The following is a 69511-nucleotide window of genomic DNA, read 5'->3' on the forward strand; positions in this document are numbered from 1 at the left end:
TGTCTAGATCTGTACTTATAGTAGTCAAACTACTGTACTTATAGCTGACAGTGTGTATTTTACTGTATTTTTCCACACTGACCCCTCAGGACCGGGTGTATTTAAAAAACGACTGTACTGATAGCTGTCAAACCTGGACAAGATTACGATAAGAATTCCAAATCGCATTTATATAACAGCTTCTGATTTGTGAAAGTATTATTCTATCTGTGAAAACAGGAGCAATGATCGCCCTCTTGCAAACTATTCAAACTCAAACTTTTTGTGGCGGAGGTAAGCACGCAAAATCAAAGCGACAAGTTGGAAGCTTAGTGGTGGTGACGTTAAGTCTTGCGACCGAGGTGTAGTTCCCTTATAGCCCAACGTCAGATTTTTACTTCTGGCAATCGCATTTACGCCTCAAACATCATAACAGTGGCGTTTATTTGTGAACATCATCTTGTTGAAAAAGACTTGTAAGAGTCGTTTATAGTATGATAAATGTTTGTTCGACACAGAGCTTATTTTCCTGCAACGATCCAAAAACGCAATGGAAAAATCCCATTGGGGTCGACGCTAACGTCCGGGTTGGCCTCCAAAAATACGTCATCCCTGCAGCACTGACGGGCATCCCTGCGTCACTGCTGCGTTCGAATCAATTCCGAAATCGGGAAATTCTAAACTCTAACGGCACGACAGCAACGGAATTTCCGGGCCGACCGCTCGGGTCCGCGAGGAGCTTCCAGGGGTAACGGTCCTGACATCACAGTGACGTGACAGCACTCGCAGTTAACGATGATAACGTTCCCTTTGTATTCGTTTTTATCCGAAAACGCTTATCACTTCTAACTTAACCTCTGTGTAGTTTTCATGTTATGTTAGCATACACATTTAGCTGGAAGTGGGGGCTACCGACTCGGAATGACCGATTACCAACTTGCAAGGAACGCAGCTTCAGGTGACCGAAAGTCAACACGTCATCACTAGGCGACACCGCACCGTGGAGCCAACTGACCACAGCTAACCCAGATAAAGGGTCCACATAAATCCGATAGGTGGGGTGTAAATTGCAAGAACGTGTTATAGACTCGATTGTAAATAAATCTTAAGCATAAAATAAATCTTTCCGGTGATTAAATGATTCAAATGATGCAAATCGTTTAACGTAGTTTGCGCGAAAACAGCTAGCATCCTTGTATTTATTTGGAACCCGGTGTTAGCCGGCTAGCTAGCTGTTGTTATGCCAACTTGTGTTTACGCGGCAGTCAGTTCCTTTTGAAGTTGCCGCAGTTACAGCGATCAATGCAGTGATTTAAAAAGCGGTCCTCTAATTTGCAGGTGGAAGTATAAAATCCAGAAATTTCAGAACCATGGCCGCACAGGTACCGCTACCATTCCACGAGTGGGATGAGCGCCAGGCCTACGAGGAGCTGCTGTACTGGGACAGTGTGATCCAACAGGGCCATCGCCTCATGCCCCAACATTTCGACAGGTACAGATGCCATTTAACCAGCTTGGTGTAGAATAATGTCTAAATATAATAATGACAAAACAGCATAGTTGTTCAAAGTTTATACCCAGCAACGTGCTGCCGTCCCATCATCTGGCTCTTTGGAGAGCAGAATTTGTGTTATGGCCTCATATATAATGGACTTTCATTATATTCCCTAAGGTAGGGCTTGATAATATGGAATTGTTTATGAGCACAATAATCAATCAACTTTACAGGATGCAAACTTATGTCACAGTTCCTGCTTATATATTCAAAATCCCTCATCAAATTAATGATCTGCAGTCCATCCAATTGAACAACTTTGTACATCAAACCAAAACTGTGATTTTCAAATGAAATCCCCTTATTATTATTCACCAAGGTCACCAAGCTGACCTCAAGACATAGTCATGAAGTTGTTTCTTTCTTATATATGTCTAGTAATGTAAATGTAGAGGATTTCTCTTGACATTTTTGCTGACTGTCAACAGTTATTTTTATGTAAAGCAGATAATAATCTTCTCTCCCTGAAGCACCAATGGCCTGTCAAATTAAACTTGGTGACACCCAACATGTTTGTGTTGTACAGTAGCAGACGGCAAAGTCGCTGTTCTCTGACTGACTGAAAATTAACTGGCCTGGTCTTGTATTGCTTTTTGTAGATATGAGGATCTGCGCTACTGGTATGATTGCCTGTGTTATGAAGAGGAACTAAGACAGTATCACGACTACATTACTGCTATAGAAGAGATTGAGGACACAAAGTGGACTCATGAGGTACATGCAACACAGATTACTCCCTCCATAAATGACAAATTCATACAGATAGTCAGTATTGAAAGCCTGCATGCATGTTAACGCCAACACAGCCATCTCTCTTTTTTGAAGTAATATTTGAAGTAATTCATTATTTTTTTCAACAATATTCCCCTCTTTTTCAACTTTCAACTTCAACTAATCAGCTTCATTTTTTTGTGTGCTTACACATTTAACAAAATGACTCAGTTTTACTTGAACATATGAGAAATTTTATGGACAACAAAAGCTTGAGTACCCTCTTTGATGAGTTTATGTGTAGCGGATGATGATGATGATGATGATGACTATGACCCCTTTCTCACTAAAACATCAATACTTGAACACTTTGTGTCTGTTTTTCTGTCACTTTCAAGGCTGCATCTTCCCACCCGTTGCCGATGCAACCATATGATCGCCACATAATGGCCAAGCACTCTGCAGTGTACCCTTCCCCAGAGGAGCTTGAAGCGGTACAGACAGTCATTTCCCACGTTGAGTGTGCTCTCAAGTCTGTGTCCGACCAGCTGGACAACAAGCAAACAGGGGAAGGCAGGTAATGTGAAATGTCCAAGCTTTTTTTTTTTTTTTTTTTTTTTAAGCCGTTGTTAAATTAAGAAGTGTGAACAAAGAATTGACATATGACAACATTAAAATAATATTGTATATCACCAAATTTATTTGAAATTTCAGAAAACACTGGATTGAATACCAGACACAAAATCCTGGATACCAAGCGCTATTGTTTTTATATTTATTCGCCAAATCTGTCCATATCTTTAGGAGCAAAGACCAATTAGGCTCCAATTAGCCCTAACATCTGGTCCATGCATTTCACTCTGACAAAAAAAAAATCACTGCAATCTTTTCAGAAGCCAGCAGGACACTGTCACTTCCTTTAGGTGACATAGGATGCTTTTCTTTCTCAACATCTTAATTCTCAAACATTCTCATCCATAATTTTATTTATTTATTTTTGTTGTTATTATTAATAAAAGTCTGTTCATACTAAACTCTTGTTTCCTCTTCTGCCTACTGTTTCCAGTGCTGACAAGCCTGACCCTGTCCTTCGTGGGGTTATGAGAGTGGGACTGGTGGCAAAAGGACTGCTGCTGAAGGGGGACATGGACCTGGAACTGGTCCTGCTCTGCGCAAACAAACCTACTGTGCCTCTGCTCAAACAAGTGGCCGAAATGCTCACTGTGCAACTGCAGGTAGGATGGGGAAAAATGTATACAAAAATCCAAGATTTAAAATACTTTATTATCCCCAGTAAATAGTTTAATCAGTTAACCCTTCAATCTGCCTGTTTTTGCTCCTTGTAATAGGTGGTTACAAAGGACAAATATGAAATAATTGAGAGTCCGGAGGATGCGGCCCTAATTGTGAAGAGCTCCAAAAAGTTGGTCTACACCCTCACCATCCACCTGACATCACCTCTGGTCAGGACAGAGTTGGGGAGCGAAGCCATGACAGAAGCTGGTATGCCTCTCTTTTCACCCTTCAACCTGGAACCAGCTATCACTGGCCACATTTTCTCAACCCAGCAGGCGGCCCTGAGAAGAAAGCCCTGTAAAGCTCCACTGATATGCAAACCATATTCTGTCAACCTTTTTATATCAATAATCAGTGGAGCTGTACAGTGACTTTCTGTCCATTGCCAGTGAACTACCAGTCAACACGGCCTCTTTTATGCTTTGAGAGCTCTGCCGTCGCTTTGTAACGCAATTACAGTCGCCAATGCTACAGCCACAGCAGTTAATAATGCATTGTATAAATGTTTTTGGTGACAGTGGCTGTCGTAGATGACTTTATTCCTGCTAAATTGTATCCAGGTTTAAAGTAACTTTTAAGAATAACCCGTTGAACCGCGCAGTGCATGAGTTTTTATGCAGAGGTTGTACATCTGATTCTGACTGCAGCAAAACTGATCGCCAAGAAATACATTTTGTTTGGGTAAAATGAAGTAAACCAGACATAAGCAAGAAAGTTGAGTATGTGAGTAAATGTCTATCGATGTGTGTAGGTGTTTGTCTTGGTGGAGTTTTGGTTGTTTGAGTGAGTATGAACTATTTTAGTGAATCAGAATGATCTTCTTTTTGAATGTCAGGAAGAGAAACCCTAGCTTCTCATCTTTAGTTTGTTCAGCTTTTTCATGTATTTTAAGAGGCCTTGTATTAGTCTGTGATTGGTTCATAGCCCTAGTGTTTTGTTTTTTTGTTTAATTCGTTTTTTTAAGGTTAGGAAAACTATCAGTTTTGCTGCAATGTGGAGCAGACTACCAGATATTTTAAATGGTTCTGATTTACAACTGATTGCCTTCTAGTTTGTCAAGTTTTTAGGGACGCTGGACCTTTGACCAACTGGACACACTGTCTCAGGATGGGGGCTAAGCAGCAAACTCAAGCCAAAGGGCTGAGGCAAGGGGAAGCTTCCTGTTGTAGACTAAGGAAACGGGACACATTTGATAACCTATCAAACAACGCCACAATGCATGTCACATATTTAGATATTTAGGATTACCCTTAATTTGCGTGAAATCGTCACACATACCCTCAAACACATTCACCTCAAACATGGATCTGTGATAGGTAGAAAATAGACCATAATAGTTGTAATAATAGTTATAATGGACACAAGGACCCCCTTTCCTTGCTGATGCGGCTTTGGGGAAAGCTGCTACTCCCTGAGCTGCACGACAGAACCAACCCCCTTGGTCAAACCGTACCTTGTCTTCTTACCCCACCTCGTCAATAGACACGCAAACGGTCAACGATCCGCCGGACGTTCTGGACAGGCAGAAATGCCTTACTGCCTTGGCGTCTCTCCGCCACGCTAAGTGGTTCCAGGTTTGCATCCCCGTCCTTACTTGTACATAAGGTTTAGATGTTGTCTCATGATTTCGTTATATTTTCGCTGGTTTTGACAGAGAAAGTGCATATTTATACATTGCCTCCTCAGCTACTGCAGATCTGCCACATTAATTGGAAATTGTCAATGCTCCGTCATTTCAAATTCTAGATAATCTCACCAAATGATTAATGTGAGGATTGTTTGGCTGTCTTTATCCATACCACTGGGTTGTAGCAACACATTCAGACAAGTCATTGGTATGGACAGAAAATCCAACACCAAATGTGCCCATGTATTATGCAATACATTATCTCTTTCGGAATTTAACTGCACCCCTTTTCTGAAAACTACCTAGTTCAATACAATTGCTATGAACAGATCTTTAAAAAGCCATACATGTGTGTTTTTCTCAGATTTACATCGAACAGGTTTTGTTAGTGAAGGTGAGTCCTCTTACTTACCTGGCTGATGTTTGTCTCCCCAGGCGAAGGTCAATGATCTGAAGTCTGCAGTCATTGTGATCCGCATCATGAGAGACCTGTGCAACCGCATTCCTAGCTGGACTCCTCTCTCAGGATGGGTGAGAAAACTGTTGTTATGCACATTCATTACTCATAAAGAAAACCCCCAAAGAACACAAGTTGGAACAGTGCAGACCACTGCCAAGGCAACATGACATGTTTTCATATTATAGCTGGAATAGACGTCCATTTGGGGGTGAGAATGCAAATGATGGCTTCCTAAAAACGTCCAACTCAAGCTTGCCAAGATGAGCACAGAGGAAAAATTATTGGATTAAGATGCAGCCTAAATTAAGTCATTGTCTTGCCTCATGACATGGGGAAATCCGTATACTGTATTTGATGAAATCCATCCATTGCCTTGTGAGGTATTGAGTTTACAAACCTGGACAAAAATAACCTCCTTGAAAGAGAAGGTGTGTGCTTATTGGTGTTATTGCTGTCAATCTGCAATGGAGTCTGCCCTTGCATACACGAATATGGTATCTTATTGAAGTAACTATTGTGAATTTTTAATCTTTCCTGGCGTTTTCTTCCATGCAACCTTTAGCCTCTTGAACTTATCGTTGAGAAGTCAATTGGTACATCTGAAAGGCCATTGGGACTGGGCGAGGCCTTCCGTCGGGTATTGGAGTGTATTGCATCTGGAATTCTTTTCGAAGGTCAGTTCAAGGAGTTTTCTTAATGATCAATCAACATATGTTGAGAAACCTACATGAAGAGCGTGATGTTAATGAAACATATTCTGTGGAAAGATGGCCCAGGAATTAAAGATCCGTGTGAAAGAGATGATACGGACGCCATAGCTCATCTTCGACCTCAACAACGTGAAGACATTACACAAAGTGCTCAGGTAAAGCAAGGCTGCTTTACATTGCTTAAAGGTCACATATTATACTCCTTTTTAACAAGTTAATATAGGTCTCTGAGGTCCCCAAACCATGTCTTTGAAGTTTTGTTTTTTTTGCTGAAAATACCACTGGGATTATGCGGCATAGAATGCCACTATGCCCTCTGAGTCATTTTTGCGATGGGCTGTGTCTGCTGTAGCTTTAAATGCAAATGAGCTGCTGCTCCAAACACCCCACTCTGGTACTGGTTCATTTTACTCTCCCATTATTAAAGAGTGTTGATAAGATCAAGTTAATCTTACAGACATTCAACTAACAAACTAATACTATAAACGTTATCGTGGATCCTGCAGCAAGTAACGCTAATAACTTTCTAGAAAATGACATCTAATACCATCTAATGTGGACTTCAGTCAATGTGACTTGGACTCGAGCCACTGATTTGATGACTTGCAACTTGACTTGACAGAAAATAAATGACTTGACACTCGACTTGGAAGTTAAAAGCCTGTGACTTGACTTGAGACATGAGCCGTTTTCACACAGAACAGTTGTGGGGACTCGCTGAGGGGAACTAGGAACTGGGGAGGTCCCCTGAGAACTAAATACCTTCAAGGGCTTTTTTTTTCTGGTTGTATTCCCCCTGCACTGGAACTCTGAAGTGATGTCAGCCGAAGGGGTTTCAGCATGAACTCTGTGTTGTATGTACTCCGTAACTTTACTTATTTTCCCTAATCAGTCCACTAAAATCTGTTTCTGAACAAATTTGAGGCGAGAAATAAGCAATCCAGTTGCTGGATCTTCACTCCTATTAGATGTACAAGAGGTCATTTAAAAATTAGTTCTGACTTTCGTCAGACACGGGCTCGCATCGAGACAGCGCACGGGTCGCAAGTTAATTCATTCAATTCGGAAAATAAATTAACTTAATACATCTACAATAAAAAAAACTTTTTTTTTTTTTATTGGTTATATTATTACCGCTGAATGTATGTGGGCTAGTCCCTGCCCAGAGCGATGCGACTCAACCGAGCGGACTGTCCTCCGTCTGGGGGACCGGTTATAAATCGGTATAATTCTAATGAGCCCCCACTTGGCAGAGGAGGGGGAGGCAAATCCTATTCATCCTGGCTTGATGAATCGCATGTTTTCTGACCCAGGCAGCCCACAAAAAACTGACTGGGTTGTCTTTTTTCACAGATTGTATGTTAGTGGGCCCATCAGAGACCAAAATGGATGCACAGGCACTGAAAAAGGGAGTTTTTCCACAATTGGTGACCTTTTAAAACAACTGTTTACTGTAGCTGTTGGAGGAGTGCCTCCTTAAGTGTGGAAGAACCTGGAATTATAAGAATGACAATGTGCAATATCCTGTAACAAAGCCAATCCTGTTTATAGAGTGTTTGTTTATTTATTTATTTATTTATTTATTTTATTTTATTTATTGGGCCTACAAAGTTAATGCTTACATTTACTACCCTCCTCTCCCGCATAGCATGCCCTGAGGCTCTCAGCATTTAGACAAATGCACAAGGTTCTGGGGATGGACTCCATTCCTGTCAGACCCTGGAAACCAACGGGATCCAAAGATGCCACAGGTACTTTTTTATATATGTCACCTCAAAGTTATAAAGCCAAAAGGTTTGGAACTCAAAGCTAGATTTTCATGGATGGTTCAAAAAAAAATGTCTTTTTCATCCAGACCAAATTGCTGCCGGGCAGACGAACCTACCACCTAAGAGGCCTTTCTCTGAGGTGGACGACGGGGGGGACTGTCAACTCAACAGCAAGCAGAGGAAGTTTCTCAAGTTTCAGAAGCACCAGCGCTTTCAAAGGAAATCATGTTCGTAACATTAAAAGCATTGCTGTTGATGAAGCTATTCATATTGGCCTTTCACAGAAATCTTACTTCAGTCGCCAAATTAATCTCTTTTGTGAATTTATTGTAACTGGTATTTATTCCTCTTTGTTTGCCCACGTTACTTTAGTCTCCGATGACTTGTGCATGAATGCTGTGATGCGTCTGAACCAGTACAAACCGGGTCTGGATTACCGTCTCCTCTCCCAGACGGGTCCAGTCCATGAGCCAGTGTTCACTATGGCCGTGGACCTGAACGGGAACACTTATGAGGCCACGGGGCCTTCGAAACGAGCTGCCAAACTTAATGTGGCGACCAAGGCAAGGCTCTAAGGAATCGTATTTCAATTGAGACTTGCATATATTATTCTGTATACACGTTTTGTTGACATTGCGCCCATGATGGGATGGTTGTTTTAAGCGGCGTTTGGTGCTGGCTCTTTGTCTCACAGGTGCTGCAAGAGCTCGGTCTGCCAACAGGTTCGGAGGCCAAATCTGAGTCTAGCAGTGTTGGAGAAGGAAGCCAGGCATCAGAAAAAGCTTCTGATGCAAGACCTACGGCATCAGATGATGTAAGCACCTTCCTTGTGTCTTTGCCCCCCCCCCCTCAAATAGAATATGCATTTGATCCAAGTTCATCCTATAACTCAATGGAAACATAATTCCTAAATTTGTTGTACCAGTCTTCCCAGGGTCCTATCCTGACCAAGCACGGGAAGAACCCTGTGATGGAGCTGAACGAGAAGCGCCGTAGCCTAAAGTATGAGCTGTCGGCAGAGACGGGCGGCTCCCATGAGAAGTGTTTCATCATGGAGGTGAGTCCAAGTGCGAGCCCCGTCTCAGTGTACGTTAAAGCGTAAACATATACGTTGAGCATTTAGCCTTTTTCTTTTATTGATAATGGGGAGACCAGAGAACTATAGACGGTGGCTGTTGAAATGCAAGCGTAACATAAAAAATCCCTTTAAAAAAAGACTCCACTCATCAAATGACTGTTAAAGAACCGTTCCGGTATAGAATTGAGTTTTAGCCCGTTTACAAGTCAATTATCGTAACACATATTTTTGTCTTATGTTTTGTCTGTCCTGTCTCATCAGGTGGAGGTTGACGGTCAGAAGTTCAAGGGGAGAGGCTCTAATAAGAAAGAGGCAAAGTCTTACGCTGCTCTTGCTGCCCTAGAGAAACTATTTCCAGACATCAGTAACCGGCCACCCACCAACAAGGACCCTGCAAAAAGGAAGGTCACCTACACCGATATGGTAATTTACCAGCTCTGATTCGAAAATGGTTCTGGCACATCGTCACGGCCTGTGTGCAAACCATTGGGACGAGCCCCTTCATTTGGTGTGTACAGCTAATCCTCAGAACCCTCTCATCAACAGCATATTCCTGGATTTGGCACTATCCGTGGCATTCCCTCAGATCCTGGATCCAGCCCCTGGGGCCGGGGTCGAGGTAGAGGTCGAGGCAAACCGCTCCCAGCAAACAGATACAACAAAAGTAAGAAAGTGGGCATAAACTCTTCAGAGGTTTCAGCAGAGTTTTCGGGCAGAAATAGTCCAACTAAAGATGTTCTTCACCGAAATGCATCTGAATACTCCTTTTTTTTTTCTCTCTCTCTCTCTTGCTCTCTCTTTTTGTACAGCAAACTACACCTATGGGAGCAAACCTGGCATTGGTTATTGTAAGTGTCCACTGCTTTTACTATGTGCTATGGGCAGCCTGGTTGGAATGTGTATGTTTATTTTGTTTTCTACTGATTTACAAGCCATCTCACGACTGCAACAACAGATATGAGACAGTTTGCACCAGATCGGCTGGTTCTGAGTCATTTGTGACAAAGCCTAGTTTCCACTGTTGCTGTCTCCATTTGTTCTCAAAATATATTAGCTCTAGAGTGAATTCAGATATTATCTTAAACATTGCCTGTACAAGATGTAGAGGTATTTTATAGATCAATGTGAACTTCCAAATTTGCCAATCTAATAGTATGGTATCACATTAGCAGTCAATTAACTGTTTTGTTGTGCTAAACTATCAACACATATATACAATAATGGGTAAATTGCTTGCTAAAAGACTAATACCAAATATTTTTATATAAATACCAAACACTTGTAAAGATGTAAAGAAAAAAAATGGATGGCTTTTTCTTTGGGCCTTGGTTTAGTTAAAACAAACCAAATGCTAATCAGGGTTTTCATGAAGATGAAGTACTGGTTGCCAGTTATTATCTTGTTGGTTACAAAATAAATTAAAGTGTTTTTTATAATTGTGCAGCATTTTTCAAGCAATTAAAAAATAAAACAGTTGTTTATTGAACACCTTTTCTAATAAGTTTGACGCTAATAATCCAATTGCAGCCCCATCGACGGGAGCAGCTCCTCCAAATGTAGCCCCACCAACCACCAGCGGCTACGGGACCTTTTACCCTGAGGCGTGCACCTACTCTGCCCCGCCTGTCTCTGCCACCACCACCTCCACAACCACCGCAGTACCGGCAAACTACCACTCTATGCCGCCTCCAGCCGACCAGCAGAGCCCCTACAGCTACGGCTACGGAGAGGAGAAAAAGAAGCTGCTGACTCAAACTCGGACGGCGGATCAGGGCCACGTGGACTACTCCATGTACAGCACTGCCTACCCCAGCTCGGTGACGGGGGGACAAAACTATAACTACGGTAGGTGAGAGGGTGGAAAAGTACTCCAAGGTTAAAAAATAAATAAATAAAAGCCAACCCGTGCACCAATCTCCACTCATAATTGCATAACAATGATCTCCAGTCTGTAGTTGACCACACCCAGTCTCCACATGACACACTAGTATTCAACAATTATAATATTGTAAAACTGACATCTTTAATGACGATGTTTTTCAATTTCTCTACAAAAATGTTTTTGACAATACATTTAAAGTCCACTTTCCATGATCTGTTCGGAGAAAAAAACCTGAAGAGGGAAATGATGTGTCATTTGGGGCAGAGGAGACTACCTTAACGCTCTTCCATGTGTCCGCAGGTTGGGGGGACCAGTCGACGTGGGGCAGCAATCAGGGGTATGGAGTGTACCAGGGCCAGGACGGACAGAGCCAGGTCTCCTACTCTGCGTACGGAAACATGGACTATCAGTAACTGGAACATAACGTCCCACCCTGTGTTCCTGGACCGTGGTGTCTTCTGCACCGGACCTCGCTGCGACACGCTCAAAGCAGCTCTTCCCCTCGACGATAAAGGCACTAAGCAGCGGAACAGTTTTGAATCATTTCTTTTGATTTGCATTCTGGTCTGTTTTTTTCGTCAAGTGAGCTCTAGGTCTTGCCACTCTTGTAACCCACCCGCCACTTAGATTTAATTTTAACACAAGGTTAATATCAAGTGAATCCTATAGATGCAAAGCTATCGCGGGTCTCCCCGTTTTCTTTTAAGTGCCCCACGTCCTCTCTGCTGTCTCTCCATTCAGTTAACGTTGAAAATATCTGACAGTATGTGGACTTGGCTTTTATTTTTTAAATTGGGGACAAACTGGTTTATAGAACTACAGTACTGATGCTATCATAATATGGTCATAAAATGTAAGTTGTCCAGAAGTTTGGACTGAGAATGTGTATTTCTGTGTCAGTTAAGTGTTGTGTGCTGGTATCTGTTTTTTCTTTTTTTTTTTTTTTTTTTTTTTTGTAAAATAAAAAATGATATTTTGAAGCAAAGTATGTTGATTTGGACTGAAATTATTGTGTACCTGAAGTTCAGTTCCTGTCACAGTAGACAGGTTGCAACTTTAAGGGACACTGTATTTTTGGGAGGATTTTCCTCTTGAGGCAATGTTTTATTATTTGGTGATTTATTTAACACCCTAGTTCCCACTGTAAAATTGACAAGGAGCGTGTTACCTCAATTGACGATCCTGATTTGATGATTACCTATGCCAACAAACAAAGGTCATTTTCAGCTTCACTTAAAAATACCAAAGATACTCTTCACCCTTTGTGTTCTGGAAGAATGTCATCACCGAAAGGAGCAGCCACCTGGAGTCTGTGGTACCATGGGTAAAGCGACAGGTTGCAAAGAAATTGATAGTCTTGTCAAACCTAAAAGGTCCAGTGTGAGGAAATGGGAATGTATGTTATCAAAGACCAGGCTTCATAGGATGTGTACCATCCTTATCTTCTAAGACTGGTATGTGCCTCAGAATTCTTCTACTTTTGTTGGTGAAAGTGGTGGAGCCCAGAACATCTGACCGCACCATGACCAATCATGCTTTAGTCACCTGTCAGGACGCCTCCAGACATAATTTGATGTATGATATCCCCGTTCACAATGTTTTTGTAGTAACTGGAAAAAGGGAAGAAGGTCGTAGCAAATCGAACAACATCGGGCGAGCAGGAAAAAGAAAACCCAGATTAACACTGGTGTGGAAAAGTTTGGGAGTCAGGGCACCAGCAACTATAGCTCCTGTGGGTCACATGTGACCCTGCAGACCCTGAGTCAGGGTGTGAGCAACCCTCACGTCCCGGCGCCGTGGCATCGGAGCCGATATAAAACAGACAGCCCGGCTGAGGCGCTGCCAATGGAGTAACCTGACCTGTCGGGACGCCTCCAGAATCTCACTTGCCGCCATTTGGCCTTATCAGCTGTGAGTGTGTTATCTGTTACAGACACTTCTATCCATCTGCGTTGACACCATCGTGACGGAGGCTTGTTTTGGTTTCCGAGCAGCTTTGTTTTTTTGCTGTGATAGGAGATGGGGGAGGATTCGGTTTCGGATTAATCTCTATAATCTTTGTTTTTGTTTTTTTGCATTGCTGGCGGACATGATGGTCATTTGATCTATGCATACAGGTTTTCTCGACTAAGAGATTTTGAATTTGTTGAAACATTCGCTGAGCCAGACTGCGGTGGATGTACGGATATGTATACATAGAGTGACGCGCGGCTGTGACCTGCTGACCTCTTGGACGGTTACCTTGGTTATCTTGATTGGTGTCTATTTGCTCCAGCTGCAGCCAATCACCGGTCACCTTACAAGGCATAAAAGCAAGAGTTGTAGTGGACTTTGGGGGGGGCGGCGATGTTGGGAGGAAACCTGAGAGGGGAGGGGAGTGAAGGGTTGGTGTGCAGCACAGCGGTGGTTGCATTTTGTGTCCCAATACTGCTGTCTTAACTTCCACTTTTCATACTAGCTTCTGAGACTTGTTTGTTTTAAAGATGGCACGTACCATGTTGAACATCCTATTGGTTGTTGCTGTTGTCCCCATGGCCTGCTGTTACCCGAATGCTTTTGAAGACCTAGCGCTGAGCAGCAGTGAGTAGTGTTTTTTTCTGTACTGTGATGCTACTTAACTCTTGTGCCTGTTCCCGAGTTCGGCGCTGTGACGGTCATGCTTTGTCTCCTTGCAGAAAACAGAACTTCGATCAAGTTTCTGGCAGTCGGCGACTGGGGCGGAGTGCCCTATCCGCCTTACATCACCCCCGTGGAGAAGGCTACGGCTCGGGAAATGGGCCGAGTAGCGGCGCAGATGGGAGCGGATTTTGTTCTGGCCCTCGGCGATAACTTCTATTACACGGGTGTGGACAGCGTGGATTCTCCTCGCTTCAAGGTCTGGCAACAAACAGACAATGGTCAATCTCGTGGGTGGGGTGGTACATGACCCTCACGGGTGTGCTCTGAATATTTTAACCAGGAAACGTTTGAGTCGGTGTACACAGCAAAGTCTCTCAACATCCCCTGGTATGTGCTTGCCGGCAACCATGACCACGCAGGGGACGTCAGAGCCCAAATTGAGTACAGCCGCAGGTCTAGCAGATGGTGAGAAGCGGTTGTGCTTGTTTAAGCTTAACGCCTCCTTACAGCGACGTGTCGATGCTGTCTCGCTGACATGCCGTGTCGCTCTTCGCAGGCGCTTCCCTTATTACTACTACGAGCTCAACTTCCGAATCCCGAATACCGGAAGAACGCTGAGCATCATCATGTTGGACACGGTGATGCTGTGCGGCAACTCGGATGACTTCGAGGACGAGCAGCCCCGAGGACCCCTGCGCGCCGTGGACGCCAACCGCCAGCTCGCCTGGCTGCAGGAGAGGATGGCCCAGTCCAAGGCCGACTTCCTCTTGGTGGCGGGGCACTACCCGGTGTGGTCTGTGTCGGAGCACGGCCCTACAGAGTGCCTGTTGCGGCGACTGCGCCCCCTGCTGGTCAAGCACAACGCCACGGTTTACTTCTGTGGTCATGACCACAATCTGCAGGTATGTTGTCACTGGGGGGGTTGTCTGTATCTCAACCCTGAGGTACAAGCATTAACCGCATCCCTCGCCCCACAGTTCATCGACGAGGCGGACGTCGGCTATGTGGTGAGCGGCGCTGGAAACTTTTTGGATCCCGACATCACCCACTGGCACCGTGTTCCCAAGGATTCCATCAAGTTCTTCACCGGCAAGGCCTCGACGATGGGAGGCTTCGTCCACGCCGACGTCACGAAGGACAAAATGAGCCTGACCTTCTTCCAGGCGACCGGCACCTCCCTCTACCAAACAGTCCTCTCCCGGCGGGATCTGGGCTAGCCAGCGGTGTTACTGGAGGTGTTTATATAGTCTGTATTTTTTTTTTTAGATGTTACTATTTTCAATGATTTGTGATAAGTTTTAGCTTTTGCAAGTAAAAACATAAAATTTTACATGTGAACCTAATTTTAATGTTGGGGCAAAATAAAAGTTGAGTTTCATTCTGGGGCGATGTTTAATCTTTGGTACTTTTAAGACCAGAAGCTAATCACTCATGACTATCTGCCATGCACTTATCTAACAACACTATTCTAAATCTTACTGGATGAGGTGTTCGGTTATGGATTTCCCATGTTCCCCTACGAAGGACTCAGCACATCCTAAATATTGATTAGTCGGCCCTGATGTCGTTCCACAGAGGCCCAAGAACGATGGCTCTCTGAAAGATCATTGACCATTAAGATGGTCCTGTTCAACTATTGACTCACTATCAACTTTGTTTGCAAAATTAAAGCTTCTCAGCTGCGATCTTCTGAGGGACTAATATGACAGACTTCCCTTTGTAAAATTAAGCATTCAAATTTACAAGTTAACGTTTGCCTCTTCTTTAAAAGGCCGGGATGGGGGACAAGCACATGGGTAAATTAGTTGCCGTTTACCTTAATGTTTTTGTATCTTGTACTAGTCTGTTACTTGGACTACTACAAAATGGCCATGTTGGTCAACATCTGGATGTTGAACTGCTGTTGTGGCAGCTCCAAGAGGCTGGGTATAAGGCTAGGAATTGTGCAATGTTCTTTTGTATAAGAGGGAGCCACCTGCCCTGCCAACAGCGGATTAAGATGGATCAGAGCCCATTGGCAGGGCTAAACCCAATGCAATTTAGAGGACAGTGGAGAGATTTTAAATGGCTCAAAGAGGCACAATTCACTCAGGCCTCCCTGGTCATAACAGGCCCTTCATCTCTATAAATTTTTTTTGCTCCTTTTTAAAATTATTCTTATGTTAAGTCATATTTAATGGCTGTCTAAGTACGTGAATGGAAAAATGTAGAGGGTATAAACCCTTAATATCCACATCTCAAAGGCCACTAATTGTTTAAAATGGCCTGGCTTCCTATGTGCTGCCCTGATCACAGCTCTTCCATTTTAGGGTTGAGTGACGCCTCCATTTGTTGTCCTGATCCAATCAGGACAGGCTGAGGGTCACGTGCGGTCAGAGAGCTAGACTGACAGTCACTGCCATCGGCTGAGGTGCAAGTGTCGTCTCAGGAGCAAGAAAAGGTCAAGATCATTTAAGCCTGACTAATGCAAGCTCATTAAGCACCAAGGGGAAATCTAAGTGGTGATGGTCAAACAATTGAGATTGGATTTAAGTATCTCTGGAAGTCGGAGGTGGGAGCGGTGAACAAAAAATTGTTTTTGTTTTATCACTAGAGGAGTGCAGTTGAACATGTGTTTTGTTAAATTGGGTATATTGGGGAGTACATCACTGAGATCAGTGCTTTATTGGATTCTTGGGGAGGCCTTGACTATAAAGACCTATGCCCTAAAATACGGAAATATGAGCAGATTAAGGAAAGTGAGTTTATCAGTGGGCTGATTGTATTATTCACTATAGAGTTCCAGTATTTTGCTGTTTGGCTGATACAGTGAGCCGTCGCTCTACTCTGACCTTGGAATGAATTGATCACTTATTGACATTATCAAATTGATGTTTGAGCGATTATCAAAACTGTTTTATTTGTGGCTTCAATGCAGAGCGGGTCGCCGTCGGGATAGCATTCAACAGCTATTTTTGATTGCAGACTCGGGTAAACTTCCATTATCGTACTTCCTCTTCATCTCCGTGCACCCGTTCTGCACTTCCTATTAGATTCACATTAAGCTTTCTTTCCTGGCCGGGACAGTCCCTCGCCACGAATGTGGGTGTCGGTGCGGAGATTAAAGTGCTAAGATCTGCGGGATGAAGAAATACAATTGGCAAACTGTGTGTCCTTGAAACCGTGGAACACTCACTCCCCAAATACCCAAGAATGTCTGCAAAACCACCTCGTGCTGTCCACTACATCCATCACATCTCCCCAGGCTGAAACATGACGTAGATATTTCCAATACTGCACGTCCATTTGCTGTTATGATCTGACCTTTTTTTCACGCGGCCTGTCCTTCTGTAATTATTCTCCAATTAAACTCATATTATTATTATTATTATTATTATTATTATAAATTTTTAATTTTTTTGGCCTGTTCAGTTAGGCTTGATTCAAGAAAAGGCCTTAGTTAAAACATTCTTGACCAACGTATGCCACTCCCCTGGCTTCACATCAGGGCCATGGTAAAAAATAAATAAATAAATAAAATCATTGGTCTCCGATAGAAAGTAATTCCCTCTGCGTTAAGCTCTCCTTCCAGTGCCATTCTGAAGTCCCTCCGCTCAGATTGACCTGCTGCTGTCCGATCATCTAATTCCCTGGCTCAAAAGTAATAAAAGGACGCTGTATTACAAGCTAAGCTGCATGGGTAATCTTCTCTCCCTAATCCCCCTCCCTCACTGAACGCAGACGTGGGCGTGCCACGAATAGAACCAGGGAGGCCGGTGACGAAAAACTCTGCCTCATGCTGAGCGATCACTTCTTTCGAAATGGTCATTCAGCAGAGGGCAGATCGCTTTGAATCTCCTGAAGAAGCAAAAACAAAAAGACAGGGGAAAAAAAGAGAAAGGAGAAATGAGGAAAAAGAGAGGAATCAGAGGCCGAGGAATCTGGCAAGAAGAAGTTGAGAGGGATTGTGTGTTCAACTTGACAAGCATATTATAATGTGACAATATTATTGTCATTTTTGTCATACATCTTATATTTAGAAATATTTACTCTGAAACTGTTTTTAATGGGTTTTTTTTAAGTATATATGCAATAATGAAAAGAAGATTAATAACACTGTGCTCCACGTGTGTTAACAACATTCATTTATCAACATTCACTGGTAATGACCAAATACCTTGAAATTACATTTTGCATCCAATTCAGTTTTTTACCAAAACACCAAGGGGGCTCAACTTTATTATTTTGTCGTACTTTTTATTGAAAATATGATGTTCTAAATGTCTTTTAATAGAGACTCTAGTTTTTTTCCCCTCATTTTGAACATTTACATTGTTACTGCCTCCAACTGCAATAATTTCATCCTTACAAGAGCAAATCATTCCGAGGTGATTTTAAATATCTTCAGTATCACAACTGAACCTATGGCCTGCCTGAACAGAAAATCTATTAAGAGACGCTTATCTGCTGAAAATAATTACTTAGTCTCTCTCCCCTCCTCAAAGCCTCCCCTCTGCAACACTGCGTCCTGCATCATGCACCAACAGCATCATGCTATTTCCCTGTAGGTATAATAATGAAATTTAACGTGTGAGGGATATCACCAACGTCATAATTTCTTCACTGACACTTTTATTTTCTGTTGACTTTGACACAGGCTGAGCCAATTATCTTCTGGACAGTTATTCTGTGTTTTTCGCCTGTCTGGCCGTGTCTCTGTGTTTGTCCAAGCCCAGCCGCATCTTAACCGGGTGCGTGTGCAGCAACCCACGTCCGGCCCAGACCTACAGCACACCGTGTGCGACTGAGAAGGGCGATAGAGGACGCAACCTTGGCACAAAAACAAAGAAACGTTCACGGATAAAGGCGCTCCACTTTGCCGCCGGGGGGGCTTCCTCATCTCTCCGTTGCCGAACAAAACTGTCTCAGGTCCCGCGCTCAGTCATCTCCCGCTCCTCGGAAAAATGCGGAACGACGACGAAAAAGAAAGCGTGAAGCTGTGCCGACACGAATCAAACGCTGACCTCGAACCGCTGCAAGTCCTGAGCCAATTACTGTGGTCGTTGGTGACAATCTTGGATTAAGAGGAGTAGATTAATACTACCGTGTTACACTGACAAACCCGTGACCCTCAAACCAATTTAAATAAAATTAAAACCACACAGAGCAAACGGAACAGTTAAGAAATACTTTATGTGAACGGGCTTACACAGAGCGCTTGGATCGTTTCGATGAAATTGGCCGCTTCTGCTGTGAATACCTGGCCTGAGCGGCGGTGGTAACATTTGGTGACCGGCGCCTCAGGCCTCGCTCTCCCTGGGGATGGGCTGGTTGGGATAGGAAGGGCTCATGTTCAGGGCGGAGGGGAAGAAAGACGGGATGTAAGGGATGACGGCCAGGAGGGGGCTGGTCTGAGGACTCTCGTGCGGAGGCGTCATGGGGATGATGACGTCATCCTGGTCCCACACGTGGAAGGCGTTCGGGTGGGAGTGGGACAGGGTAGCGGGCATGTGCGGCGGGCTGACTCCGTTCACTTCGTGTTTATTGAGGTCGTCTCCAATGGGGCCCAGCAAACAATCTGCGGAAGGTGGGAGAGATTTTTTATTGTGATTTACAACTAAAATAGAAACAGTGTTCACAGTGGTGATTACAATACACGCGCTTTAATGCAGCCTTGCCAAATTACATTTCCTCCAACTCATATAAAAATGAAGAGTTTAAATTAGTTTTGTTTTTTAACACTAAATTCTCAGGGCTACACCTAATATCTATAAATAGGAATATTCACTTTTGTGTTCTGGGTTAGTGGTTGTTGTAATTGGCTATTTCAATATCAATTTGATAACATCTAGAACTAAGAGGTTTGATCATCATTGGAATAGTATGAGAAATGAAAATTCACATTTACTGAATGTACCTGCACAAAAAATTCATTGCTATGGCAAATATTTCACAAGATATACTTTGACCAACACTTCTGATGTATTACCCAAAGGATGGATCAGTCACAGATACAGGACAATTAGAGATCATAACATTAAAAGGCCCCCCACCCAAGTAGATTTCCCAAATAATTTATGTTTTGGAGAAACACTCACCTGTTATGTCAAGCATCAGGTCCTTGATGAGATGTCCCACTATGGCATAAGCCACAGCCACCACCACCAGGGCAGCCATCAGCAGGTACAGGACTGATTTGGGGAGCTGGATAATGTCCCTGGGTGGAGGCTTGTACTCCTTATACAGAGGCTCCACGTTGTGAACCAAGAACTGGAATGAGTGTCCTCCATCGTCCGTGTAGTTGAAGCTGTTCATACTTCCAATCTACATCAACATCCCCACACTGTCAGTCAGGCAGTGGCTCCATCCCTCCCGAAAGGATTCCTTTCCACCAGTTGGGTTCATCCACCTTTGGTCTCTGAGCTTCACAAATAAGTAGTTTTCATCATGGGTCACTCAGCCCATTGTTTTTTATATTTTATTTGTTAGAGCAATTGATTGGCTGATTCTATTTTTTTTAGTCATAAGTTATAGTAGATTTTGAAATTGTTCGTTTAATATTATTGGGAAATTAAAACCTGGGGTGCAGTTAACAGTTAAGATGGTATTATTTGTAATCATGGAGAAATATCAAGAGTTCACTTACCAGTCAAAGCAAATTTTTTCCCCCAGTTTCCAGAGAGATCAGGCTGCTGTATTTAAGGTAAACCCAGTGCTGTACATATGATTTTTGTTTGTTTTGCAGTCAGAAATCACAAGGAGATGGGTCCTTTGTAATCAGGCGCCACCGAGAGGGACGTTCGGAGGCGACTGTCCACGGTGCTGAAATAATCCCACTGAACGCTGAGAGCCGAGCGGGGTGGAGCAGGAGGAGGGGATTTGGATTCACATCATAAAAACACCACCCATTCCACCTGCACGGTGGAGTTATTATAAATGGCTCATATCTAGTGACTGATAATCTTTGTTATTTTTTTAATTATTATTATTGTTTTAATAAATTAAAATAATGTGGTCACCAGTGGGTGGGAACCCATGCAACATAATGCGTCATTCGGGTAATGTGGGAATTATGAACGACGTTTTACCCGTTGAAAAAACTTAACGTAACTTAACGTAAAAAAATAAAAAATGAAACGAGAAAAAAGAAACGTCAGGAATATAGTAAGTAAAACGCATATATTTGTTGTGAAATGCAGTGCACTGTGCACTTTCTTACATCCCACCACTGTTAATGCATGAGGCGCATAAAGCCGACCTGGACGCTATTCAGCAACTTGGAAGCTCGTAGTTCCAATCCTTCCCAGATGACATGAACGCAGCACAAGGCAGCATTCCCCCCCCACAAAAAACTTACAAACTGTCTGTCAACCGGTGAAGTTAATAGTTATAATAGTGTAAAAAAAACATTTAAAGTAAGTGGGTGAAAATCTTTTAAGGCTTTTTTGAGTCGTATTTTACTAGTACAATAATGAACTGGAACAATATGTGTTTGTATAGGCTGAACGGCAAACCGCCAGCGTGTAGTAATATTTAGAGCTAGCTTAGCATTAGCACTAACACGCGAGTCTAAGTAATGGAATAACCTATACATTCACATTTTCCAATGACCTAAACATTCACATTTTCAAAGTACGAATTGGAAAAACTTGGACAAACCTTGTCCTGCTAATTTTCATCCCCCCACGTGTCACGGTTCACACAGGACACGACATTGGCAGGACATGGAGGTGTTCGACGAGCTGCCCTCCACCTCGCACTCCACCCCGCGGCCCAGCCATGGAGATGGTTTTCAGGTAGAAGTGACTATTTCGCCAAATTTTTTGGACACTTGAGCGTCCACTTTAAGTCATTGTCATTGTTCTCGACAAAAACACCACAAAACAAAGAGCGAGCCGGACGAGCGAGAAGCCCTCGGCGCAGACCAGGCTTCCTCCCTGGAGCAGCCCTCATGTTGGGGCATCAACACGGAGAACAGGTGGAGAGCTGCAGTATTCTGGCACTACTTCTACTAGCTTCTACCTGTACCTTTTTTTTTTTTGCAAATAAGAGCTCAAGCAGGGCATTTTCAATATATACAAATATAAATCCCGATTTAACAAAAATAACTACATAACTGTGTTGCCATGGGGCGGTGTAAAAGTCGAAAGGCCTTGAAACTGAACACACATAAGTAAGTAGCGGAGCCTTGAAAAATCGATATGTTGTCGATGGAACAGAGGTTCTATCCAAGTTTCTGTGACGTGACGTTCTGATATTTTCTTCGCTGGCGTTTTAACCTGGATGTAAATCACACCTGTGGTCGTTCAAGCATCGATGACATCAGCGTAAGAGTGCAGGACCTGGTGGGGAAGATCAACGTCAGACGCAGCGAAGATCAGAAGGTGATGGACGGCTTTCAGGAAACATTAGTGCAGAAGGTAGATCAAATTCTAATTATCCTGTATTTATGTTCGTCGACCATTTCAGCATTGAAATCACACTGTAATATATTCTGGCTGTGTCGTGGAGAATAATTCATAATTTCTTCCTCCAAAAGGCAGCAGTCGAGGTGGATTGAGTTACAGGTAGACCTTATTGCAGAGCGACAAGCCAGGTTGCTTTTGCAAAAATAACTCCCTTTTCAGTTTATTCAAACACAATGTATAGAATCTTTTTCTAACTCCTCCTGCATTCCTTTCTACAGTATCGGTGGTTGATGGCAGGACCCCTTTCCTGACTGCCTTCCACATCTGCTTCTGATTGTGGCATACCCAATGCAAACCGTGTTTACTTATCTGTTGACGTTCCTTAAATATGAGCTTAAAAGTAAAATATTGTTGTGAGATCAATGCATATTTGTAAAATAATGTGTCTAGAGATCCTTCGACACGCTGACTGCCCCCCTCCCCCTACAGGTGACGGAGGTGTGCCGAGAGATGAAGGACCACTTCTACTCAGTCTACGACAAAAACAGTGAGGAGATGGAAGCCAAGCTGCTGGAGCTGTCGGGGGTTCTGGAGAGTTGTAGAAAGCTGAGTGATGAGCTTGTCAGAGCCAGCCGGGCCCTGGCGGGTCTCAGACAGGTCGTGGCCCTCGGCCATACTCCAGAACAGCAATAAAAGGTGTTCATGTATTATTCTGTTTTACTTTAAATATAATATAACTGTTATAATATAACTGTTGTGCTTGGAGACAAGTGGATACAGGCCAGCTGACCAGATACGTTTCTGTTCCGATAAAAGTTTAAATGCATTAGTCCACTCTCTGTTCTGGGGTTCCCCGGGGTTCATTAAAATAGCTCTGAATCCAGATCATTTGAGCCTCATATCACCTTCTCTCAATACAGTTTTTAAAGCTTCAAATAAAATGTTCCCTTTACAAAAGGAGGTCTTTTTGAATGGCACTCATCAGTCAAATTAATCCTTTATAACGTTATACATTTCAAACACACCCTTTTGAATCCCTAAGTGGGGCACCGCTCAAGATATGCAGTACTAACTGCAACCATTCATCACAATGGAATTGGCCCCGAAAACCCAGAATATATTAAAAAAACAAAGTGGCTCTGCCAAAGGAGCTTCCGGCCTTTGCGACCAGTTGCTTTGGCAATAAGAGATAAGGAATGCAAGTACAGTGAAGCCAATGAAAGACGACATAAGAGCTCATTTAACACAAGCGTTAACTTGTCCTTTGTCTTTGCTCTGTTGGATTTAAGTAGGATTAGAAAAGACAAGTACAGTTAATATTGGAGTAAATCTGTATTTACATGCTCTTTAATTTAAAATAAATAATGTACATAGGAAACTGTAATGGCTTGTAAACTACTGACCCCTGGTGGTTAATAGTGTTTATTAGACGCAGACCTAATCTGTTTTCTGTCTGCCATGTATTGTTCTCCTGATCTCCCAAAATCCCTCTAAATGAAATGTTAAAATGGTTTCTTTTGTCCAATAACAAGGGCCTACCCTCATAGTGTCGACTGTCCAGCACCATAACGTTACGGAGGATTTGGTACGGTTGGATGATTGTGTTTTTATAGGAACTTTGGCCACCACTATAAATTACCAACACTGCACTGCCATTTTTGTAGCACAACAGAAAGAGGAGAAAACAGTACAGAGAGAAACTGGAGATGAGAGAGAGAGTGAGAGAGAAAAATAAAATAAAGCCTTCCCGGGACTGGACAGGACTGCAGCCTGATTGTTATCGCAGCACATCGGCCATCTTCTTCTGCATCACCTGGCTTCCGGCCAGCACCACTCCAAACTGGATTCTGGCTGGACAGCGACGAAAAGGCCAGAAAACAAACTCAACCTTTCCCACACAGACGTCTAATTACCGACTAAAAGCTGAAATGGTAGATTTAATCGATGTAGCCTTCGATGGCGAGATTACTACAAACATATTAAATGTAAAGAAAGCACCATGCACCTTTCCAGAGGGTACTGTTGAGCAGTGGAGGCCGCATCACCAGGCCTCCCTCAGACAGCTGCCGAGAAGCTGGACAAAGTGGACCAATCTACAGGGAGTGAAAGCACTTGCAACGTCCGAAAACAGAATTTAGACTCATTAGTTGCGGTCTTTTCAGGTCTTCGTTCTGTGCTCCAGGAGGAGACCGTTCCAGCACCACAGCGGTGTGTTTCCACAGGGATGATGTGGCTCTGTGGCCAAGGAAAGCGGTATGGGGATGGGAGGGGGAGGGGAGGCCGTTGACATGGATGTGTGGTTCTGGATTATGTACTGGATACCGAATTACCGCTTCACTTGCTCAGAAATCCAACGGCAACGCCCATGAGGGACCGGCCAGACACACGCAATGGACATACACGCGCGATGGACCACGCCCACACATGATCTGTTGGAGGATAAACCCGATTTGTCCCATCATCTCATCATTTTGCCCCGACACCGGTAAGAAAGTGCTTATATTATCATAAAATTATCCTGTCAGTTATTGCAGCAAGGGCCCCAGCTGGTGTCTGTGGGTATAGACTGCAGGAGACGTCGTCATGGTTACCCGTATGTGTATTGTTGTTGTTGTTGTTGTTTATTTATTATTATTATTATTATTATGACGTTTTTCTTAGAACACAGTCACGCGTCATTGGGTAACGTGGTACATGAGGCCTCTTCTTACCATGACACTCCGTCCAGAAAGTCACACAAGCAGCAGGAACTGAGATAGACACGTCGTTCTGACGAGCAGGAACTTTGTTCAAGCCGTAATTCCCATACCACACGAATGCAGCATTATTATTATTAGTAGTAGTAGTATTATTATCATCATCATCATCATTATTATTTTAGCTTCTTTCTATCTATATGTCTATCTATCTATCTATCTATCTATCTATCTATCTATCTATCTATCTATCTATCTATCTATCTATCTATCTATCTATCTATCTATCTATCTATCTATCTATCTATCTATCTATCTATCTATATGTCTATCTATCTATCTATCTATCTATCTATCTATCTATCTATCTATCTATCTATCTATCTGTCTATCTATCTATCTGTCTATCTATCTATCTATCTATCTATCTATCTATCTATCTATCTATCTATCTATCTATCTATCTATCTATCTATCTATCTATCTATCTATCTGTCTATCTATCTATCTATCTCGGAATCAGAATTGTTTTATTCTCGCCAGGTACACTTACATACACTGTAGGAATTCCTTCTGGTGAAAATAAAGCTAAACAGCCCGGGAAAAAAGGAGAATACCATTTTTTTTTAAATCAGTAGGATAAGAATAAAAAATCAAGTTAAAATGTCAAATATGCAAATTAACAAAAAATACACAACAGAAATCATCGGATATTTAAGATATACAATACAAACATGCGATACTATGCACAGTTTGACATATTGTTATGGGTGTAAATGGGTTAAAAATGATAAGTTATGGATATGAATTCTATCTGTTGATCGACACTACCTTTTACATTCCCCTGAAGTAGCGGTAATTCGATTTCCCCCGCCTACACGGCCTTTGATTGGCTTACAGGCCATGTCAACTACCGAACCCTGGATTCTGATTGGCCCTCCTCTCTCTACCGTAGAAAGGAATGCGTTTTGGCTCTGAGCGCTCTACCGCACATTGGATTCCTTTCGCCCATGGGCGCTGTGTGCAGGTCCGTACCCAGGAGCCGATTTGGATGATCTTCCTCCTCGATATTTCCATGGTGACCACCCTGCCCAAGATCTGAACGGCGCCGAGGGAGAACACTTGCGGGAATGGAGCCGGGGGATAAAACGGACCCCAAATATGGTAAGAGAGACCCCGACCCTTGCGCTTGCGTCTCCCCCCTCTGAGCGGTGCGCGGAACGGAAACAATGACCGTGGAGCACAGGGGGTGTGGACCGCAGGAGCTACGGCGGCATCCTCACCCACCAGAGCCTTGTTTACTGCCTGCAAGTGTTAGATTCGAGGGTTTTTGCAGTGAAATGGCACAAAGGGGCAAACTCCAAGGGCTGTGCAAAACAGTAGGAAGAAAAAAAAAGACAAAATAAAATAAACCAGAAAAAATAAACATAAAGAAGACATGAAAATATATATGCATTGAATATATATATATATATATATATATATTCATTAATTATATGTTATATTATACACATTATACACATTATATATATGTGTTTTTATTACCTTGTTTGATGTGCTATGAACAATTATGACGTTTTTCTCAACTACTAAGTAAATCGAATGCTAACCTAGTGTTTTGCATTTGAGTTTCTGGCCTTCATTTTCAAAGTATAGTTTAAAACGAAGACCGACAAACCAGTCTGCTGAGCCATGGGTTTTGCTGTATAGAGTCAAATTAGTCATTCCCCAACCAACGGGGTTTTAATGAGGATAATAATCGAAACATCCCGAACTTGGCATGGTAATTAGCATAATGACTTAGTGTTCAATAAAGTCTTGTAAAATAAACATTGGAAATAGGGCTGGCTGTTTTGTCTTGACGTCACTTTGTCAGATGAAATAACGTCATCACAGCAACGTGTTGTTTTTACAGGCTATGGCCATTTTATAGAGGCACACACACACACACACACACACACACACACACACACACACAGTTTCTCTTTTCTATTCACCCTTGTTTTGTAATGAACTGCATGGTAAGGTTATGATTGGCAGTTGTAAGTTATTGAGTTAAGTTATTAATATGAAGTTTTTATTGGAGGTTATTGGAGAGGACCAAGGGCGTGACACATTACTCTTTCCTCTCATCATCTGATCCCCTCCGGCCCACAGAGGCTGCGCTGCTGGTGTCTAGACTAAGCTGGTATTTGTACGAACTGTTGAGTCATGGACTTTTCTTAGTTCATGTTTTCGTAGACATAATGCTCGACATATACATGCGGAAGATCTACGTAGACTGCTCTGCTGCTTTAAAAACACACTATAATATTATTTCAACCAGACGAAAAATGCGTAACAATGCAAAGCCCTGGCAGATAGATGCTTACAATAGCAAGGCAGCCACACCCAGCACAACTTCCCAGTGGTGGGTTCAGGCCCTCACCCTCTTAATCTGTAGTCTTTGGGGCCGTCCAGTGTGGGATGTGTCCTTGTTGTTTTCCTGTGGCCTTTCTTTATGCCTATCCCGCCCTCACACAGTCGAAAAGGTCGTAAAGCGTGACCTCCTTTTAAAGTGGATTCACAAGTTAGAATACAAACATGCTCTCCCCAACACTCCAACTCTATCGTAGTTGGAGTCTATATCCTGTAACTATTCTGTAACAAGCCAAATCAAATCATTATAATACGCTGATGTCTACATGGTTACCACAAATTCTTTGATATACTACAATTTGATCGGTATATCTAAGTTTAATGCACCATGGCCGTGGCACCATGCCGCTTGAATCATATTTTCCCCGGCAGTCAGAGTCAGGCAGGTTGCATCTTGTACTTGCTCGACTGACCCAGTCGATCCCAAACCTACAAACGCTGCTTACATGACATATGTCTGTACACAAGGAGTCCTGGAAAGGAGCGGGGAGCGGAAGACCGATGTGAACCAGGATTGGACAAGAATCCAAAATGTTACCGAAAAAATAATTATTATTTATTGAAGTATCTCATCACAGTCTTTATAGCTCTAAACAAAAAGAGAGTATCATCGTGGTCAAATGGGAAGAGTTACAGGGCAGATAAACGCACCCTCGCTCAAGTCAGATTTTGCATCAACTTAGAAGACTGTTTCCCAACATCCTGAATTTCCGTCTGGGAAAAATAGTTTTATTTGATCTCATCTTTTTTTTTCTGCCGCGGCATACTTTTTAATAATTAAATAATCCCACAGCAGACCACTATACTGTTAAACAGTCAACATGTATAACTGCTTATTATTTGGACCAACTAATGGTAATGAACACAGAGCTGCTATTCTGACTGGAACTGATGAATTAGTAGAGTCTTACAATTTTGATCTTGCAACACATAAGCTAATTTCCATTATTGATTTTTTTGGAGTGGAATTTGAACATGTTCATAGCGCGGTGGAAGGAAAAACACTAACTGTGAATCTTGAGCAGCGAAACATTGAATCTGAGGTAACAGGGAGCAGTGCCATCAGAGATGCCCACTGTGCCAATTTATTTATTATTATGACCTCATTGTTTCTCTCACACAGGCACAGCGCAATGCCAAAACAAAATGCTTGTCTTACTTCCCTCTACGCTTATAACATGTTGCCTTTTTTTTTTATCGAAACAAAACAGGAGATATCATTGTTACAGGCTGATGGTTTTGTTGGTGTTGGGCCTCTGTGCTGTAATGAACGGGGCATAATATCCAAGATCAAAGCCTAAAGAGGTGGAGGAGGTGGAAAGAAGTGAAAGTCGGCGCTGGGTCTGGATCGGGCGGCATGTCAATAGTTGGTATTGTGTTTGGTAGCGCCGACAGGCGTGCCAGACCCAGCTCATGCACGGCTGGAGAACATGTGGGATGCGTTACCTGGCATACATCACATCATGCCCCGCAGCGCACCACTAGCTAGCAGGGAGCTCATAAGAAGTCGACACACAGATAGAGCTTGGCGGTTGTAGATGTAGCTGTTCTTTTTTTTGGGGGGTTTTCTTAAATAAAACACATGATTTTGGCCATGAACTGTTAGTTATTCCCCACGGCTGTTGGAACGCCCGTGCGTGAGAAAGACACGGAAGCCTATCACGACTGCAATTATACGAGTAAAATACGGTTTTGATCCCCCACTCTTTATATGGGTCGATGGAGTTATTTTACCCCGCTGTTGGTGTGCATCACCACGCCCAACAAGGATGGAGCGTGCACATTTTATTCCTTTGTGCGTCAACACACAAACGCAGCCTTCCGGTGCCACAGAAACCGCAAATCATTATTGCATCTCCCAATTCCCCCAGCAATAGTCCTCTCCGTGTCCCACCCTTCCCCCGACAAGAGAGTGTGTGAGAGAGAGAGGCACACACACACACAGAGCGAGTTAACGAGAACAAGACCAAGAAGACAGTGAAGACAGTGAAGGGATCAGGAGAAGAAAAAACAAAACAAAAAACGAAGAAACTATGAGACGAGCAGGAAGGAAGTGAAGCGGCGGTCGGGACAAACAGACTTGATACAGGAAGGAGACGCAGCCGAACACATTGTGCTCGCTGAGAAGAGACGACAAAACAATTCACCAAAACCCATTAACTGTGGAATGATGAAGGGCAGGAAGAAAGGTACCGTAGCGGGCTCGTCTGTGGTTCCCCCCTCCCCCTTCTGCCTTGTTGGAGTGAAAGTCAATTTTGTGACGAGCATCTTTGTTTTGTGTTGTTGACTCACTGGGGGGTTTGTCACGGCCGAGCCTGCCCCCTTCCTGATCCTCAGAGGCCTCATAGACAGTGTTGTCATCGGTGTGTTTCTGTACCGTAGTGACACGCTTTCGTCGTCAAAGGCCTGTCTCCGTGCATGCGTGTCGTCCTCAGTGGTGGCCAACGAAGGGTCGGGGAGGCAATGAGTCGTGTCCGCGGTTTTAACTCACGCTTGTGTTGAATCGTCCCACGCGGTCAACGCGGGAGTACGTGGCGAGGGATCCGACTGCCGCTGCAATGACAATGCGTTCACCGAACAGCGAAATCCTTCCTGCAAATGCGCGTGTTTCATATTAATCCGACAGAGAAATAAACGCGATTGTTGCGCGACGTCACATCAAGATTTCAAGATTTATTTTAATTTGTCACATACATATACATACTTCCATACATATATGCAGTGAAATGTAATACATCACGTCACAATATACGCTCATGGATTACAAATCTCGCGCAGCCGAGGTTCATCGCATTGGGCTATGTGCTTGTGTAAGCCACCAGAAGTGTGGATAAAAACTTCTTTGGCAATTCTTTAGTTTGCGTCTGTTTGACGTCATTCATTTAGATTACTTAATTGATTTGGAATATTGATTAATTGAATATTGATTTAATTGCCCTGATGTCGGTTTGAACATTTCATAGGAGGATGTTGCTTTACTCAATGTCATTAACTTTATCTTCTCTACAAATAATGCCAAAACCAATGTGCATTTTAAGACTATATTTGATAAATACACAGCAGCCTTGAGTGAGCTGTGAAACCATGTTCCCAGTGATGTGATTATCTCGCTGAACAGAAGAGGAGGCTCGGTGTCCTTGGCTCATGACGCTTCTTCTCCTGCGTCGGGGTGCTTCCCCGGTGGCTGGGAAATTCGGCAGGGAGCCCCGAGATCTGCGGAGCCATTTTGTGGGTTGCTAGACAACTTCAGTCTGACGGGAAGATACTTTTGTTGTGGCAAATATCTGAGCTCTTCACAGCACCTGCGCTTGATGGTTGAACTCAGAGATTGGTATTTTGGTCACTTCCATATGTGGAAGTTGATGCACATGCTTGTACTGTTTCCATTGATATATCAGACATACTTCATATACACAAATGGTATTATATCATTCACTTTGGGTGAACCATTTATTATGGGTATAACAATACATCAAATCAATTTTACAATTTGAATAACAATCTATACATCCTTTTTATTGTCAACGGCAAATAAAATGCAATTGAGTTCAGGGCCGTAGTAGTCCCAAAAAGGCTTTGCATGGGTCTGTGGTACAGTTATCTAGAATAACCCCCCCCACCATAGACACACACAAGAAACACAAAGAATAATTTAACCATCACGCTAGAAGTTGTTTATAAATCTATTTGCACTTCAAAACTCAGTTGGGTTGTATGTAATATATGTAAGCGTCTAAGGCATGGTGATAAGGCCGGGCATGTTATAGTGGTGGTGTTCATTTGTGGGTCTAATGTCCAATTGTTCTAGAATCAAAAGTGTATTGCATCTGAGACGGAGGGTGTTGGAATATATATAACTATATATATAAAACTTTTGAGAAGCCAAATTCTTTGTTTTCCAATATGATATTAAGTATTATATAAACAATATTAATATTCTATTACAGTGTTATAATACTGTATGTATGAGAGTGTGAATGAGAGGCATTACATGCCACGTGCTCTGAGTGGCCACGGCGGCCATAAGCCGTAACACCGTCCATTTACCATTTGTTGGTGACAGACATTAATTTTGTGTGTTGGTAAATAAAAAGCGTGTATCCCTTATTATCAACAGGGGAGTCCAGAAAGTTCGATCCCAAATTCAAAGGCCCCATTGAAAACAGGTACGAGGTTTTGAATTTCCACCGAGGCTCGTCATCCAATTTTTCTCTCATACATAATTGAGAATATTTCCCTATTGTGTAAATTCCTCTCCTCTCTCTGCCCCGCCCCTCCTCTCCTCCCCTCCTCTCCTCCTCTCCTCTCCTCCCCTCTCCTCCCCTCCTCTCCTCTCCTCCCCTCCTCTCCTCTCCTCCCCTCTCCTCCCCTCCTCTCCTCTCCTCCCCTCTCCTCCCCTCCTCTCCTCTCCTCCCCGCCCTGCCCTGCCCCTGTCCTCTCCTTCTTCTCTCTTTCCTCTCATTTACTTTATCTTCAGGGGGTGCACAGATATCCTCTGCTGCATCATCTTCATCTTGGCCATGCTGGGATACTTTTTAGTTGGCATCATAGGTCAGTTTCCTGTTATATTATAGATGTAGGCAAGGAAAGGTACATTTATTTGTACAGCACATTTCATGTACATGAGACGTAAAAGGAATTGTAAAAAAATAAAGAAATGTACCTGTAATCTATAATGTTCTTGAGAAATACCTAAAAGCCTGACGTTTTCTACAATGTGTAACATGCTCTAACATGCTTCTGTGCTGTGTCATTACCAGATGGAGTGTTCTTTGTGTATTATTGGATGGCAAAAAACAATTTCTCGATTCCTTTTTTAATGCAGCCTGGTCCCATGGTGACCCCAGGAAAGTCATCTACCCCACAAACAGTCACGGGCAGTTCTGCGGTCAGGCTGGAACCCCACTGGAGTACGGACGTTCACATTTTGACTGACATGAGCTTTATAACCCACATTGCAGGAAGTCTGCTGCTTGTTGTTTACTGAAGAGATAATACATGTTTCTGATACATAAAAATAACATTTCTGTCACTTGCATCTAAACACTAGGAAGAAACCTCTGCTGTTGTACTTCAATATCCTGAAATGTGCCAGTCCCCAAGTCCTTTTGTTGCTACAGTGCCCTACCACACTGGTCAGTGTATCTATCTATCTATCTATCTATCTATCTGTCTGTCTGTCTATCTATCTATCTATCTATCTATCTATCTATCTATCTATCTATCTATCTATCTATCTATCTATCTATCTATCTATCTATCTGTCTATCTGTCTGTCTGTCTGTCTGTCTGTCTGTCTGTCTGTCTGTCTGTCTGTCTGTCTGTCCATCATCTATCTATTTTTATTATTTTCCTTTCATGTTTTTGTGTTTTTTTGTGTGTGCAGATTTGTGTGGAACGCTGTCCTACAAGGTACCTCACATTATTGAGTGTCATGCTCAGCATGAACACCGAAGACCAGGAATACTACAAACAATTCTGCAAAGAAGGAGTGGACTTCTCTACAATGGTAAATTCCAGCACACATAGTGTGCAATCACGTATGTAATATGTACTGTACGTTTGGAATGGGTTAGGAGTCTGTTCTCGTGTTCTTCAGAATACCCCGGCGATCCTCAAAGCTGGACTGTGCCCATCCATGCTCATACCCAGCAAAGCATGTGAGTGAGAGTCGTGTCTCAGCGCAGTTCCCTGATATCAGACGCTGCCGTGGATATGAAGGGTCTGTAATGTCTGACTTGTCTTCTCACTTCCTAGTCACGCAGCGATGTTTCCCCAACCCGGGAATGATGAGGGGCAGCGGGATAGGAAACAGGACCACCTTCGAGAACGGAGAGGGGGTCACCATCAACACCACAGATCTGGTTGGGGCCTTAAAGTGGGTGACCGTATACATTTTATCAAAACATAAATAAATAAGAATTGCCATTGTAGTCAAGTTTCAGCTTGACAATGCTGTTTTATTTCTTCCAAAAATGTTTTAACAAACTTGAAGAGTCGATGACTTGACCCTTTGTTTGTTGCAGGAAGTCCAACATGGCTGTTCACACTCGTGCCGTGTTCATGAGGATCTTTGAGGACTACACCGTGTCCTGGCACTGGATTGTGCTGTGAGTCGTCTGATTCCCTGCTCATATCAGTGATGTTATCAGAATTAGACTCGATCAGTGCAAAAAAAAAAGCATGTTTGCTCAAAGTGTATTTTCACAGCAACCTGAGAATTGACCAGTGGTGTTGAGTCTTTCACAAATGCGTTTCCCCTTTGCAGCCTTCTGGTGATCGCGATGATCATCAGCCTCGTTTTCATCGTCCTGTTATCATACTTGGCTGGCGTGATGGTCTGGATCATGATCTTTGCGGTTATTCTGGTCATTGGATATGGTAAGTGATCCATGTGGTGGCAGTGTCTAACTTTGACGTAAACTTTGAAAACGAAACTATTTTTTTTAACAATCATTTAATGCGAGAGTGATTTTATTTTGTTTGGATAATTGGATTTAAATTTTTTTCGTCAGGGATTATTCATTGCTACATTATGAGTACAAGGCTAGAACCGGACGAAACTGGATCTGACGTCACCCTCTACGACCTTGGCTGGCAGATGGACTTCACTGTTTATCTGCAGATCAGACAGACCTGGCAGGTCTTTGGTGAGCACCGCACTGCAGTAACATGTTCTACAGTCTAGGTAACCTTCAACCTTCTTCCAAATTCATCCCCCGAGGGAAATAGCGATGTCACAGCAGCTCACATCAGAAAATAAAAATTAAGTAGTAAGAATAAAAAAAAAAAAAGAGAAAATGGCAATTTTCAATAAACCAAAAACATTATTAAATGGAATAAAAATAAACCAGATTTCTTTGGAAACAATAACCGATAATTGTATTTATTATTATATCCATGCACCTCTGCATTAATGGTGGATCTGAGTCCTAACAGCCGTGTTCCAAACCCTTTCTTTCCCAGTGATCATCCTGGCCACTGTAGAGGCGATCATCATCCTTCTGCTCATCTTCCTCAGGAAGAGAATCCTAATTGCAGTTTCCCTCATTGAGGAAGCCAGCTGGTCGGTCTTCACACTGCACCATGTCCTTTATTCGTGGAGTTATTTTGATTCAGGAAATCCCTTCGCTGTGATGCTCGATGTTGTATGTCGTTTCTCTCATCTGTAATTCATGGTTGTTTATTTTCCTGTGGCAGCGCCGTCGGGCACGTGTTTTCTTCGCTTTTCTACCCGCTGCTCACGTTCGCCCTCCTGGCCCTGGTGATCGCCTACTGGGTCATCACCGCTATGTATCCTCCTGTTGGTTTTATTCCACGTAAAAAAAAAACACCACTGTGGTTGAACATTAGCTCGTTTTTTGAGATTTGTACTATTGATTTCTATTGCATTAATTCTTTAACGGCTCTCGCCAGTTTCCTGTCCACATCAAATGATCAGGTCTTCAAGGTGTTTAATGAGACTGCGTGTCCTTACTCCGGAGAAACCTGTGATCCAAAGGTAATCCATTAAAAGCTAACGCAATAAACGTCTCTTCACATTGGTGCTCCAGGCACGCCAGTCCAGGGAGTAGAGGAGATAGGGGGGTCACCTATTAAATAGCTCAATGTGTTTTTGTTGTTCTTGTTGTCAAACTTTCATAGAAATAAACTCAAATGGAAGCATGGGGATATTGAAAAGAGACGTTTACCCACCATTTCTGCACGTAGTCTTCATCCTCATCCTCATGTTAATGTTTAAACATCACTGTGTGACATAGGAGCGAATCACACATAGGGGCATCCATTCTACCAGGTGTTAGACATAAGCTATGTATTTCCATACAACACTCACAATCCTATTAATCCTAATTCAATGTTGCCCCCCCCCCCCTCCAGACGTTCAACACGTCCAACATCTCAGCAGAGTGCTCTGACGCTGAGTGCCTGTTTGCCTTCTATGGCGGCGAGACCTTCTACCACAAATATCTGATCCTGTTCCAATTCTACAACCTCTTCCTGTTCTTCTGGTGCGCCAACTTCGTGACGGCGCTGGGCCAGATGACGTTGGCCGGCGCCTTCGCCTCTTACTACTGGGCCTTCAAAAAGCCGGACGACATACCGGGCTCCCCCGTCTTCTCCTCCCTGGCCCGGACCATCAGGTAGGGTTGCGAACGCACGGCCTTTCGTCAGCACGATGGCCAGGCTTTTTCCAAAGGTATTTGGATTGCACTAGTTCCATAATGGTGACTATTTCCATTATTTTCCTTTTCGCCTCGCAGATTCCACACTGGATCCCTGGCCTTTGGCTCCCTGATCCTGTCTTTGGTCCAGATCATGAGGGTAATCTTGGAATACCTGGATCAAAATTTGAAAGGTCAGGTGGGACAAGGCTGCGTTCACCGTGTGATCTACCGATTCAATGCAATTGTCAGTTAATTTGCTTGCCCTGTACGTAGCTCTTGCTCAGGCGCTTGGAACTCTTGTTCTGACCTTGTAGGTACGGAGAATAAGTTTGCCAAGTTCCTGCTGGCTTGCCTGAAGTGCTGCTTCTGGTGTCTGGAGAAGTTCCTCAAATTCCTCAACAGAAATGCTTACATTATGGTAAGCTCCCGAGACAAGAAAGATATTTAAAGAGGACCTATTATGCTCATTTTTACATAAGTTGATAAAGTTATCTGAGGTCCCCAAAACATGTTTTCTGAAAATACCACTCAGGTTGTGCATTCGAGCCATTCCAACATACCTCTATATCATAGTGTTCCAAAACGGTCTGTTTTCAGTGTTTGTAGCTTTAATTGTAAATGATGGGGAGGTGGCACGGTGGCGCAGTGCATCCTCCAGTAAGGACCTCCACCAAAAACATTCACACATCACCATCTTCTGACCAGCGATGGGCACCGGGTGTGTGTATATATATATGCATGTGTTGTAGTGTGGTCATGTGACAAATAAAAAAAAAAAGAGCAGCCCAGCCCATAGTTCGGGCCGATGGGGTTTGAGCACAGGTTCTGGGTTCTGTGAGCCAATGCGGTTTGAGCTTTACTCCGTTGTATTTATTCTATATTCTGATTTCACCCTATCAGTCCACCAAAATCTGTTTGTGAACAAATATGAGCAATAAGCAAAAAAATGTTTTAGAAATAAGCCTTCCAGTTGCTGAATCTTCACTCATATTAGATCTACAAGGCCTCATTTAAAAGTTTGTTACAACTTTAAGCGCGGCAAAACTTTCCGGAGCAGCGCGGAGCTTAGAGCCCCTGTGGGATACGCCGGGGTTTGGTGCTTTTTTGTTCAATTCAATAACGGAAACGTTGGAAAATAAAATAAAATAAATGCATCTACGGTTTTGATTGGAGAAATGCGGAGCGGATCTCACGCTGCAGCCTACAGTACAGTTAACCTACCGTGGACACACACGCACACACACACACACACACGCACATACACACAGAAAGAAACACAGCAGAATGATTTTTAAATACTTACATTTCCCTCATCTGCAGCTGTGTCACAGACGGTTGGTATTGATTCCTCTTTCTTTGAAAAGATTTTGTTCTGCAGCTTTGTCACAGTTGGTGTTAATTCCTCTTTTCTTTTAAAAGATTTGTGCTGGTCTCTGAAGCCAACAGAGCACTTCCCACGCTTAGCGCCTAGCTTGCTAGATGCTGGAGGGTCCGGTCACGCTCCAGCCGTGGGTGGAGTCACTCAGATGGGGGCGGTTGAGATTCTACCGTAGTGACATATATTAGAGCAGAAAAGCTAAACGGCTCGTTCTGTCAAAGCACAGACCGCGTCGTCTTATTTCATAATTTGTGTGTTAGCAGGTCCATCAGAGACCCCAATGTATGTGCACAAGCACCGAAAAGTGAGTTTTGCGTAATAGGTTTAAATGTCATTTCTAGTGACTTTGTCAAGTAACACAAAATACTATCTCTCTAGATTGCCATCTATGGTAAAAACTTCTGCACCTCAGCCCAAAATGCCTTCTTCCTATTGATGAGAAACATTTTAAGGTAGGCTGTCAAAGACAACGTTTTGTTACCTCATTCACAGTGAACACCACAATCTAAAATTTTGATTGAAATATTACGAGAAAGAATGTTTATTTTAAATTGTGACATTTTCCACGCTCCTTATGTTCTGCCTCACAGGGTTGCGGTTTTAGACAAAGTGACCGACTTCATCCTGTTTCTTGGGAAGCTGCTTATTGTTGGAATCGTCGGTAAAGTGACATCGGTTTTGTCCTTCAAATAATTACAGACGCCCTTGACACGTGTCGTTATTTCAAATGTGATGTACTTGCTCCTTTGCAGGCATCTGCTCTTTCTTTTTCTTCTCGGGAAAGATTGTAGAAGAAACTGCTCCATCTCTCAACTACATTTGGGTTCCAATAGTGGTGAGATAGAATGAATGGAATATTAATATTTGCAGTCTACTCCTTAGTTAAAGAACAACATTACAGTAGGACATCAATTAATTTCTTCCCATAGTGTTTTTGTCATCTTAAGACTTCACTTGTTAATTCATATGGATAGAGTATTATACAATTGATAACCTGTATATTCCTATTCTTGAATGGTTCATGATTATTCAATACAATAAAATAGTACCTGAGACTATAATTAGCATATATAAATGTATATAACCTTCACCATACATTGCAATACTATTAATACAGCCTTACTTTAATGAATATGTTAAATATGTATTACAGCACTGTAATACAACATAGTCGATGGGCGGGTAGAACACAAGACATCTTTATTATCCATACATAAGAAATCAAAATGTTACTTTTAGAATCGATACAGTATTGAAAAGCAACAGCAAAGAAAAAAAGATCAATATTTTCTCGCACTCATAAAAGGTTAGGGTTACCTAACCCTGACTGCGGATTGCTGCTTTTGACCAATCAGAATAGAGTATTCCACGCAGTGTCATAATTACCTCTTTGTAGTATAACCTCGCACCAAATCTACCAAAATCAAACCAATTATTTGATGAGAAGACTGTTTCCCTGTTTGCAGACGGTTTGTGTGGGAGCTTACCTCATCGCACACGGGTTCTTCAGTGTTTACGGCATGTGTGTGGACACACTCTTCCTCTGCTTCTGTGAGTAGCTCTTTGTGCTCATTAAAATAAAGGGCCATAGATGAATACCATATATTTTCCAATTTGACCTTTTATCACCTGCCTGCTTTCTATTATCTCTGTTACAAACTATCTGCATCGGAATGGCTGGTTTTTCCCACTTGTTCTGGCAGTTTTTTCCTGACTCTTCTCTTTGTCTCATCCCTCCCTCGTTCATTTCACCTCCCCTTCACTTTCGCTCCTCCTTTTCCCTCATTTCTTTTACTATTTTTAATTTTTTTTGCGTTTTGCTTTCATTTCCCATTCATCCAATTTCCCCCATTTGCACGTGAACACTCGCACACACGCGGGCGAACCCCCCGACAGGCGAGGACCTGGAAAGAAACGACGGCTCGCCCGGGCGGCCTTACTTCATGTCCCCGGAGCTCCACGAGATCCTCCTCAAGATGAAGGCGCTGCCCGAAGAAGAGGACGGCGCGGAGCCCGCGGACGGCGCGCAGCGGATGGAGGAGGTCAGACTGGAGGAGGAGGCCCCTCTCCAACAGCAGGGCGGGGAGATCCAGCTGAGAGAGCAGGCGGTGCTCAAGCGGGACCACGAGGAGGAGGAGGAGCGGCCGCTGCGGCCGGAGACGGGCGCCGGAGAACCGCAGGCGGAGTCGGCGGAGGCAGACGGCGGAGAAGGGCTCCGGTCAAAAGAGGGGGAGAAGCTGGAGGAGGAGGGGGCGCCTCCACCCGGGGAGGCTGAGAAGGGAGACGGGGAGTTAGATGACGGGACGAATCCCGAAGAGCGGGGCCCGCCCTCAGCGCCGCAGGAGTAAACAACATGATTGATGGAAGCGGGAAAGAAAACTAACTAGGCTGCAGGTGGAAAAATGCAAAAAACACTATGTTGATGCGCCATGTCGACAGCGCGACGTTTCAGGCTTGCTCTTGTCATTTTCGAAGGCCCGAAGCCCCAAATGCGTTCCCGTGGCGTGAGAAATGTTGTGTTGTCTTTGTGTTGGTTTTAGACCGGTGTCGGTGTTTTGTGATCGTGAAGACGTGTGGAAACTGAACGTGTGCCTGAATACTATCATTAACCCACGGTGCCGAATGCACTGATGAACCACTGTGTACGGTCCATGACATGTTTACAGTTAAAACCAACACATCTCAATGGGTGAGAAACCTCTTTCACTGTTTACAGTCATACCAGCTGACGCCAAATGGTTCAAAACATATTTGATATACTATGTAGATACTGGATCAGGGTTTGGTTTTTTTTGTTCCTATGGTACTAATCTGTACTAGTCTACTACTAGTCTGTGTATGTCTCTAATGCGTTTTTGGGGTTTTTTTTCTCCCGTCTTGTTGAGGCCCCAGATCAGATTCTTCGTGTGGATGGGATCTCATGTATTGTATCGCGATGCCCACTTGCCTTGGTATTTCAGACTGATGCAACCATAACGACCTCTCAAGACTTTGCAAACCCTGTCGTCTACTGGCTCTACTTGCCTCGCTCTCTCTCTCTCTCTGCCTGTCCTACTCGTCCTCCTCTTTCCTTGACCCTCTCTCAGTGCTGCATGGTTGATTGCCTCTGAAGTGCTTTGCTACCAACAGTATATATCTGTGGATGCTTCTGTACATTGCGTTGTTTGTCACAATGTTGAATGTTGTAGTTTTTCCACGTACACTAATAACATCCTGTATTTATCGGATGTAGCTCTGGATTAAAGGTACTTGTATTATTCTGAATTGTCCCATTATTAGTTAGAGAACGGATGTCATAAACGTACAAAAGTATGAATGTCATAAAAGTTGTCCGACTAAGGCTGAGACGGGTGAGTTTGCTCAAACTTTACTATTCGCCCGGCGATACTAAAGTCAAAACTGATGGGCCTAGAAGGGGGGCCTGAATGAATCTAGGCACCGGCTAGTATTAGCAGGTGTCGACACTTTCCTTCTTGGCTCAATTTCTCTTTTTTTTTCCCTCTGTGACAGTGGAGGACCTGGAGCGCAACGACGGGACAGTGGAGAGGCCGTATTACATGTCCGAAGATTTACTCATTATCCTTAAGAAGTCCAATGAGACCAAGTGAGGGATAGCTCATCTGGAGGCGCCGCCGTGTGTTTGGGTGTGTGTGTGTGTGTGTGTGTGTGTGTGTGTGTGTGTGTGTGTGTGTGTGTGTGTGTGTGTGTGTGTGTGTGTGTGCGTGCGCATGTTTGGTTATTTTACATGTTCATTAATGGACATGTAAAATAACCAAACATGCGCACGCATGTGCAAAGGGCAACTACAACTAGTAGAGTTGCATGTGATACAGGGTGTCTGTGCAGTCCATAATGGGCCTTGTGTTTGCATTGCTTTGTCACAAAGAAACTATCACAGTAACACTTTATGTCCTTTGGAATAAATTGATGGTTGTTTCCTATTTTGTTACTCGCCTTAGCTTTGGTGATTTGAATATGAAGGGATGCAATTTTATATTCATCATTTTTTATATATTTTTTTAATATGATTTCTATTCTCTCTTTTTTTTTTTTACAAACTTATAATCATGTATTTTCATTGTGCCAAAGTATGTCTCTCGTTCCACCGTTTTTGATCGGTGGGCTCAGCTGACGTTCGCCGGTCCTGGAGATCATACAACCACTCAGGACTCCTGTTTTTGTTTTCCGCTGATTCATTTTCTTCAATCAATAAGGTTGATACTGTACAGGCTTTGAAGTGCGCATTATCTTTCAGTGTTTACTTTTATTGCATTTTGCACAGATGCCAGATATTAAAATGAAAAATGTTTGAGAAATTTATTTGTGAAAGATTCCAAATTTGTTATTATTTTTGTTTACTTTTATATGAATTAAACCATGGCAGAAGAATTTGACTGTAAATAAACACATAGCGCAAAGGCCACATCTTGTCATAGCATTTCACCAAAGAAGAAAATTGGGAATGGAACTAACTTTATTATGTAAGATATATTATTAAAGTAGTACTATCCCACACATTGAAAACACTGCCTCTTAAGTTTTTTTCTATATGTCTTTTCAATTAAAACAATATTCCTAATCTGTGACCCTTAATCAATGTCAATACAATACTGTTTTTTTCTTGTTCATAAGTGTTTTTTTTTTATTAAAGAGAAATAAATTGAATACCAATAACTAGTATCCACAACCTGGAACAAGAATCTATCAGTAGATTTTTTTTTTTTTTGTGTGTGGACAGTGGGGGTCTGCTCTTGGATCACAACTGTCACTTCTTCTTCTTCCGGGGCTTTTTCTTGGTCCTGGAATCAATGATCAACTGAGACTGACGCTTGATCGCCTCCCGTGAGATGATCTCCACCTCATCTTCTTCGCTCTCTTCCTCCTCTGAGAAAGAGAAGATGCTGTGATTGTTTGAAAGGTACAAGAATGGATGTGATTGTGTGTGTGTGTGTGTGTGTGTGTGTGTGTGTGTGTGTGTGTGTCGTGCGGTGCTCCCAACTCACCGCTGATGATCTCCTCAGTCAGTTTGATGCAATTGTTGGATTCTGGCAGTTTCCCCTCTATAGTTGCGCAGAACTGCATGAAGACACACACACACAAACAATGTTAGCTTGTCAGTAATTTTCACAGAAACCTTTCTACGCTATGTTTTTATACATTGTAGGGCATCCCGTTTTTAACCAACTAAATCAGTGCTTGACGCTGATGCTTTCCAAAATAGATTGTGTCCTTGGAGGCATACTTTTTAGATGCCCAAACCACCTCAACTGGCTCCTTTCCAATTTGGAGGGCGCAGCGGGGTTCTATTGTGAGGTCATCCTGGATAGTCAAGCTGCTCACCCTCCTCACATCTTTGAGGCGGATCAAAACTGGAACCTCAATTTAGCCGCCTGCATCAGGGGTCACCACCCAAAGCTCAAGACAAAGCTCATTGGAAAGAGCTTTTGCCTCTCAGCTCAGCTTTCTTGGCTGCGACCGGGCGGCACAGTGCCTGCGTTACTGCAGACGCTGCACCATCCGTCTGTCAATCTCACGCTCCCGCTTCTCCTCACTAGTGAATATGACCCAGAGATGCCTAAACTCCACTTGGCTCAGCAACTCTTTTTCCCACCCATGTGGGACAAGCCACCTTCTTCTGGGCGAGAACCATGGCCTCGGATGCAGTGCTCTCATCACCGCCGCAAACCATTCCAGTGAATGCTGGGGACTGACTCACAGTCTGCCGAGGCAAAGAGGGCGACATCATCTGCAAAAAGCAGAGATGCCACACTGCCTAGATATCCTTTCCATGAAAATAACAAACAGAGAAGGAGATAACGCACGCGCCCTTCTGGCGCACAACACGCACGGCAACGGATTTGCCAATATGATAGTCGGAACGCACCGTCCGGTCCCCTTAAAAACGGGGACCACCACCCATCTGCCAATACCCTGGCACTGTTCCCAACATCCACGTGACGTTGAAGAGACGTGTCAGCCATGACTCTGAGCGGATCTCGTCTCGTCCATCCCTGGCACTTTGCCACTGTGCAGTTTAACGCCTTCCCCAATGACTTCCTGCCAAGGAGATGGGTACTCATCCACCGGAACACTCCGGCCCTGTCTCCTCCAGAGTACAGTCGGTCGAGTCCCTTTAAGTGTTCCTTCCACCTCCCGTCAATATCCTCAGTTGAGGTCAGTACTTCCCTGGCCTTGCTGTAGACACCAGGGCGCTTTTCTGAGCTATCGCATGTTGTTTTCCGGGACCTCTTTGGGTGCTCATCAGGCCCGGGAGGACTCCTTTTTACAGCTGGTGCCCGCCAACGGGGTCCTCGGGTTGCCGCTGCCGCAGGCGCAACTACCTTCTGGCCAGAGCTCCTAGCAGCTGCTTCCAATGTTTTGAGCAGGGTCCACCTTTGACCTCCTCAGGATGCGGCAGAAGCTCAACCGGAGATGAGAGTTGGGATCACTTCAGATACGGTCCTCCTACCAGTCATCCTCAGGAAACTCACTGTCGGTTTGGGCTTCCCGGGTCTGTCCATTAGTCTACCCTGCCATCGTATCCAGACAGCTCCACGCTCACCTCCTCATCGTCCAGCTCCTTCAAAATGGAACCGAGGTCCCTTCCCTCCAGCTCCGCCTGCAGCAGCTGGAGCTTCTGCTCACACTGGACCAGTAGCTCCACGACATACTCTTCTGAGTCGGGGGACAACTGGGGCACTTCACTCTCATCCTGACGGGGCAAGAACAAGGCGACACAAAGATGATTTGGTGGATGGATATATGACCAAAAATAGGAGAGACTTAGAACCTTAGATGGTTTAGAATTTTTAGATGACAAAAAGTGCAGGAAAGCTGTTCTTAAGCGTCGCTAGAGAACAATAAATGCAAGTTCTTGCAAACTCCCTTTGATTTCTTACCTGTAAGTTATTATGTGCATTGCATTCCATATAAGTAAGTTGTGCAAATTGCTTAGATTATAAAAGTCACAATATATAAATAAAAATATAAACTTTAAATTCATGATTATTAAAATGTTTTTATTTTTTTATTGTTTTTGTTTTTTTACCAGTGTGATATGTTGCAGTTTCTCAGCCAGATGCTCCACTCCCGAGTGGACGGTGTGGAGGGTTTTGAGGAGCCAGGAAACGCGCTCTTTGGCGGCCTCGCATCGCTTCTGCTCGATTCGCAGATACTGCTCACACTCCCCCTGCATCTGTTTACCGCTATAAACAACCACGGAGCGAGGGCAAAGAAGGCGGGGGAGAGAGAGAGACAAAACCAGAGAGTGTGAGAGGGAACGAGAGTGACCACAGCTTTTCTATCGGGCCGACGACTGTTTCAAGTTAATATCAAGCTTTACTTGGGTGAATAAGACGGGTCGTAGGATTGATGTGAGTGTTCGTTACAGGACTCGGGCTGGGAATTCATTGTACCAGTTGATAATGTATTATAGCAAGCACGTGCAACATGTCGGCTGCACTGTTGTTATTTATACACTGTACAAATAAAAAACACAATTAACAGACTTTTAAAGAGATTCGAACCCCCTATTCATATTTTTGTTATCACGGTTCTTATCTCACCCGAAGTAGAAAATAATAAAACGTAGGAGCCGACACAAGGGGCGTGGTCCATTCAACACTCCTAACCAAACAACCCGGGCGCGCACGCTCGCTCGGGGTTCCACTTCCGATCGCGTGGGGAAAATCGCCTCTTCGATCAAGATTTTAAAAAAATATTTAAATTAATTTGAGAATTCAAATAAAGCCCCCCGCTCAGTACACGGTAGCCCTCCTCGCCGGAGGAGTGTGATGAGCCGCTCAGTACGCCCGCGACGCCGACTGACCAGGACATCTTGGACTGCCCGAAGTACTTCAGGTCCTGAAACTGCTTCTGCAGGCGCGCCCTCTCCCTCCTCAGCATCGCCAGGATCTCCTCGTTCTCCTCCTTCATGTTCTCCAGGTGGTCGTGCGTCTCCCCTTGAGAGAGAAAGCGCTCCACTATTTCCTGCGGAAGGCGTCGAAAGAGCACCGCGTGAGCGTGGAAGCGTAGGCGCGATTATCGACGCGCCTCTTTTTGCCGTCGATTTACTGCTCAAACGCAGCCGGCTTCCACGTGTCTCTCGACCCAGCCCCCGCACCTGGATGTCGGTGACCCCGGCCGCCTCCTTGATGCGTCGGAAAGCCTCTTCGAAGTTGGAAATGGTCTCCTCCTCCTCGCCCACCAAGCTAGTGGGGCTGTGTTGGGGCTCGGTGGTCAGCTCTTCTGGAAGTATCGGTGTCCGCGGGTCCTGAAGGTCACGCGGCAACAGCACTCCATACTCAAAAAGATTTTATCCTTTATTATTCTCAACATCTTGTATTCATTGACGAGGACACTCACGAAGTCTGTTCCGTTAACATGAAGTCGATCACCAAAGTGGACTAAAGTGAGCGCGAATAAAACCGGGACCGCACCGTACGGTGTGCCGCGGACGGACGCGCGTGCCGACGAGCGGGACTCACCCTCCTCTGAGCCTTTTCCGTTTGGGCCTTGGACTCTTCCGCCTGCTTCCTATAACGCGATATGATGCGCTCCCTCACTTTGCGCTCCTTATGCAGCACCTTCTCCTGCTGGTGCAGCTCGGCCTGGGAAAGAGATGCGGTGAGCGCAAACGGTGACGATGGAGACGAAACAAAACATCCCATCCCCCGGAAACCAGCGAGACGGAGCGCGGACGGAGGCAGAGCGGCACCTTGGCCATGTCCGTGAAGAGCTGAGCGTCGGTGTTCATGACTTGCAGGTTGTGATGCTCATCCCTGAGCTTGAGGATGTCGGCTTCCAGGCCGTCCAGCCTGTCCTGGAAGGTCAGGCTCTCGTCCTGGAGCGGAGAGAAGGGAGGCGTAGAAAGAGAAAGGGAGGACTTGGGAGAGATAAGCATGAGGTGGGAGCAATGGAAGGGCTTCCGGTGCAGCGGCGGCGGCACACGGGGGGGCAGGACGTTTCTAAGGCTGATATGTTGATATTCGATTGATATGATTTATATAAAAAAAATGCAGTCAGGTAAGGTGTGAAATACATCATCATTTCAGTATTTATTTATTTTTGTTCATTCGTTTCCGTTTATAGCTCCCTCCATGCTCCGGGTCATAACAAAAGCACCCCGAGAGACGCCAGATGAGACACATTCACGTGAAAAAAAAAAAAGTTGCCTGATATTCACATGCGGAATATCCGCAGTAATGCGCTGTCCGTTTTTTAAGGAAACACAGATCAAAATGTGTACAATTATGTTTCCAAGCACTGAACTTGCCTGCAGGTGGTTTTTGACTTTGATGTAGCCTCTCGTGATGTGCTCGGCCTCCTGGCACTTCATTTTGGCCTTGTCCAGACTGTTCTCCAGGAGCCGCAGTTGCTGCAGTTACATACACAGCACACAGACAACTCCAGATTTCGTTGGACTTTGGCTTGTGTGTGTGTGTGTGTGTGTGTGTGTGTGTGTGTGTGTGTGTGTGTGTGTGTGTGTGTGTGTGTGTGTGTGTGTGTGTGTGTAGAGAGAGATGAATGAGTTGCGTAGGCCAGTGCTTGTGTGCCCTTAACGCCAGTTGTTCCGGGCATTCGACACCGCGCTGCGTTGCCATCACACTTTGCCAAAGCCCCGTGTTTTTTTACCCTCTCGTCGTCCTCGATTTTGTCCGTGCTGGTGGGGTCGTGGTGCGACGTGCTAGCCCCCGCCTGCTTCGGCCTCCGGGACTGCAGCTGCAGCTCCCTGAGGCGTATGCGGCACGTCTGAGTCGTGTGCTTCATTGCGTTGAGGCGATTCATTTTGATCAGCACTTTCTGGTCGAGCACCGCTAAGGCCGTCTGGACGGGGGGGAAGGGGGGCAAAGCGGTGACATTCAGACGGATTCGAACCCTCCTTTGCAAAAGGTTGGTGCAGAATTGCATACCTGTGATTCGGGTTTTGTTTTCTTTTGTTTTTTTGGGCCAACATCGCCGATTCGTTTAAGTATTCTCACGGCGCTTCTAATAACCACGTGGCGTGTGTGTGTGTGTGTGTGTGTGCGCGTGGCTTCTCTCACCTTGGCTGACATGCTGCGGTAGGCGTCCTTCTCTGCTCCTCTGTTATGAAAAGCTGACAGGATCACACGCTGATCGCCCTGTCGACAGACGCTCGCAATTCATAAACATGGACGTCCATCATGGCATTCTCATAAGAAGAGTCATTTTACATATATATTCACGATTCAAAGACTTGTCACATACATATTGCACTGTACAGCATGTAGTGAAAAGTTTTGGGTTTTTTTGGGGTTTTTTTGTTTTTGTTTTTTTTGGCAACCTCGAGAGACTGTGCAGAGCATAGCGGAAGACTAGATCCTGTTTCTGTGATTTAAAGAAGTGGGTTTTCAACTGTGAGACAGAAGCGGATGGGAGAGATGGGACTAAGAAGAAGAAGAAGAAGAGGAAGAAAGAAGGAGGCTATGAGAACCCGCGAAGAGGAGGACGTTTAGAAGCTGTGAAACGGAAGCCTTTGGAGGAGCTTCAAGATTACATTTAGTCATTTAGCAGACGCTTTTATCCAAAGCGACTTACAATTGTTCAAACACCGACGGACGCAGCCATCAGGAGCAATTAGGGGTTAATTGTCTTGCTCAAGGACACTACAGCATGCTAGCAGGAGGAGCCTGGGATCGAACCAGCAACCTTTAGATCACTAGACCACCAGCTCTACCTCCTGAGCTACCATCCCCTCGTTTGAAGATGCGTTTGAACAGGACGGGGGTCGGGAAAGAGGACGCTGAGGGGCGCCGGGAAGAGCGGTAGTGGAACCACACTGGTGGAGTTTGAGGGAGAAGTGCTGAGACAATAAAAGTTTGATCGTTTCTGAAAGCCCCACGGGGGCCGCGACCGCAGCATTCATCTTGTGTGACATTGGAGCTTACTGCGAGGGTGTCCGCCAACTTCTGGTGGAGGTTCTTGTTCTCCTGCCTGAGAAAGAGGATGGTCTCTCTGTTCCTATTGATGGCGGCCTGAGACTTCTCATAATACGCCGATTTTTCTCCCTCTGGTGGACACAGGATTTCATCGTGGGTGGGGGCATGGTTGCAACAGGCGGCGGGGGACAGAGGTGAGCTAGACTCACACCATCACCACCGCCAGTCTACTTTCATCTTGAGCTTGAAGCGCGTTCGGGGTTAGACGCGCGCGCTCGCACGCACGCACGCGCACACACACACACGCACACACACACACACACACACACACACACACACACACACACACACACACACGCACACGCTTTAATTGAATACATTGAATAAGGCTCAGTGTATAGTGCAGGCTCAGTCTTTGCTTGGTTAAATGTGCTGGCACTTGCTTTTATTCCTCGTCTTACGCCAACGCACAGGGCCAGCGCAGGTTGACGACTGCGCCAGGAACGATCTCGTTTCTCCTGTCGTTGCAACTTGCCCCAGTATCGGGGTTAGGTTTTAACAATGGAGCTCCTTGCCTTTTGCCTTTCTTTTTTTTATTTTTTTGGCGTCAGTTCATCTCGGTGGGTAAAGAAACTGACACCCGACACCCTCCCGGGAGCGGGAGCGACTCTGCCCGTGATCCCACGATTTTTTTTTTTAAACCAGGCCCGAAATCAAATCAAATTTTGTAGCTTGCTCTACATGGGATCGCTGCGAGGAAAACCTCAGACTACTATTGACGTTCCGCGGTGGACAGTTTACTTTGAAACTTTGAAGGTATTTCCCCCCCTAGTTGCTTTGCACTGAAACTGTTGCACCTTTGCACTGAAAACATATCAACTTACCAAGAAGCTGAATTTTCTGTTGCATTTCAGCTACTGGGTCATGTTTGGGAGGCTTAGCAGCCTCTGGGTTGAGCGGCATTTTATCCCTTCACATTCAATTCTCGGGGAATTTAGGGGACAGTGTGTGTGTGTGTGTGTGTGTGTGTGGGGGGGGGGGGTCTCAAGGAGACAGTCTAGGAAGCAGTGAGGGATTTAGGAGACAGTCTATGAGCTAGGAGACAGTTTAGGAGGTAGTGTGTGAGCTGGATGACGGTCTAGGAGCTAGGAGACAGTTTAGGAGGTAGTGTGTGAGCTGGATGACGGTCTAGGAGCTAGGAGACAGTTTAGGAGGTAGTGTCGGAGCTGGGGGATTGTCTTGGAGATGGGGGCCAGTCTAGATGATAGCGTGGGAGCTAGCAGACAGTCTAGGAGCTAGGAGACGTGTAGGAGCTAGAGGACAGTTCATCTAGCAGCTAGGGGACAGTCTTGGAGACGGTTTCGGAGCTAGGAGACAGTTTAGGAGTTCGGGGACAGGTCAAGGAGATGGTCTGGGAGCTGGGAGACAGTCTAGGAGCTAGGGGACAGTCTAGGAGCTAAGGGCCAGTCAAGGAGCTGGGAGACAGTCTAGGAGGTAGGGAACAGTCCAGGAGCTGGGAGACAGTCTAGGAGACAGTCTAGGAGCTAGGAGAGAGTTTAGGAGACAGTCCAGGAGCGGGGAGACAGTCTAGGAGCTGGGAGACAGTCTAGGAGCCAGGAGAAAGTTTAGGAGACAGTCTAGGAGCGGGGACACAGTCTAGGAGCTAGGGGACAGTCCAGGAGCTAGGAGACAGTCTAGGAGCTGGGAGATGGTCTAGGGGACAGTCTAGGAGCTAGGAGACAGTTTGGGAGAGTCTAGGAGCAGGGAGACAGTCTAGGAGCAGGTAGACAGTCTAGGAGCTGGGAGACGGTCTAGGGGACAGTCTAGGCGCTAGGAGACAGTTTAGGAGAGTCTAGGAGCAGGGAGACAGTCTAGGAGCAGGTAGACAGTCAAGGAGCTGGGAGACAGTCTAGGAGCTGGGAGACAGACTAGGAGCTGGGAGACAGTTAAGGTGCTAGCGGGTTAGTCTAGGAGACAGTTTGGGGGCTAGGGGACAGTCCAGAAGACTGTCTTGGAGCTAGGAGTCCGTCTAGGAGCTAGGAGACAGTGTAGGAAACTGACGTCAGCTCCCTCTTGTGTTTTAACGGCAGCTCACGTCAGACGGTAATTCTATTCTGTGGGTATGTGCATGTGTGACTGATAGCAGCTCTTGCTGCCGCCCTCAACCTGTGTCCTCCCTCCGTCTGCCAACGCTCAGCTTTATAAGGGGGAGTTATGACGTCACGAACGCGTCAAACGACCACCCCCTCCGGTTGCCGCAGCTACGGAGGGGGCGGGGTTACGCCACGATTTATTTACACGTTTCCATGACGCCTGGGTTACACAGACGCAAAACCTGCCGCGCACTGTTTCCCCTTTAGGAAAACCTTTTGTGCAACATTTCGGAGCAAAAAAATAAATAAATTGGAATATTATAATCCTTGGGCTTTTTAAGCTTACTTTGAGGGGATAAAATGCAGTTCCAGGCTATTAAACCGCCCCTACATGATCAAATCACTGAAATGCAACAGAAAATTCAGCTTCTTGGTAAGTATACCGTTGTATTTTATGTTTACCTTATTATTTATGTACAAAGTATATGTACATATTGGGATTATTGTGTGAATTGTTGATACAGGGGTTATTGTTAATTGTAGGTTATATCTTTCGATTTATTTATTTTTGTTTCTTGCATATTACCTATTTATTTCATTTTTATTTTTTATATATTTTTTACTGAAAATGATTTGCTATTGGTTTGATAAGAGCTGCTTTAACACCGCAACTTCCCTCCGGAGATGAAAAAAGTACATCTATATGTATCCATCTTTTTTTTTCTCAATGCGACGATTCAACAGGGTCAGTGTAAAACAGCCGTGGGACAAATCATTTCAAATTTTGGCAAAGCGTCCATCCCCACTAGTTTTAGTCCCCCCCCCCCAACCCAGAGCTTCCCAGTGTTTGGGGAAGCGACGCTGGATCACGAGCAGAGTCGCTCATGATTCCAGTGCAACACACTCGTGTCTCCCCCAGAGGGCGAAAGAACATCGTACTACGAGAGGTCTCAGGACTCCATCAAGAGGAACAGAGAGACCATCCAGCAACTCAGGCAGGGGAACAAGAGCCTCCACCAGAAGTTGGCAAACGCCCTTGCTGTAAGCTGCTCCGAACACACCGCTCTCGACTCGAGACCCCGCTCTCATTTCGGGTTTTTGTGATTGCCCGTCGGTGGTTTCTCAACGGGTGTCCTTCGTCGTCGCGCCATGACCCAAGCAAAGATTTGAGTCATCCAGATGTATTTCTCAAAATGAATAGTGCAGTAACTCACAGTGACCTCGTGCGGTGTTTAAACACAAAGTGCAAATAAATCAATACAAATCCATTTAAAACATTGGATTGGGTCCCGGCAGTCGAGGAACCACCGCCACATATCATGGAACCGAGATGTCAACGTGACAAAGCAGTGCACCGATGCGATTACCCTCCTTGTGAGAACGCCCTGTCAGTGTTTAGGAACTGTGATCACCTGTCATCAGGGCGATCTGGATGTGGTCAAAGCAGCGTTTGAAAACAGAGGACCGGAAAAGGATGCCTACCGCAACATGTCAGCGAAGGTAAGTCGCACGCACGCACACACACACACACACACACGCACGTGGGTATGTAAACGCCATAAGAACATTGAAATGAATCAACAGCCAAACAGAACCACAAGCATGAGATTCTCCACCAACTTTTTGCAAAAGAGATGAATATCCCCTGGGAGAGTAAGAATCCGTCTAAATGTCATGAATTGTTCTCTATCCTTTGTTGTCTGCTTTTCTCTTTTGCTGTTATATTCCCCCCCCCCCCCACCTAGGCGGCCTTAGCGGTGCTCGACCAGAAAGTGCTGAACAAAACAAACCGCCTCAACGCAATGAAACACACTACGCACACTCTCTGCAAGCACCTTGAGGAGCTGCGGCTGCAGTCCCAGAGACTGAAGCCAGAGGGGCGTGTTTTATCAAATTATGACGCCACTTTTATGCACAAATGCGAGGACCACGCAAGGGTAAAAAACATGTGTGATGGCAATATGCTGTTGTATTGAAGGTCCAGAGCAACATGTATTACAGCACACACATATACACATTCAACTCCATCCCTCTCAGTAGCACATTGACACACACACACGCACGCATGCACGCACCGACAAAATGAAACACGGAGTTGTCTGTGTGTTGTGTATGTAACTGCAGCAACTGCGGCTTCTCGAGAACCGTCTGGACAAGGCCAAAATGAGGTGCCAGGAGGCTGAGCATATCATGAGAGAATACATCAGAGTCAAAAACCACCTGCAGGCAAGTTCAGCCGTTTGAACATTATTATCAACATTTTTTTATACACTTTATTAATCCCTGTGGGGAAACTGGCTCTCTGCATTTAGCCCAGCCTAGTATCTAGGAGCAGTGGGATCGTAGCTGTGCCCGAGGACCAACTCCGGATCTTGACCGATGCCTTGGTCAGGGCCGTTGGCAGGAGTGTCCAACCCTAGCAAGCGTGTCTTTGGGGTGGGCAGAACCGGAGGAAATCCACATGAACTTGCACACTCCACACAGAAAGGCCCCAGTTGGATTTTAAGCCAGGACCTTCTTGCTGTGAGGCAGCAGTGTTAACCACTGAGCCACCATGGCACCAAATTTAGAATTGTATCTCACACGATGCTTTAATTTTACATATGTATATTATATCACTGTTTTATATAGCACCTATAATAAATTGTATCTATGGCTTGTCCAGCTGTACCTTTTTATATTTTTTATATTGTTGCTAATATCAACAGACATCTGTAGCTGTTTGTGGTTCTAGGCATAGTGGAGCGCTTTTCAATTGGATACTTTTAATTATAAACGTACAGATTATTTCACCGATATTAATGTAGATTAACACTAATCAAACGGCTGTACATTTCCTGACACGTTATATTTTTATAAATTCATTTCATAGGTTAATCTGTTTTTACAAATAATTCAATAATTCAGCAATACAAATTGACTGCTGGATCGACAGTATAAGGACTAAACAAGAACAAGGAGTGCGAAAGTTTGCGCAATCCTGCTGGGACAATATTCATGTTAACATTAATATTAAATGAACCGCATTGATAATGTGTTTTTATTCATGCATTTATATTATTTATATAGCGCCATTGCAGCCACTCAAACAACCAGCTTGTAGCAGTTATGACAAGGGGACTCATCCTTTTTTGAAGGAAGACCCAAAATTCTTTCTTAGCAGAGTGTGACAATTTTTTGGAGGCAGCACCAATGATTTTACGCGTTAAAAAAAATGAGCATTGAAGCTGATGGACTGACAACAGGATGAGGCTAAATAAGAATCTTTCTTTCTGTACCTTCAAAACAGTCCATTACTGCAGATGTTCCACACTGAATATCACAGAGCATGGAGAGAGCTCCAAATGGATTGTATATACATTTTTTTATGTTTCAAATCCACTTAACATTTTTACTACAATTATATCATTCAAATATACAGATATACACACATCAGTCTTAGAAATGTCCCGTGACCCTGTGTGCATATCAAGTGACCCCCAAGAGAGTTTGAGGATGCCAGAATTAGGGGTGACATTGCCTGCTCAAGCTCGACAGCTTTTGCCAGGAGGATGTGACGGATCCATTTTCCAGACAAATCCGCTCAACCCCCAAAGCTCCTACTGCACCAAAAGGCCGTTTCCATTTGCCCCACCTCATGGCCGTGTCACGCTCTTCTACGTCCTCCCTTCTCTTTCTATGGCTCTTTGTTCCCCACTCACCACTTCAGGACGAGAGCCTGACTTTCCAGGACAAGCTAGACAGCCTGGAAGCAGACATCCTGAAGCTCAGAGAGGAGCATCACAACCTGCAAGTCACGAACACCGACGCTCAGCTCTCTAAGGACACGGCCAAGGTGACGTGCGACTCCTGATCACACCTTTGTTGTCATTTAAGAGCGATGGGATGTTTGCCCCCAAGATAATCAAAATGTTTTGTATATATAATCATCATGCAATCACCGTACTACCACATCACCCCATTCCAGGCGGAGTTGCTCCAGCTGGAGGAGCTGCTTCAGCAGGAGCGGAAAGAGAGAGAGCTTGTCATATCACGTTTGAGGAGGCTGGTGGAGGAGCGCAAATCCCAATCTGAGAAAGCTGACAGAAGGGTGAGTCTTTCTTTGTGGTATATGCATCTATCATAAGGTTATGTTGTGGTTATAGCTTTATTTGTTTCTGTTGTTATTGTGGCACTTTCGCCTACTTAAATAACCAAATAGCCTTTGCAATTAAGGATGCGAAAAACAGTCGTTACATCTTGATACCACATGTGAAACACCATGCTAGCTATGATTCCAACCTGCCATAAATATATGCTCAATTTCTATTATTATGAGTTTAGAATTGAACATAGAACTTACACGACTCAACAACAAAGCAAAGTCAGAACACAATGGACGGACAAGATCACTGAGTCTCCTCAGTATTTAACGCGTTGTTGAGAATAAGGTAGTAAGGTAACAATCGTTTTGAATAAGAACATGAGTACGCAATCCTGAGTGGCTGTATGATCTCCAGGCCCAGCGAGTACCTATACTTCCAGATGAGCTCAGCAGTGAGCCCCAACGCAGCACAACCAGGATGGTAGGTGAGGAGGAGACCATCTCTACCTTCGAGGAGGCTTTCCAATGCATTAAAGAGGCCATTGGGGTCACCAACATACAGGTATGAATGGAGAGCAAAGACCGTGTTGTCACGATCACACTTTTTGTGGCCTCTAAGTTGGGGCAGGTAAAATGTCCTGAATGAGGTCACGTCACTTTTTCTCCTTAAATATATGTTTTTGAGATGTTTTGCCTTTATTACAGATAGCAGTGATAAGAGAAAGGAAATATTGGGGGTAGAGAGAAAGAGACATGCAGAAAATGACCCTGGTTCAAACCCGGGTCACTGCAAGGCATTTGCCTACATGGTACTGTGTGGTTGAACAAGGGAGAACACTATACAGTATGTAGCCCTAATAAGCACCACCACCCAGTTCACAGGACCTTTTTTCCTACCGCAGGCTGAGCGAAAACCATCTCTGGAAGAGCAGAGGTTTCAACTTGAACTTCACAAATAATTTCTTGAACTTGAACTTGAACTTCCAGCCTCATGGCCCTGATGATTCGAGTGCTTTGGTTCCCATCGTTTAGAGTGGACTGGTTTTTCCCATGGAAATCCTCAGTGAGAGCCACAGCTTATCTTATCTCATGTGAAGTCCTCCGAGAAGACAGATTGGAAGAAAGATTCTGTACATCATGACCCAACTGCACATAGCCAAAAGTGGGCAGAGGGTGGCTTACTAGAAGTTGCCAGCACTGCCAATGGAAAGAAAACATTACAAAGAACACTGCTCTCAAAAAATTGTACCCTTACCTGGATGAAGCGGCCTTCTCAGGGTGGGAGGTCGGCTTAAGCACGCTGCACTGGGCTTCAAAGAGAAATCCCCTGTTTGTTTCAGGCTGCAGCCATGTGGCAAAACTGCTTCTAGAACACTTAGATGATCGAGGCAAGCATCAGGGTTGCATGTTCACCGAATCTGCTGTCCTCACTGCGGGTATTGGATGACGGACTTGCCCATCAATTGTCATATGACAAGGTCATATGAACAAACCCACCACCCTTCACGCATGTTGGGCTAGACATGTTTGGACCCGGGGCAAGCACAAAGCAGCTGCGTGGACCCGCCGAGCAAAGTTGTCAGGACCTGTAAAGAGATGGGAATCCTGCTGACTGATCCCCGTGAATGCCAGGATGTACTCCAGTTGAACACCAGACTTTATGCTCCGACAGACCAGTGCCTCTCTCACATGAGATGTTGTCAACCTTGACTGCTGAGGTCACCAGAATCATAAATTCAACGCCTCTCACTCCCATCTCCATGGAATCCAGACTCACATTTTCTGTTGACACCAGCATGGCCCATCACTCTGAAGGTCTGCACTCACCTTTTCCCTCCAGGTGACTCCAACCTCCACAGAAAACAATGGAGGCAAGTGCGGCCTCATGCCAACACCTTTCGGAACAGATGGAGCCATGGATACTTGGCGACGCTTCAAAGTCAAAGCAAATAAGAAGAATGGGAAAACCTGAAAGTTTAGTCTTGAGGATGCTCAAGCCAAGTGCAATGAATGGCCAATGGCTCTTGTGATGAAGGCGTTCTCTGGCAGTGATGGGAAGGTGGAGAACATCAAACTCAGGGTCGTGAGTTAGGGCCAACCAAGATTTTCCTTACACCATTTTCAGAAACAGCCATTGTGTCAGCCAAGGAATGAGATTTCAAAGGTTTTTCTTTCCTGTAGACATAAACATACACACATACAGTATATAGTGGTATCTAAACAATTTCAGACAGGGAGTGTCATGGGACACTGTTTGTGTCCTCTAAGTTGGGGCAGGTATAAAGTCCTGATTGGTTAGTGATGGTCATGTGATTCTTAAAAGTCAGTCATGGCGAGGTCATATGACATGTAACACAATGACTTAAAAGTCAACCTGGAAGTGACTATAGTGCCAACGTATCTCTGAATTTTAAGTTTAAAAGTAAACTATTAATGATAGATAAAAAAATACCAAACTAAGCTAAATATAGTTCATTTTTGCAGCTTGTGCATAGAAGCCATCTGAAAGCAATGTAAACCCATTGTGTAATCGAAAGACTTTGAACCTTTTGTAACCAAAGAATTACAACATTGCATTTTTTTCAGTAAAAAAAAAGTGGCGTGAACACTCCACTGCTATTCTCTTTTTTTTTTCTTTGAGTCTTAGAAGTAAAACTTCACTCACATGTCTGACTTTCACTGAATCCACCTCGTTAGCTATCTGTTGATTTTGATTAGATGGAACACACATTGGGGACAGAATAAATGTGTATTACTCCCCTACTATTTGTGTATTGGTGTTATATGGATTATTGATATACAGTATATGCCAATATGTACATACTGTATCCAGGTGTGCTTTTAAATGTTTCTGTAGGAAATAGCAGAGCGCTTTATCTCTCAAGGGGAGACACACAAGCACCTGGAAAACATGAAGAAAGAGCAAGAGGGGATTCTGCTGCAGCTGAAGAAGGAGAGGGAGCGCCTGCAAAAACAGTTTCAGGACCTGAAGTACTCCGGGGAGACTAAGCACTCCAGGTCAGCATAGCACATATTTAGTGTGGCTGATCACCCCTTTCTGGCAAGAAGGGTTACCGTATATTAAGCGCTGGGCTTGATTGGAATTCTCTCAATTAAAGTTTTAGCGAAACTACACTTTCACTAGTAATTTGAAGTTGAATCACTGATGACAATCACTTTGTTGACCAACTCCCTAACTTTGGAACTGACACATGAAGTATGCTAAATTCTTTAGAGTTTGACTATCTGTTTGACACCTTCATTTTTTTATACGTGTTTAGACAATGTAAAATCAATCTTCAGTCACAGGCGTGTTCCCATCTTATTAATTTGATCATCCAAGTAAGGCATGAGAACTTTGGGACCCTCATCAACAACTCAACAACAATCATTGTCCCCATATCAAAACTGATCCCTCTTCCACTCACTCACTCACACACACCCTCTCTCTCGCTGTTTTTGTTCCTCCCTCACCTTGTTTGTCCTTACTCCATGGTTTTACATAGTGGTCAACAGATGCAGGAAGAGTGTAGGCAGCAACTGCGAGCAGAGCAACAGCGATTTGAGGCCACCAAAGAGCGTCTTACCTGGTTCCTTAAAACCCTCCACACTGTCCGCACTGGAGTGGAGCATCTGGCGGACAAACTACAACATATCACACTGGTAAATGAAAAAAAAAACAAAAAAAAAAAAAACATTTCGGTATTAATGACTATAACATACCGTACATGGGAGATTCATCCAAGCAGTCTTAACAATTTTCTTAAATGGATATGTTATGCACATAATAACTGACATAAAGGATCAAAGGGAAATTGCAAGAATTTACATATATTGATCTATAACAAGGCTCACGATATTTCCTGCATTTTTGCTTATCTAAAAGGTGACTTAAAAATTCTCTTGAGGGTAATAACACAACAACAACAACAACAACAACAACAACAACAACAAAAAACACTACACACACATCTGTTCAAATCCATCCACTGAATCACCTTTGTGTCATTCTTGCCCCATCAGGATCAGAGTGAAGTCCCCCTCTTGTCCCCTGACTCAGAAGAGTATACGGTCGAGCTGCTCGTCCAGTGTGAGCTGAAGCTTCAGCTGCTGCAGCAGGAGTTCCGGGGAGTGGATCATGTCGTAGTAATGAAGGAGATCGAGGATGAAGAGGTGAGAGATCAGGCCTAGAGGGATGTTAGAACTGTGGTTTTTGTTTCGCTAGCCAAGCCATGTCTTAACATTGACTTGCCTGTTGCCAGGGGTGACAGAATTATCAATATAATGCCTACAAGGCACCATCACAACATAGAGTGCATTCGAAAAAAATGAATTTAATCCCTTTTAGAAAATTGTGGAATTTTTACGAATGCACTGTAGGTCATGCTGCATATTAAATTAAACTTTTGGTATTTGGCGCCCCTACAGCTTCTGAGTGCAATTGCACTTTTACACCACTGTCACTGTCAAATTTGAACCTTATCGGTCACATTTCAATAAAAGTCTATGGTACAGACGCAAATACAATGTATACCTAGGTTACAACATCCCTTGCATGGACCTGAATATAGGAGAGCCGTGGGGAGAGAGGTAGCAGTGCAGTGCTACCCCTACCGGTGTAGGTACCAGATGTGCTCGGCCTGGCAGATCTGCTCGCCCGTGTGAGTCAGGGCGAAACAAACCCTGTGGTGCAATGAAAGTGAGGGCCAGCACGTGCCGGCTGAGGTGGGGCGGGATCCCGGCCCTGCGGTTTACCAGGCAGAAAAACGAAAAACCCGACTGAACCAAACACCAAGCAGGTGACGGAGTGCAGTAAAGCTCAACGCACTTTTCCTGTGGTTTCGGAACCCGAACACTGAAGTTACATAGTGCAAGAACAGCCGTTCGGGGGGGTTGGTAGGAATGAAAGAGGTGCCATTCTCCATATTACAAGTCAGTGTACCATCAAAATGTTTCTAAAGCTGTTATTTTGAGGTAAAAAAAAAAAAAAAAAAAGTCTGCATCTTTTTCAGCAGCAAGGGGAACTGGTCTTTCTCTTAGTATATCAGCCGTGCTGTTACTTGCGGAGCTTATCTTTGGTATTTGAAGAGAAAGCCAGGCATTGAAACTACCCGAAGTGTTTACTCTTGATTACTTAAGCACCGGGGCAGCATTTCTGTTTGAGGACATGTCGTGCCAGAGCGCTCAGGATATGAAATTGTTATGACGTAAAAGTGTCTGCCATTTACTAATGACATTGACCACTTTACCCTCGGATTCATTTTTGGAAAGCATGATCTCAGCAGCTCATGGCCCTCTGTGCTGATGATAGTTCAAATACAAGAGAGGATTCATCCCTGCTTTGCGCATACTCTTACAAGTGTTCTCCTGATCCGATGGCGATCCGATCCAATTTTAGTTAGATGTTCAGTTTATTCCGATCAAGGTGCCCTATCATGTAAATAAACATTGAAGGGTAAAAAAAAAAGCGAAATAATGGCGAATATTATTGACATCTAACATAGTAACATTGAGTGCGTGTGTGTGGGGGTGTTTGTGTGTGCGCGTGTTTATGCATTTCTGAGCAGTTCCTTGTAAAGATAGAGGGGAAACTGCCAGACTCCAACACCCGCATCAGATTGCCTGAGGACACCATCAGCGGTGAGTTGGGAGCACCACACGACACACACACACACACACACACACACACACACACACACACGAGCAGCTTCATCCTTTTCCCTTTCAAACAATCACAATCAAGCGTCTTCTGTCTCAGCGGAGGAAGAGAGCGAAGAGGAGGAGGCTGAAATCATCTCACGGGAGGCACTGAAGCGTCAGTCTCAGCTGATCATTGACTCCAAGACCAAGAGAAAGCACCGGAGGAAGAGGAAGTTACAGTACTGATCCAAGAGCGGGCTCGTCACGCACCGGTCTTGTTCCAGCGCAAACCGCACTGAGGAAGAGAGAGATGTAGGACGCAAATGAGTTTGTAATTGATTATCCAAAATGAAAATCCGGGATATTCGTAAGTTCATGACTAAAAGGTACGAGGCTTTGAATTTGAATCGTTCAATCCGGTGTAGTATTAACATCAACCACTACGATAATATTTGATATTTACCGATACAGTAAGATACATTTAGATTTACCACTACAGTAGCTCTAGAATATAAACAAGGTGTGTTTATAAAGAAATTATATTGCCACTAAAATAAAATAAAAATTGCATATTGAAATGAACTGCTCTGAGACACATTTTTCCTGATGATTTAAAATGAAGTGGGTCATTTTTATTACCTGCAAGAGTAATAATAAAAGCTGCCCACTGCTCCTGGCTGTGCCCCCGGAGGAAGGACAAGCCAGGACGGGTCAAATGCAGAGGAGCCATTTCACCGGCCACCATCAAAGCATGCGCATGTGTGTGTGTGCAAGCATGTGTTGTAGTGTGGGTGTGTTGCGTGACGAATAAAGACTGTTTCTTCTTCTTCTTCTTCTTCTTCTTCTTCTTCTTCAATAGATTTAGCAAAATGTTGGTTAGCAATATTTTATTGGTTTATATTGACTTATAGAATCCTTTACAAAAAAAAAAAAAGGCGGAAATCTTCACTGTCTAGCTTTGTAGACTGCGCAACGCGTTTCGGAACAGGCTGTTGTGTTTTTCTTCTTTGTTGACGACAACTATTTGTCGTCGTTAGGCTACTCGCCTTGCTCACCCTGGGCTAGCTAGATTCCAGATTGCTTTCATGCTACTCTGTTGCGCACACTGAGCTGGCTAGTTTCGAGACTGTGCTTCATTCCACTGAGGCTGGAACCCTGAAATACCCGACCTCCTTCTGGGAAAAGTGCAAAGGAACGGCCATTAAAACCAGACTCCCAAATCGGAATGTCGAGGGGGGGATCATTCGGCCGAGATAACAGAGCTGACGTCACAACAACATGGCGGCACACCCCATCGTCGGAGAACAAAATTCCCCCGGCGTGGGTTAGCGTTTGAAAACAAGTCCGCCTTCGAAATGACTCGGCAGTCTCGCCTCCTGTTCAGGTTCTTGTGAAACCAACAACAACCCCCACTCACCCGCATTGAATGACACATTTACCGCGGGCGCCCATGTCTTCCCGAACAGGGACGAACGGGACACGTTCTATTTAAAGCTCAGGAGGCGTCGACGAGCTCGCAACGCACGACTTCATTCCGAGTTTCCCGGAACGCACCGGCGCAGCCGCCGTCACTCGGAAGCACCGTGACGTAGGAAACAAAAAAAAAACAAAAAAAAAAACAAACAAAAAAAACGCGTGTCCAAGGTGGGCGGGGCGAACGAGGCGACCGACCAATCAGAGCAGCAGAGACGCACCTGCGGCCTTCCCGATGACGAGGTGAGGTCGTCACGCTGAGAGTTAAAACCGCGTCTCCGCGGCCACAACCTGTTTTCAGAACGTGCGCTTCTCATGAGAGTACAAGGTTAATAGGTTTACCTTGGCTGCAAAGTGTGTAGGGCCCCTCCAGGTAAGGAGTGCTGCGAACGGGAGTGAATTTAATTAGCTCTTCTTCTTTTTTTTTTTTTTTTTTACTTTTAAACATCAGGTTGAGTCAAACCATCCCATAATGTACACCTGTGATGGTGGAACAGTGCAGACACCCACACAGTTTGACATGACACGTCGCTGAGGATCCCTGGGGTGGGAATTGGGGAACACGGAATCTCTGTGCATTTAAATGACTCAGATGACCCCTTCATTCGGAGGGCCCACCAGCAAACGGGGACGGAGGATTCTGTTGGTTTATCGGGATAAAGGGAGAAGTCAAGTGGAACGATGAGATGTGACAAAAATGTAATCAAATGGGGCATATTACACAATGGACGCGAAATGGGAGGCGAACATTCCAGCGTGCGCGCGCGCGCGCACACACACACACACGCACGCTCGGCTGCATCATCCACATACACACACACACACACACACACACACAGACAGAACAATCAAGTCCCTAGTAAAATACCACAGTGTCTATCGGCAGCTGTCACGACGTGCCATGGAATAATATTCCGTCTCTCCTTAGGAAACTTCCAATATGATCCTCAAGATAGCGTACAAGTTGGAGACGGTGGCAGAGTACAGTTAAGTGAATTATTTGATTTATTTACAGGTAATGATCAAGTGCCTGTGTGTGTGTAGACAGGTTTGTATCTGCGCTAAGATGGAGATGGTTGTTTGATTGGGTCTGCACCATTCTGTGGACGGGCCATTATAACTCAGGCACTGTAAATCTGATAGTGAACCATGTCTGTTGATGGTGAAGCCACTGTACTAGGTAATATATTCGGGTCATTTAATCATTGAGACTGAGTTTAATCTTGTTTTTAATAGCTCTTGCCAACTATTTATAGTGGCTTCAATGATGGAGTGGTTTGCATAGTTTGATATACAGTAGTACTTAGTGGATAGTTATTAATTTCCGTGTGTGTGTGTGTGTGTGTGTGTGTGTATATGTGTGTGTATATATATATATATATATATATATATATATATAGATATCATGTGTATATATATGTGTGTATTTATGTATGTTCTGTGTGTGTGTGTGTGTGTGTGCCTCTCTGTCTGTGTATGTGTATATCTATATGTATGTGTGTGTGGCTTCCCTGTTGTAAATATAACGTGTCTTCTTTAAATTAATCTGGGTCATTTAGGTCATGGTCATAAGACTGAATGAATTCAATAATGCCAGAATACTTTGGCGCAATGTCATGTGTTGTTGTTTTTTTCGGTCTGCCTGGTAAATCAAATTACGCTGTATAACTGATTATTACTCCTCGCCTAGTTTGGATTTGGATTGCACTTAATTCCTTCAGCTATCGAGCTGAAGCAGTGACGGGGATGATGGTAGAAGGGGGTTATGGCTGCAAAACTTTCCAAACAACATCCAGGCTTGAGCAGTAAAAAATAGTTTTTGGACATTATACTACTTGTTCACTCAATTCAAACAGCTGAAACGCTCCTGCACTGCTTGTTTGTAAACTGCGTTATTTTAAAGCTGGAATGCAGATCGTGTTGGGTTTTCTCAGCTCAAATCTTATATTACTAGAGAGAAGCAAGGACCGTTTTTTGTAGCAGGATGTTTTGCGTCGCTTGATGTTTTTTGCGCTGTCCTCTGTGACACAGATTCCGAGGTGGCCATGGCAAAGTTCTGACGCAGAGCGCCGGCGCACGGTCACACAGAGCCCTCCCAAAGCGGCGCTTTTGTGGTGGCGGAGGGAGATGAGATCCACTCTGGCTCTTGGCGGCGGCGGCGTGGAGGAGTCCCGGCGCTTGAGGTCCGGGGTGGCGAGGATGAAGAAGCTGTTTTCCCTCCGGCCCGGCCACCGCGCAGGCGGCCACGCCGACGTGGAGCCCGGGGTCTGGCTTCGGAGCTTCCACTTACTGGACACTGATGGGCATCCTGAGGTGAGCCGGGGGTGGGGATGGCGCTTCATCAAGGGGTCGGAGGAGGCACCCCCACATTCTGGGTGCCACCAAGTGATGTTTTTGTGGAGGTGATTCCGGCAGAGACTTGGGTTTTATTCTGATACTGTGTCAGGTATATGTAGCACTGATGTAGCTGCAGAAACCTTGTGTCATCGACCGCCAAAGTCTTAAGGTCCATAATGATGTTTTTATATCCACCCGGTGTTATGAACCATGTCCTAAATGTCTCAATTTCCGTCAGTTGAAGTATAAAAATGGAGGGATTACACCACAACACATCGCCTTTGAGCGGTAGCGTGAAAATCTTTGGGAAGGCAAAGCGGCTTTTATTAAATAATTCACTTATCTGTGAACAGTTCCGTAACGTCGCCTAATTTTGCTATAAAGTTGAAGTGATTCTTGCCTTTCGTCGTCACACACGTCCGCCACCGGGCGTTGTTGAAAGTGTGAAGCTCCAGTTATGGCTGAACATGAACGTCACGTCGCTGTCAAACATGTACCCAGTGTAAAGCTGTCATTCAGAAAGGAGTCCGTTGTTAAAAAGGTGCCGCTGTTTGAAGTTATGTGTGTTTAGTTCTGTGCTATTTTGCTGCCAAACTTGTGCTCTGGTTTTCTCTGAAGTCAAAAATAGTGTGTTTAAATGGAACACGCAGCGCCGAATTCAATTGGAAAAACTTTTTTTTAATTTTATTTTTATTTTTTCTATGTTACCGCCTTCGTATCGAGTTGGTAGGTGGTTGGGCCGTGAATTATTGGGGATCATTTCACCACCAGCGTAATCATACAAGTCCCCATGAGGAAGTAGCGTTTTATTGCCGTCATGCATCTCCATTGAAGCATCTCGTGTGAACGTTCAGCGATCTCGCTTTCGACGTCATAGACCAGGAGCGACATGTGCCTGAGGAGGAAGAACGCTCCCCGGGGTGTTTCAACCATTACTTTGCTGTTGCTGGGCTTTCCCTGAGTGGATGTATTAACTGAGACGGTACGGGTGTTAGATATGTAATTGGTATTTGGATATAGATGGCAGGTGTATTCTAATGTGGAAACACTTTGAAGTGCTAGTCCATAAGATTACACAGAACATTATTTATTTATTTATTTTCCAGCGTCCAGGTTTACCCTCGTCTTTGCTCCAAGACGGTCGCTGTCTTTTCTCGAAAGTTTGCCTTCTTCTCCATTGATTTGTAGTTCTCTTTTTTCCTTGGTCACTTGAGGTGGTGGGGGATATATTTTAATTGGGGGTGCTGTTCTTTTTTTTTTGTGAATGTTCATCAATTCACCGCGGAAGCGTTTCACTTCTTGCCCGATCGCATGCCCAAGTGCCTCCTTTCTGGCAAAGGTGGACGCCGCCACCAACAATGGGAACGGCATATAGGAAAGCACTTTCATAACGAATTTACATTTTGATGGCTGTTTGTGGCAAGAGTCTGCTAAATAAAGCATAAAATACGGAAGGTTAAAGGATTCTTTTATTTTTATTTATTTTTGCTAAATAATCTTGTGGGAATGCATATGATTTCCTGTCTATGTTTTCACTTGGTGTTTGGTCACTCCATCACCCATTCATGTGTCTAATCAGTATAATTACGTTGCCTGCCATTGCTGTCCTTCTCTTCTTTTGTTCAGTGTCCATGAAGAAGAGAGTATTATTGGCAGACGACAAGCGATGAATCAGGTTTTTTTTTTTTTTTTTTTTTTCTTCACGGAAACAGACACTCATTAGTAAAACAAAGTTGCTGATTCTTCCCTTTTTTTAAAGCTTTGTCTCTCCATTGCGTAATTAGAATGGAACAGGCTCAAAGGACCTGGCATCATGTACAGTAAAAGAGTGGATTGCTTATCCCACGTGGCTGATAAGCTTATTTTTCTTTACGACTGTAAATGTATGCATTACTTTCCTTTCCATTACCGCTCCATTTGATGTTATTAGCTGAGAGGTAATTTGCACCGAACCTCAATTCAACATGTCTGCATTGCTTTTTATTTTTATTTTTTTTAATGTTTTTTTTTGTTAGTTTTTGCTGCACCCATTTGACAGTCTTATCAATTGCCTTCTATTAACTATGTAACCTCCAGCCAGTCGGCTCTAAAGTTGAAGATAACGTCATCGGAATGACATCTTCGGAACAGATCAGACCTGTTTTGTGGCCTTTTCTACCACACCCTTGCACGGTGGGTATTATAACATGTGCTTAGTAGCTGCTCAGCAAAGTTCTTTGGAAGTCAGGAGAGTTTAATAAACTCTGTCTAGTGCTCATTGGCTCAGGTGACTAGCGCCTCATGTTTATGAGTGCATTGATAGACTAAAGCTGAGTGGTGATATATTTTTTTCCTGAGCTTATTCTGCTCTAGTGGTTCCGGTACTTAAATTTTAATATTTTAGCTCGATCATCATTGCTCTGGTATGAGGACTAAGGACTTGGTGTTATTTTTCTGTTGGTGTCCCACTTGTTTAAATTAATTGTTATATATATATATATATATATATATATTCTCAACCTTTTCAAATGAAATGCAAAATCATTAACTAGCGTATTTTCACTTCATAACCTTTCGACGCGTTTCAATGCCCCATGAGCCAGGGGGTGAACTCCACCTCATTATATAAGATGTTCCTGTTGTGTTTCCCGTGCATGGGAACCGGTGTTAAGTCTGAAAGATGAGCTCTGTGAGTGACGAGAGGCGTCGAGGACCTGCCCACACCTGCTCCGCCACCACCCAGTCCCACCACCCCCACCACCACCACCACCCACACTAGGTTGACTTCACCATGTCGACCCCGTGAAGTGACATCCCAGCCGTGCGTCGTGTGCACGGGAGGGTTCAGTCGAGTCTTCCCCGAGATTCAACGTCATTTTGGGGTGGGAGATGCGAGATGCGGTCTCTGGCGTGATCGCACCGCAAATCATGGGGAAATGGAACTTGTCAATGGTAAGATATTTTGCTTTGGTGGTTTTTTTTATTTTTGTTGTTTTTCGACAGTTCTGTGTATTTAATTCACTCGCGTATTTGTTGATGTGTGCTTTTTAAATTGTCTTTGAAAATATGTATTTCATTACTGTTCGTTTGGGTTGAGCTCTATTTGTTTAAGTGTACTTTTTAAACTGCCTTAATGTTTGTGGGGGGGTTTTTTTGTTCCTTTTTTTTTTAATTTGGGTGCAGTATTATGTCTTTTATGCGGTTATGTACTTTTTTTTTTTTTTTTTTTTTTTACTCCTAAATCGCCTTCAAAACATTTGATCATTTGACATTTGAACAAGACGCGATCGACGCTCCGGTCCGAGCGCCTGCGGGGCGTCGTGCTGCGTTCAGGGGCCCGTGGGACGTTCCGGAGGTCGTTCAGAGGTACGGGCACGATAACAGTGTCGCGGGTCCCGACCGAGAGGCAACGATAAATACTGGCGCTGTTGTGTAAAGCGCAAAGAATTGTCCTTTCTGCCCGACGTGATCTGGAACGTACACCATGCGGTACACCTGCACCTGTCTTGCTGCAGTGCCTCCCAACCTGGGGGCCTTCAAGAGGCTCTAGGGGGGGGGGGGGGGGGGGGGGGGGTAATACGTTAGCACCATAAGAGAATGCACCGTAATGAGTGTTTTTGAGCCTAGTTTCGCTGCCATCTCCTTACTCGAGTGTGGGGCTCACAGAGGCAACGTGTATTCAAATGGGGACTCTGGCATCTACAGCCAAATTGAGGTTCCTTGACGTGCGGTTATGAGATACAGTATGACACAGGAGGTGCCTTTGACAAATAACTGGTTCGGAGAATATGATGTATCAAGGATTTGGGCGCATGTGACGCACTCAGGGTGCTCTCTAACATGCAAGACAGTCAATAAAACGGACGGCGACTACCAAGACTGTCCAACAAGCGGTCATCTTAAGTTCCCGTCATAAGTTAGAGATGGAAGAATCAAAAAAATGGAGTTAGGCTTTTTGACTTTACAAATACATATTCCGTATTTGTTGCATTGTTTGTGTGGTTTCTTTGTTCAAATGTAAGAAACGGAGAGAAAAGTACGTATTTAAATAACACACAATGAATGGACGAACTGCTGCCCTTTTTGTGCATGTTCTTGTTCAGTTATTTCCGTGTTTATAATATTCAGACATAGGGTGATTATTTTCTGTGAAATATTTTACACTAAGGTGAGGGATATCTTAAAGTGTAGAATTCAGTTCAGCCCTGTGCATGTGGCGGGAGGGGAGGTCTGTCAAATTAAGGTCAGCAGCCTTCAGCGGGCAAGGCTTATGAACACAGCAAATGAATCTGGTTCCGATTACAATAAGGGTCACATGCCTCCTTCCCACGTACGTAAGGTCGCTCATTCAACAGAAGGCTCATTGCCTCAATCCTGTTCGAGGGCTTTACTCTGGCTAAATTTAGACGTGGGGAAATGAGGGGAAGTATATTGAGATCATAGCCAATAACTGTGCCACATAAAACAATGTGTCAAATGTTGCTGTGGGCAATATAATGAAAACGTGCGCCACACCCGTTGGGAGCCTTATATGGAAGATATTCCCCCCCACTAATATCTTTCCTTCCCCATATTTAGGACCCAGTGCAGGAATGGGGCGAGGAGGTGGAGGACGGCGCGGTGTTTGGGATCACACTGCACAGAGAGCCGGTGCAGCCCAGCCGGGACCCCCCGGAAGCCCGGTCGTCCTTCAGCTTCATCCAGTACCACACGGTCAAGGTGCGTAGGCTGAAGGCGGCGACGCTGGAGCGCCTGGTCACCCACCTGCTGGACCCCAAGCACCAGGAAGCCGACTTCATCCGGGTCTTCCTGTCCACCTACAGGGCCTTCACCACGGCCAGCACTCTCATAGAGCTGCTGGTTCAGAGGTCAGGAACGGTCCGGATGTTTTATTCCGTACATTTTGGAGATTTGAGCGTGCCACGTGTCATTATCAGCGGTGGTTTGTGTGTAGAGCGCGGGAACTAGAGCACTGCCAAGCGTAAGGTCAGAACGGGGCTATTAAAGAATATCATCCAAAATAAAATACAATACGAAGTGCCGGATCAAACATGGCAGTTTCTAGGAGTAATTAACTAAATTAACTAGCTGACTTTATATCAATTTCACACCTCATTCACTGCTTTTGTCGGTGGATGGAGGCTTGGGGAATACGGGTTTGCCTCAGCTTCTTTACAAAACAGGCGATATCTTTTTTTAGTAGTTAGTAAATGTTTAGTGCTGTGGTCTGCAGTGAAGGCCTGCAATTGGTTCAGCGATTTCAGTTTCAACACGCAACACAAAACAAGGATCATGTTGTTTGTACTCCCCTAAAAAAACGGACATAGAATTAAGCATAAGCTTGACATAAAATTTGCCATGCGGTATTATCTATCAAATTTGTCTCTTTTCCTCCAGCTCATCTGAAGAATTGTTTTCCTAAACTCATAATTGAGTGTCTTGATCTCCTGTAAGGAAAACATGGTGGAAACCAGGATCAGTCGCTTTATAAATGACTCAAAGTAGATTGCCCTATTTTATATTATTAATATATGTATGTACTATTCGTAATAATTAGAGAAAATATTTCATCGTTGACCCCATAATCAAAACAATTTTTTCTGCTTGTGGGAAGTGACTACCAATTAAATATGGCAGCATCCCCCCACTGACATTTAGGGAATAGATACCAAGACTGACTGGGACATGACTCTGGGGAGGGAATTTATGAACAGTAATGGAAATTTAGTATTACAAGTTTATACTTTAGTTATTCTTACACATCCAATTATATATGTAAAAATAAAAATAAAACTATGATGAATGAGAAACCAATTTTTGTCAAGCCTTAGCAGGTTGTGTAGAATTTGGGTGGAATAAGCACTTTCTCATGGCTCACAAAGACCACATTTTAAGAAACATTTGTTTTGAAACAAAAATTAATGTCTGAGTTGGCCAAGTGTTGATGTGGAGCATCGACTTCTTCCAGCCCTTGGCCGACATTTTCAACAATACCTGGCCTTATCACCCAGCCAGAGAGAGCTCTGAATGGTGAACTACTGCGTGCTTATCTTAAGTCGCCCGCTGGAGGCAGTGGAAAAAATGTTGTTGGGCTGTACACACGTACATTGGCGCAAGCAGTATTGGCCCGACTGGTGCGTACAATATCAAAGATAGTGCAAAGATAATGACACACACGGCTGTTAAACAAAGCACCATCTATGTTCTATGCATCTCAACAAATGGAAACTATAATTTAAAAAATAATAATTGTGATAATTAATTGAAAAAAACAAAA

General features: G+C 44.2%; 7 protein-coding genes across 9 annotated transcripts in view; 6 read left to right on the plus strand and 1 right to left on the minus strand.

Annotated features, from left to right (window-relative positions):
* Positions 1-921: 921 nt before the first annotated feature.
* LOC307229799 (interleukin enhancer-binding factor 3-like) lies at positions 922-12042 on the plus strand. The gene is made up of 20 exons (XM_079999878.1): positions 922-1034; positions 1318-1471; positions 2134-2248; positions 2644-2822; positions 3312-3480; positions 3595-3748; positions 5024-5115; positions 5604-5699; positions 6191-6302; positions 6396-6493; positions 7987-8089; positions 8194-8334; positions 8480-8670; positions 8802-8921; positions 9033-9164; positions 9447-9608; positions 9732-9849; positions 9995-10033; positions 10713-11034; positions 11368-12042. Exons 2-20 carry the CDS (start codon positions 1350-1352, stop codon positions 11489-11491), a joined length of 2589 nt encoding a protein of 862 aa, XP_079856004.1. The 5' UTR covers positions 922-1034; positions 1318-1349; the 3' UTR covers positions 11492-12042.
* Positions 12043-13562: 1520 nt separating this feature from the next.
* On the plus strand, positions 13563-14903 carry acp5a (acid phosphatase 5a, tartrate resistant; the record flags this gene model as incomplete). Its single annotated transcript, XM_079998944.1, has 5 exons — positions 13563-13647; positions 13743-13942; positions 14027-14151; positions 14243-14588; positions 14664-14903. The coding sequence occupies 5 exons, from the start codon at positions 13563-13565 to the stop codon at positions 14901-14903; spliced, it is 996 nt and encodes a 331-aa protein (XP_079855070.1).
* Positions 14904-21013: 6110 nt separating this feature from the next.
* Positions 21014-22842, plus strand: LOC307228692 (uncharacterized protein). The gene is made up of 5 exons (XM_079998453.1): positions 21014-21080; positions 21371-21461; positions 21555-21643; positions 21977-22085; positions 22563-22842. Exons 2-5 carry the CDS (start codon positions 21390-21392, stop codon positions 22764-22766), a joined length of 474 nt encoding a protein of 157 aa, XP_079854579.1. The 5' UTR covers positions 21014-21080; positions 21371-21389; the 3' UTR covers positions 22767-22842.
* Positions 22843-25796: 2954 nt separating this feature from the next.
* LOC307228884 (choline transporter-like protein 2) lies at positions 25797-40439 on the plus strand. Of its 3 annotated transcripts, none has more exons than XR_013844101.1 (22): positions 25797-25933; positions 31305-31353; positions 31665-31738; positions 32013-32097; positions 32238-32322; positions 32574-32696; positions 32787-32847; positions 32945-33065; positions 33214-33297; positions 33456-33568; positions 33703-33837; positions 34154-34253; positions 34388-34480; positions 34604-34688; positions 35066-35328; positions 35449-35543; positions 35667-35770; positions 37109-37182; positions 37321-37387; positions 37483-37565; positions 38197-38281; positions 40241-40280. XR_013844101.1 is itself a non-coding variant. In XM_079998719.1 (22 exons), the coding sequence occupies exons 1-22, from the start codon at positions 25900-25902 to the stop codon at positions 40336-40338; spliced, it is 2115 nt and encodes a 704-aa protein (XP_079854845.1). In that variant the 5' UTR covers positions 25797-25899; the 3' UTR covers positions 40339-40439. The 3 variants fall into 3 exon arrangements, 2 of the variants coding, with proteins under 2 accessions (XP_079854845.1, XP_079854846.1); XM_079998719.1 differs by having other exon boundaries at positions 37321-37391; positions 40241-40439; XM_079998720.1 differs by having other exon boundaries at positions 35228-35328; positions 37321-37391; positions 40241-40439.
* A 1056-nt stretch (positions 40440-41495) lies between these two features.
* LOC307229072 (outer dynein arm-docking complex subunit 3-like) lies at positions 41496-48591 on the minus strand (the record flags this gene model as incomplete). Its single annotated transcript, XM_079998945.1, has 14 exons — positions 41496-41614; positions 41734-41806; positions 42342-42476; positions 43260-43442; positions 43779-43935; positions 44559-44719; positions 44853-45002; positions 45217-45339; positions 45447-45572; positions 46005-46106; positions 46364-46555; positions 46774-46851; positions 47638-47759; positions 48513-48591. The coding sequence occupies 14 exons, from the start codon at positions 48589-48591 to the stop codon at positions 41496-41498; spliced, it is 1800 nt and encodes a 599-aa protein (XP_079855071.1).
* Positions 48592-50081: 1490 nt separating this feature from the next.
* Positions 50082-59800, plus strand: odad3 (outer dynein arm docking complex subunit 3; the record flags this gene model as incomplete). Its single annotated transcript, XM_079998946.1, has 13 exons — positions 50082-50154; positions 50641-50762; positions 51144-51221; positions 51467-51658; positions 51846-51947; positions 53431-53556; positions 53689-53811; positions 54221-54367; positions 56663-56823; positions 57312-57468; positions 57829-57978; positions 59373-59445; positions 59564-59800. The coding sequence occupies 13 exons, from the start codon at positions 50082-50084 to the stop codon at positions 59689-59691; spliced, it is 1632 nt and encodes a 543-aa protein (XP_079855072.1). The 3' UTR covers positions 59692-59800.
* Positions 59801-63007: 3207 nt separating this feature from the next.
* The window catches only part of rgl3a (ral guanine nucleotide dissociation stimulator-like 3a), a 17326-nt gene continuing 10822 nt past the window's right edge, over positions 63008-69511 (plus strand). Inside the window, exons 1-2 of the mRNA XM_079999861.1 lie at positions 63008-63231; positions 67813-68102. Coding sequence (XP_079855987.1) covers positions 63046-63231; positions 67813-68102 — 476 coding nt within the window. The 5' untranslated portion in view covers positions 63008-63045. The remainder of the gene's footprint in view (positions 63232-67812; positions 68103-69511) is intronic.

Source organism: Zeus faber (assembly GCF_960531495.2).
Source record: "Zeus faber genome assembly, chromosome: 4".
Taxonomy (NCBI): domain Eukaryota; kingdom Metazoa; phylum Chordata; class Actinopteri; order Zeiformes; family Zeidae; genus Zeus; species Zeus faber.

Excerpts from the sequence above, each read along its gene's own strand:
- LOC307229799 (XM_079999878.1), top strand. The coding sequence starts at position 1,350 with ATGGCCGCACAGGTACCGCTACCATTCCACGAGTGGGATGAGCGCCAG. Across the intron at positions 1,472-2,133 it reads ATGCCCCAACATTTCGACAG|ATATGAGGATCTGCGCTACT; the intron begins GTACAGATGCCA and ends TGCTTTTTGTAG. Across the intron at positions 8,335-8,479 it reads GCGCTTTCAAAGGAAATCAT|TCTCCGATGACTTGTGCATG; the intron begins GTTCGTAACATT and ends ACGTTACTTTAG.
- LOC307228692 (XM_079998453.1), top strand. The coding sequence starts at position 21,390 with ATGGAGGTGTTCGACGAGCTGCCCTCCACCTCGCACTCCACCCCGCGG. Across the intron at positions 21,462-21,554 it reads GCCATGGAGATGGTTTTCAG|AGCGAGCCGGACGAGCGAGA; the intron begins GTAGAAGTGACT and ends CACAAAACAAAG. Across the intron at positions 21,644-21,976 it reads GGCATCAACACGGAGAACAG|CATCGATGACATCAGCGTAA; the intron begins GTGGAGAGCTGC and ends TGGTCGTTCAAG.
- LOC307228884 (XM_079998719.1), top strand. The coding sequence starts at position 25,900 with ATGGAGCCGGGGGATAAAACGGACCCCAAATATG. Across the intron at positions 32,697-32,786 it reads GAGTGGACTTCTCTACAATG|AATACCCCGGCGATCCTCAA; the intron begins GTAAATTCCAGC and ends CGTGTTCTTCAG. Across the intron at positions 37,183-37,320 it reads TTGATGAGAAACATTTTAAG|GGTTGCGGTTTTAGACAAAG; the intron begins GTAGGCTGTCAA and ends TCTGCCTCACAG.